Source organism: Mya arenaria, chromosome 11, assembly GCF_026914265.1.
Source record: "Mya arenaria isolate MELC-2E11 chromosome 11, ASM2691426v1".
Taxonomy (NCBI): domain Eukaryota; kingdom Metazoa; phylum Mollusca; class Bivalvia; order Myida; family Myidae; genus Mya; species Mya arenaria.
In genome coordinates, this window is record NC_069132.1 from 24,251,013 (window position 1) to 24,316,423 (window position 65,411).

General features: G+C 34.9%; 1 protein-coding gene across 1 annotated transcript; it reads left to right on the forward strand.

The window, feature by feature from the left end:
• The first annotated feature begins 19,778 nt into the window (after positions 1 to 19,778).
• LOC128207636 (xanthine dehydrogenase-like) lies at positions 19,779 to 56,740 on the forward strand. The gene is made up of 32 exons (XM_052910678.1): positions 19,779 to 19,836; positions 29,558 to 29,703; positions 30,418 to 30,587; positions 31,176 to 31,336; positions 31,695 to 31,833; positions 32,106 to 32,331; positions 32,519 to 32,604; positions 32,789 to 32,941; positions 33,143 to 33,245; positions 34,550 to 34,689; positions 35,746 to 35,856; positions 36,157 to 36,223; positions 36,641 to 36,741; positions 37,610 to 37,777; positions 38,458 to 38,580; positions 38,942 to 39,049; positions 39,333 to 39,540; positions 43,933 to 44,012; positions 44,205 to 44,314; positions 45,046 to 45,150; positions 45,456 to 45,649; positions 45,866 to 45,946; positions 47,152 to 47,261; positions 49,446 to 49,559; positions 50,083 to 50,244; positions 51,003 to 51,131; positions 51,539 to 51,669; positions 52,011 to 52,154; positions 53,929 to 54,052; positions 55,460 to 55,556; positions 55,828 to 55,935; positions 56,199 to 56,740. Exons 1-32 carry the CDS (start codon positions 19,799 to 19,801, stop codon positions 56,264 to 56,266), a joined length of 4,005 nt encoding a protein of 1,334 aa, XP_052766638.1. The 5' UTR covers positions 19,779 to 19,798; the 3' UTR covers positions 56,267 to 56,740.
• Positions 56,741 to 65,411: the final 8,671 nt, after the last annotated feature.

Consider the following 65,411-nt stretch of genomic DNA (forward strand, 5'->3'; position numbering starts at 1 on the left):
ATAATGTGCAGAAAATGGTAATATGTTGATTATGAGACCCTGTCGTACATAAACTACAACAAATAGTCAAAACGTCCTCAGCCAATATCGGGTTCCAACATATAAGTTTATCAGCTACTTTTATAAAACAAGCTATTGTATTGTATTAAAAATAATTATTTACATCACCTATTATTATTTAACGACAGGCACTTTTCGGTTACAGTTTGGGGACACTCAAAATATGTTTTTGATTTGATTTTTAATGCCTGTGAAGAAAATCGTAAAATAACTTAATCACGCTTGTCGCACCTACAACATTTCAACGCTTTCAACGCGTTCAGTGATTTCATAATCAATACTTGTGTAAATCCGCGAAGATATGGGTTTGCACATAGATATCCATAAAATGAGGTTTTTAAGTATGTGGCTAAACAATTTACAGACGAACAAGGCATGCATGCCTTCCAGCAACTCTGTCAGCTTATTCATTCCGTAATTCCACACAAGGGAAATCAGCAATATATATATTAATAATCGCTTGTTAACGAGACAGAATCTTTCCCCTGTGGGTCCACATTCTACATCCCTTTGCAATATAATGAGTGATATAGTGTTTTTCTGTTACATTTAAGACATGTCCTGTCCACACTTACGCAACTTAAGTCCGTTGCTAGATGCTTAATCAATACACTAGCTGACTGTCGTAACACAATTACACGCCCACCTCATTAAGGTTGCTGTCTGTGCCTCTATTGTCTTTATAATGAGGTGTGATAAGGGCAATTAACCTCAATATTTCTAATTATTTTGTATTTCTACAAAATAAATCAATGTCCTCATGTGGGGAGAAACGTTTGTGACAAAAGACCTAAATTTATTATACACTTGCAAATGAAAGTGTTGTTACTTAATTACTATCGGTTTTGTAGTTTAATATTATTACCACAAATAAAACATTTGTCGCAAAACATGATCGAGTCTAATTATTTTCCCCTAAACAAATTATTTTAGTCAAAACAGAAAAGCAGGGAAACTTTAAGATCTGTTTTTTTTTTCTTTTTGCAGAAAAGTAATGTATTTTACATTACAATAGAGCACTTTCCTCACAAAGATCGTAAGTAAGGTTGGTAGAACATTCACACTACTTTGTTTGGTATACTATCTGACAAAGCAAATGGTACTGTCTTAGATTTATTGTCAGCAGTCATGTCAAGGTTGACGTTGTTTAGAAGAGAATTTCAATCGGTCGAGCGGAGATGAGTTTTGATCTTTGAAAAATCACGTTTCTCAGATAGCCAGATGTGTTAATTGTAACACGACTGTAATGGTTTGATAAAATTGAATATGGTCGCAATAAGGCAATGGAACGTGGTGGTAATTGAACTGTCATGAGGTCATATTTTTTAACACATGTATGAATGTGGTCGATAAAAATGTAAATACTTTTCTTAGACGAACGTACAATTTATACATCACAATATATGGCATTTGTGTAAACAATTTCATTACAAAGGTGTATTCATACGTTCAATTCATTCATTTTTTCCACAAACAATACTTGACGATTAATGACACAGTATACGTTTACAAAGATATGCAAGGCCAGAATAAAAACAAGACATACAGCCTACGCCCAATTATGAATTATAAAGATCTGGAAAACTACCTAATAAACCCAATCAATGAGTATGAACAAGTATTGCACGTGTTCCAAGTATTTCTATACTGACATATATAGCAACATCAAAACTGAATTCACGTAAGTAAGGAGAGTAAATGTTAAGCCTGCCAAAACTGAAGTACTAACTACTGGAAATGTGATGACTCCAATGTAGAATAATTGAATAAAACCCTCAGGGACAAGTCAAGCAGACGAAAATACAAAATTAAACCCTATTTAGGGGCACAAGGCAAGGGCTCAAACAAAAATCCACTAGATACACAAACGTATAAACACCACCACAACATAAACAAACACACCAAAGAGATCACAACCTCATAACAGCCAGTGACATAACATTTTACTAGAACCCGAGTCTACTTGGGCTTCTGGGCTAGAGCTGGCTGTCATTCGTGAAGTGCGTCATCCGTTTAAAATCATATAGCCAGGAGCAGCGAACACGATTGTTTTCGCCTGAAAGGCAACGTTTTTTGCATCTGAAACGAAACTTATTTTAATCAATCAGAAACTTACTATACCAGTAGGCGAGTGATTATCGGAAAAAATAGTTATCGGACATTCATGATTTCCACTTCATTTTGGAAGTTACATTTACCATGATTATCAGTCGGGTGCTTGAAACGTCTTAGCAGGTACCAACACTTTTAATCAAGTAAGGATTATAGGAAGCTCCAAATTCCAAACGTTTTCAGTTGTAAACAAAACCACAATGTACTTTCCCATGAATCACAATGGCAGTGTGCCATGCATTACGGGCAACAATCGGGTAACATAATCGTTTTAGTATGCTACAATTTTTGTACAGACGACATTATACATTGTAAGAAAATATTCATTTTTATTTGAACGTTTACATTCTAAACGTGAACATAGATACTAATTAACACGTTAAACTTAGACTCCACGACGATAAATAACGTTCCATGTACAGGCGACGTGTCGTTACAGGTGGTTATTATTTAAAGGATCGTAAACAATCGTCTGTATCAATTGCTATCGACTATAACAGTTATTATGATTTATAAGATTACTTTCGTAGATGCGGTCTAAACCGTACTAAACCTTATTAATAAATATTGGTGATAAAGATGTTTTAATTGCATATTGATTATTTCTGGATTATTTTATTTACGGTATCCATTCACATTTAGTACAAAAAAGTCTGTGCTGCTACGGCATGTGTTAATAGAATTGTTTACTCGCCAGAGACACCATTTCTAAAAGCTCTCATTGACTTTTGGATAATAAACCTTAATTATAAAGTTTAAAAACCTCTACGGAACAATTTACTTGGCAACATAAACATTGTGAGATTGTTCTCAACAAGACACTATGCCTGGTTTTACGACATCTAGTTTTTTGCCTTTTGTTCAATGTTTGTTTTAAATATTACTTGTCATTAAATGTTGCCCTGAATACACAAGAAGACGTTTTAAAGGTGACCGTTATGAATATTTATATCAAAAACAACATAAACAAGCCAAAAGTGTATGCTAAAAGTTAATGGCACAGGGCAAACGGCAAAGGCATAAAACACACAATCAAACAATTACACACAAGAAACATGAAACAACTGCATAAAACTCCACAAACAATACAGAACACAATTTACTGGGGTTTTAAACCAGTTTGTGTGCACAACCTCACTCTTATCCTAACAATCCCAAAAAACAAGAGCTATCACAGTATGTGACGAATGCCCCCGAATGTGACATTGACCTATGTACAAGGTATATGAGTGTCACAACATGAAACTAAATGTACTAAGTAAAACCATAGAGGGGGTTCTTATCGCACCGCCTTAATGTGCCAAAAATCTTTACCATGGGATTGAAAATCCTGTATGCTTGAAAACAATACAGAGTTGGTCTTGCAAATGTGACATTGCCTTTACGTTAAATTGCCTCTGAACATAAAAAAATCTTATGTCCTTACATTCAGCATTCCATTGTGAATAAACACAATAAGTGTATCTTTCACCTTAGAGGTAGGGACATGGGTCTTGCACGTGATACGTCGTCTTGGTATGTCGAACACATGTGGCAAGTTATTTTAAAATATGTCCATACAAGAGAAAGTTACAGCCCGGACACGACAACCTATACTCTATGTCCTTATACTCAGCATTCAATTGTGAATAAACACCTAAATGTTTCCTTGACCTAGAGGTAGGGACATGGGTCTTGCACGCGACACGTTATCTTGGTATGTCAAACTCATGTGGCAAGTTATTTTGAAATCTGTCCATACAAGAGAAAGTAACAGGCCGGACACGAGATTTTGAGCCGGACAGACGGACGGTGCGATTTTAATATGCCCACCTTCGGGGCATAATAAAAACGCAAAAGTTAAATCTTATCAAGTATGCATTAACTTGAGGAAACTTTATAACAAAACAAATAATGATAAACTTATAGGTAAACTCCAAGTACTTCAATAATTAGGGATCCCAACTCTGTCAGCAGATACAAAATGTTTCAAAGATACGATGCAGTTATTGTGAACTTTGAGACTATGAACATCACACACAATCTGCCTTAGCAAATAAAGGTTTAAAACTGTGTGATCATAGAGTTTCATAATAAAAAACATGATTGTACTTGAAACAAACAAAGAAAAGAGTATAACAAATAAAAACACGGCATTTATTTGGAAAACTTTTCTTCCAAATGATTACCTAATGTATGTAAAATTTCAACAGAAAGAAATTTCACACGCTGAATCATTCCTTGCAATCCAAAAACGGTTTTCAAGATAACACGAATCTGCAAAAGTTTCATAAAATCAAAGCACTGAAATCTATAAATTTAAGGACGCCATATTCAACCTTATATTTTGTATGAGGAATTCATCATCAAAATCAAGAAGGCAAGTACTCTTCACTGTATTGCTGTTATATCCACGGTTAAAATAAGAAATCCAAGCAATTCATTGGGTATATCTTCCCAACTAGCTGCTGAAAACATATTAAGTTTACGAATTTTATTTTTAAACATCACCATAAAATCGGGATGAGCAATTCTATTTGCAATCAGTGAATTAAGACTACTATTGTACTTTGATAAACTATTATAATGACCATTAACAAATTTTGAGAAACTTAACGACTTTCTCTTAGTGTATGATTCGAATTGGTTTAACTCTTTGTAAGGAGAAACAAGTGCTGAGAACCAGACTGAGGGTGTATAAAAGTGGTCCTCGGAATAACCGCAGCCCACATCTATTAGCAGAGCTATAATTCACGGTGTGTGTTTTCCATGACATTCTTTGGTGTCAACATTCTATAGCACATCAGCGCTGTCACTAAGATATATTACAATTACAAGTTGTATATTTACTCCGTCGAATCAGCCTGTATTTTAAGCTCATTTTCTGTTAAGCTCCTTACTACTGAAAGGGAAGCATAACATAATTCATAAATCAAATGAACCTAAATAGCTCGACATAACCAAGAATTAAATACTTAAGCGATCTATAATAAACATAAAGACGAGGCATCCACTTGTCAGCGAAAAAAAAAACCGTATAATGTCGGCAAGTGTAATCAGTGTCACTGGAGGATTTTATTGCATACATTACTCAAAATTAGGTCAACCCAATCTTGACTATACTTCAATTAAAATGACAGGACTATACGGGGACTTGGAATCCCAAAACGCTTTCAGGCAGTGGGGTTAATGAAGTACGAATTACCATTGACATCAACAAAATAAGAGTACAATGACTAGGGGTATTGATGTCAAGGTAAGATCTCCCCTCACTTGTTTTAGTGATCAAAACAGTTCTACTTTCTTGCTTCGTCATCAATATCAGAAAACATTGTTCGAATACATTTTTTTTTGCAAAATGAATTATACCAACAGAAAACTGAGCTATGTACACACAATGAAATATTCGACGCTGGTTGTAGAGGTTTTTACTCTTTAATCTTCGATTAATCTTCGATTCAGGGGTGGCAGTGTCTGTAACAGGAAGCAAGAAGAGATGGGTTTTTTTAAATAGATGCTTTCACTGTTTCTTGAAAGTTGACGAATTTACGAGCTGACATAAATGACTCCCACTTTCCCTTGTAATGGTTATTCTGTGGAATATTTTGTTTCAATCATCTCTCTCTAGGGATATTAACATCCTGCTTGATGGTCTAGCACTTCATTTGATTATCATCTTTCTTGAATATACTGGGGATATTGAGCGTCAATGACAGACAATGACTTATTTATGTAAGTATATGAACTTTATCGTTACCATGACATGACAGGGTAAGGTATTTGTCGGTCAGGTGTAAAGTGTCTGATTATATGAATTCAGTACAATAAATGTAAATGGAGTGTCATATTTAATGTCTTACTGAATTATTAGTCCCTACATGTCAGAATAATTAAAATGTTTTTGGGAGAAATTGTTAAATTCTAGGATTAACACAATCCAGTAATAACGTTCCAAGGGGACGCTCTTTTAGGATAAATTTTCTTTATACATAATTGAAACCATGATTTCCAGTCTTACGGAACGCATCGATAATCCGCTGACAATGTCCTACATAAAATATTATTCACTTTAGCATTGCTTGTCTTAGTAAGTATTACTTCATCCAATTGGACCTTACGCCACAACCATTGAGACAACGTCTTAATTAAGGGTGTCAAATCTCATCCTCCTCGCCAAGTAAGAGAAACACTCTGTCTGTCTGCTCCCCGCTGATCTGTAATAAAACATACGCATGTTAAGTGAAAGTGGCGATACAATGATGTTATAAGGATGCCTACATATAACATAATGTTCGATTCATGTAGACAAGCAAAACCAGTGTTTGTCGAGATTTGTGTTGGTTCAATTTACTGCATTTTTAAGCCTCAAACAGAGTAAAAGAATGTCATGTTTTGATTAGACACGTTCTCTAAGAAGCAATTAAAGAGTCTTAAAAAGAAACACATCTGAATTTGTGACGTTTATGTGTTTACAATAACAATTACTTACACTTCCAACACGTGATGGCTGTTCGTTCACACTGATGTCGTCGTTAACTGGCATATCTCCAACCGCCCGGCGTCGTGCGATGTAGCGAAGTGAGAGCACTGTGACAATAATCATGGCCGCTCCAATTGACCCCACACCGATTGGAATTAGTACACTGACCATAAACCGATTGTCCTGCAATGAAAGGAATATCAAAAATCTGTACATGTACACGTACGTACTTTTATATATATAAAACTACTGAAATTTTAACATGCATAATATCTACAAATAAAAAGTGAACGGACCGAAGGCATACATTTTCTTACTGACATAAATACTATTGTATCATTACTCTGTCGATTCACTTAACATGCACTATTAAGGAACGAGTTCGAGGTGATATGAGTTAACATATTTGTAATAGAACTAGACCCGTCAATATTCCCATCCTAGTTTACAATGATAGACCTTATAAGAGAGAGAGAGAGAGAGAGAGAGAGAGAGAGAGAGAGAGAGAGAGAAAACTAAAACTGGCACTCCTAAAGCTGCAATCGCACAGATTTGCGTTTTTACGTTCGGAAATTAATGTTTTATGCTAAAAGCGTTAATAACATTTTACGAAAAAAAGCATATAACATCATTTTTGAACATGAATACGAAAACCTGCGATCTGAGTTTATTGACAGCAGTCTAATATGACTGGTTTCCATGCTTTTTGGCAAAAAAGTGGCAAATTATACGACAATAAAGGTGTTAAAACGCTCAATGTGTGAGTGATCAGCTTTAAAAGAGAATGTAAAAAAGAAACTCTGAAATGCCAATTGCTTTGGTTCCTTCTGTATTCTGTAGAATGTATACTAGCGATGTTGACTTTTGTTAGCATTATACTTTATTATATTTGTATTCACCATTATATATATTATTTTCCTTCGTTAATTATCAGTTCCAACGCTATACTACTATCCGAAATAAAAAACAAACAAATGAGAAAGTAATTATAATCACTGATACCAATGCGGCTATTCAATCTTTTAATTTTGAAGATTTGACCTTGTGAAATGAACGACATTTATACTATTTTACAATAGTTTTTTTGTGCGTGTCTCAGTTAATGCGCTCAGCTTAATATCATTTATTATTTGGATGTTTTTAGTGAATTCTACCTTGCATTTAACACGTTCATACGTAATGAATTATACAACAATGTTACATGTAAAACTCTAAGACGTGCGTGCTGTGGTATCTAAGAATAAGGTATTTAGAATTTAGGAATTTAGGAGTTGTATAATTCGGTAGCAAATTGTGCCTGATTCTTTGTCATACTTCTGAACGAAAGTTTACGAATGCAGAAATTGTAGAATATAGCGGTCCTTCCGTATTGAATCGTAGTAAAATTTAAGTGCAAAAAAGTAGGTCATACCTTCATAATCACGGTTCCAAATGGTTCGTCATCCATTGGGACTGAAAAAATGGTTCAATATATATAGGTATATACAATTTAAAAACATTATATAGTAAAGTATAACAATTTTAACTATGTAATTTAAGGTGGTTCATTCATCAATCAAATTTTGTTCAAACTACCACACTATGCATGAATTTATCTTGATTTATTTTCACAAAGTATTTTTAATATTTAGAAATACTTGTTTGTTGTACTAAATGTTGAAAACAACACATAGAAGAAAAACTGCATGCTCTATATTAGATTAAAAAATGTCCCGAAAATTAGAATACAAACTTTATAAACAACATGTTTTCAGGAAATCTCTGTTAAAAAGTTTTCCTATTTTATTTAAAGGGAATGTTTTAAACACAAGTTTTTAGACTATATATATATATTATTTATTGATGCCCTTAATAAATGACTTTAAAACATGACATTTTTTGAAAATGATGTGAACTCTTATCTAAATAACAATCCCGCTCCCTTCCTGCAATAATATATTTTTGTCATTACCCAGTTGCAAATGATGCTGAAAAGGCATCCTTTGATGTCCGTTTTCGTGTGTCAAAACCATTTTCTTCATTTGATCATTGTGTACGAAGTATGGAACATTTAGGTCGATTTCTGTAGTAGACGTATGCTCTGAAGATTTGGTCGAAATGTTTGCCATATCAACTCTCTCATCATCATATGGAGTTGTATGTTCTACTAAAGTCGTATTATATAATTCGTATTCTTCTGTTACATTTTCATAATTCTTGGAACTATTGCCAGCTAGTATGTATCCAGTGATATTGCCTATAGAAGTTAATCCAGACTCGTAACTTGTTGAGGAATGTCTTTGCTCCAAATTTGAATTTGTTTCGTTCCCAAAACTCTGGTCAAAGTCCGAGAAGGAATTGTTTAACACAGTGACATTAACACTATTCAAATTTGAGCGAACTGAGTATATGTCCGAGACATTTCTATGGACAGTCTGTTCCGATTGTAATGTTGCGCTGTCGTTATTAGATGAAAGTGCTCTCAAATAATCAAAACTTACCACTAGCAGCGTCCATTGAAACATTCTACAGCTCAAGTAATCCATTGTATAACAATTGAACCTTAGGAAAGAACAGTTTATAACATTCAGTGTTCCTATGTCATAGATCTTTCGACGTAGACATTTAATATAAGAGTAAAGAGCCTCTTCAGCAAGCCCTGATTAGCGTGCATCAAAGAGAGTATTGGAAATTGTCAGCGAATAGCAGGCTGTTTGTTTGAATATATCTTGCATCGAGGTGTAACAATTCAGGACGTTGTTCTCTTTTGAAAGGTTGTTGAAAACGAATAGCAGTTTATTTGCACTGAGCGGATGGAATTTTCGAGTTTTTCTGAAGAGATTCAATCGCTGGTCGGCGAAAAGTGAACACCGAAATAAGAAGTGTTCAGCATCTTCTTTTACATTGCAATTAATACATACTGGAGAGTCTCGAAGGTGGTTGTTAAATAAGTAGGAATTTAGGTCACTGCAAAAGTTTCTAAGTCGCGCATGATATACCGAGAAGCGACGTTCTCCACAAGCATAATAAGATGGGATGGGGTTTGTTTAAATTGATGTTTTAATTGACGCTTAAAAATAGAGATACTTTGATAAGATTTACCTTTTGCGTTTTATCTTTATTTAGGATTGTTGGGATAAGAGTGAGGTTGGTGCCCTTAAACTGGTTTAAATCTCCAGTAAATTTACATTTTTCTGACCGTTCCAATGCGGTGCCTAACAATCCTTGATAAACATACCTAGAATTTTTTATATATAGTATGTATGCACGGTGTTGCTTGTGGAGCTTTGTGCTGTTCTTTCATGTTTCTTGTTTGTGGTTTTATGTTCTATACCTTTGGCGTTTACCCAGTGCCATTAAACCGGGTTTACGTTTAAACTTTTTTGCTGCTGAGCTTTTTTCTGTAGCTTTTTGCATAAATATAGTTGATGAGTGTCTTGTTTCTATGTCTAGTGAATTCCACAATGACAAGGATGACGGTATCGTTGAACAATTATATATTTCTAGGTGTCTATTCATTGTATTAAAATGTCAATGTTTCTCTATAAGGATTAGAATCATGGTTGTGGAAAGTGTACTGATAAATACGAAGGCAATAATGAAACAGCTTAAGCCACGCCTCAATTATATTGTTTCGTTTTTTCTTCCATTTTAAAAATAGCTCTCTGTTTTCTTCCCAATTTATCGACAAATGCTGGTAAGACAAAACTAATTAATCACTGTACCAACCAGCTAGCAAATGTATATCAGTCTTTTTCTCCGACTGCTTTAATATAAGGTTTTTGTTATAAAATTCACTCACTGACTTTACAACGGCAACTATTTCGCCTTTTTAGGTGTACTTGAAACTCTTAACATCTTTACCACAAAAACCCCCAGAAGTGTGCATTTACTATAGCTGTGCTTTTCAAATAGTTATCTCATTGTATATCAGATTTTTACCTAAAAATACCGATCGTTGACAACATTGGACACCATTTGATGGAGTGATGATTAAAAAATGGATTAGTTTACTAGGTTTATTTGACTGCCTATGGGTAAACCACCAACATATAGGATGTTCGGTTATAATTAGTGACGTCGTAAGCGCACTCGCTTCTCACTAAGGCGACCCTGGTTCGATTCCCGGCCAGGGCGCATGTGAGATTGGTTAGTAACCAACAAGCCGGTTACTCCGGTTTCCCTTCACAACATGAGACCACACACACGAGAGTGATCTTATGTTACGAACAATTGCAAGGAACTAAGGAACTTGGCATTTTCAAACATGTCTTCTAAATTGTTTATCCCCATAGGTCAGGGGTTAGGGCTCAGTCCTCGTAATCGGCATCCATGATTGGCTGAAGTGAAAGAAAGGAGTAAACAAAGTCCCCAAAACGATGTTTCAAGAACAGTATGGAATGATATGATTCAATAAAGTTATTAGTACTGCGGTTTGATCCGGGAGATTGTATTCGACTTGAGTGGATTTTTGCAGATTCGGATTTCACGAGATGCAAGCCGAGTGAAATCAAAATCTGCAAAAAACACGAGAGTCGAATACGACATTCAGGATCAAAACTCAGTACGTCATTTTAACATCGCGCATCGATACTTGTTATGACGTGACGTCACAAACGTGGAATACGACCGTATTGCACTGGAGTTGAATACAGACTACCGTATTTTGCGATATGTATTGCGTGTGGATTTATGATGGGTATATAAAAAACCCATATATTAATTTCAAAGATTTTTTTTCATTATAAATTACCCCGAACACACTCCATATTCAGAAAATCGAGAATCGGATGTTTTGCAGTCTACAAGAACTAACTTTGTCATGTTTGTGATGTCTATCTGTGCTTCGTTCTAAACAAGGAATCGATATGCGAAACCTTTCAAATTGCAGATCGTGTTTGTTGCCTATTACAAGGACTCCGAATCAAAACAATTGCCTTGTTTTTCCATATCTAGAAAAGACATTGAGTCCCTCCAAAAGTCTTACAGACGCTGTGCGGTCATATAAAAGATAAAAATCAACCTTTTGTAATCGAATACCTATATTTTGTTACAAATGTTGCGTGTATAATCGTGGTTATGAAAAAAGCTAGCGTGTTGCAGTTCTTGGTCCACATTTTAAGATTAAACATTTCATTTACTTCTTATATTTTTGTTCTTTCATAACATTGACTAATATCATTTGCAATAAGCGCATATCTTCCGATTGGTTTTTATCTGGGGAATATGCCAATGTCAATTATGATCATTGATAAATTGGTCTGTGCACAAAACACGATCTTTACAGTATAAATCTCAATAAATTAGACAGCAAACGGAATTTGTCCACATGCAATTTTGCATTCGAGATAAAATAATTGTATAATCGCCATTTAAATTTCGCCATGGGATATTTATAGACACTGTCGCAGTTCACATATGCCTTGGTTTTGCTGATTATTTTCAGAAAATTAGCTCATTTAGTTTTTATCTAGATATATATCTAAACTAAATATTTCACGACAAGCTACGTCCCGGATAAATATGGATTTTGCATAATAATTTAAACCCTATGGAATTAAAAAGCTTTGAATCCCTGAAGTATTGCACGTTTGTTTGCGTTAAATATTATAACCGTTTAACAGCACGATTATTCTTTTCATTTATATAGTATCAACGACACTGTGCTTAATCGTCATTTAATATTATGAAAGCTAATTCAAAGACCTATTAGACAACACAATCAAATATCAAGAAAAACTATATCAAAAGATTAACAACGCTGATATAGAAAGACAGAGTTGGTGTTGACAGTAGTATTTGACTAAGCTGTCATTCAAGTTCTGCTTCAGAAAATGAATATTCTTTTTTAGCATTGTTTTAGAAGAAAGCACCAGTGGTTCTTGACATGACATGTTTACAGAATTAATGCGTCGGTGATCAAAAGGGGACGTTTGGTGCTATGCAGGTTAAAATAATGCGAATTAAAATACTACGTTCATAAGATTGCAACGTGAATGAGAATTTCAAAGACATTAAATTAATATTGGTAAGGAACCGAGAGGAATAGAAAGTGATAGACAAAATGGAAATGTTTTGACTAAAAGACCCTGCCTTTATTTTCTACAACAAATAGTCAAAACGTTTGCGGCTACTAAAATATTTTTGAATTCGATTGGTCGCACCTATAGCATTTCAAAGCTTTCAGGGCTTTCATCGGTTCTCGGTGACGCACGACCAAACTGCTCCCAAAAAGGTTGCACCACCTCTAACGCCAAATTCTGATTTCGCTCCCGGTTCAGCAATCTACTCTGTCCGAAACTGCAAAGCCCAAGGCTCACGTATATGTTATTTACAATCGTAATCACAGAAATAATGTATAAACCTTTGTAATATATAATGTGATATGTTTATTTCTGTTTACACCGCTTTCCTCACTATTTGACGCATTTATGAGCAACTTTAATGGCATGTTTGTTTTCTCTGGAATAATTTTCTTGGCATTTCGATAATAAGCTTTCTTCAATAAATCTTGTCTAGAAATCTTATCTCAGTACTTTTCCCGGCTTTATGCTATTTAGGTGTTGTTTAATTATAGACCGGATCGTAAATCGTGTTTTTGTTGAGATTTTGCGTGTCTTTTCTGTCAATAAAATAACAAAGAACCAATAAATGAAAATCCTAACGCTGTGCTTTCTCTATTGGTCTTAACTTGGATAGAAATAACTGTAATACAAAAAGGTCATAAGTCGCAAGAGCGGGTATTTTAACAGCGAAAAGAGGTATGTTTTCTACTCATAATTCATATAAAAATATTTTTGTAATTTAAACGTCTTTTACACATATATTTCCAAATTTCTATTAATAACAGTATTGAGATGTCATTACCTTATTTAACATAAGCATTTTTGGTCTTTTTAAGTAAAATGATTTGAAAAGTAAAATACTTTATAATGACTCACAATTCATGCCGATATCACACAACGTGAGTGTGAATTTAACAATATGACCCATAAACCACTAGTTAGAAAACTATATATATATATATATCGTTCGGCATACCATTGACATTCAATTAAAAAGTGACATTCTTCTTCAAGAGTTTTGCCAAATTGACATTTTCTTCCATAAAAAGGGGTTGCAGATGGCTTATTGCATTTACCGGTTTCGATGCTGCTCAACATATGACTTGACATTCTTAACCTTGACAATGCATACCTATAATTAGTTTTGTATACAGTACACATATACGGTTGTAATTCAAATAACGATATATGAACACCAGTTCTGACTCGACTAGACTCTTCGAGCTCAGACTGCAAAATTTGTATTAAATTTTCAGTAGCTGTTCTTTTAAACATACAAGTGAACAAAATTTTGTCACTTACACCTTGACCCATACATATCGAGCATACATCATATAACAGGGTACCAATCATGACACCCTCCAGTACTATGGATATCATTGTGTGGATACACACAATATCTTCTATTCGGTAACATGAGTTTCATTTAATGGTTTGCTAGTAAATGACATGGCTCTTTGAATAACACAATTCATATGACATACAAACGACAAGTCTACTAAGTTGCCGGTCAACTTGGCGGTTATAGCATGCGTACTTTCCACTGGATTAAAACATTTAATATGTAATAGAACATTTGAACAAAAGTCTTTCTGTAAGCGCGGTAGGCACCGCTGAAGTTATGCTTACTAAAACTTTTAAGTATATAATATTGTTTAAAAATCACAAAATGTTATGTTTGTTCAACTGATAGCAGATCAAACTTTATTGACATGTGGGGCAAACTTCTAGAACAACAAATATGCTCAACTAGGCTAAAACATGTCCTTATCATATATGTCCAACGGCTGAACTTAAACCTCTCAAAGCACTTATTCCTTATTATGAGAGCAACTCAAATTGATTGTTCCCTGAATGTGCTCAGGTCTGTTTAACGTCGACCCTAAATTCCCATTGACTCCTCTTCGCTGTTCCACCGCGATGATACACACGAAAATATGGACCAGTAGAATAATGTGCTAAAGTGACCGCTACTGCAATATAATACAACACACGAAAGCAGCCGTTGTAATTTTCTAAGGCTACAACAAAGCTTTCAAAGGGTAAGGTAGGTGAATTTTGTAATGTCCAAAAGAGAATTATTCATAACAAATCAGAGTAAAAGATTGGTCGATACTCAAAGGTGGCATGCACCAAGCTTTCTGTCGACTTGAAGCTATGAAAAAAAGTACGGCAGTGTTAAACTTGGGTTTATATATATACCAAAATAAACAGGAGTTAAATGACAAATGAACAGCTTTATTACGACCTCATGGCATGTATCGCTGTATAAATGCAACAATCCTGAACAATTTTATAAAAGTGAAAGTAAGATTTATGTGAAAGTAGGAATCTATCAACAAGTATATTAAATGAATATAGTTCCGGTTTATTGTATTCAAACTATCAGCCTTTGTAATTATTGTATTTGATTTTGATGCTCTATACGTAAACCGGGCAATTGTGTTTCATATAAAAAAATGAATACGTTTGCTTGGAAATCTTTGTTATTTATTATTTCATGACTATTAGAATGGTATTTTTAAAACGTGTACAATAAATCAATGAAATCTTCATTTTGTATATTTCATAGCACTACAACAGAACGCGTTTGTGAAGTTTTATGGTATAAAACACAGTACTAGTGAAACATTGCTATTAAGTATAATCCGACAGCTTCGTACATTTATAGGATATTATATTTTAAAATAAGTAATCATTATAATAATGTCAAAGTTTAGTAAGACTAATGATTCAGTTATATTGCTTGAATAAGCTAAATTTTGTATAATACATGGCATACATTTTGGTAAATTCAATGATAAAGCTAAATTTAACAATTGACAATTCTTCAAGGTTTTACAGACAGAATACTTCATAGTTCATGCTAGTTAAACAGTGCAAAGAATTGATATGACGATTCCAACTCCTGTTTACACAAAATGGTGTTGGTCTCTTTTGGTTTTGTCTTGCAATTATAACGAAGAAATACGAAAACATCACGATGTTAAAAATGATAGCAGATAAATAAGTAGATAAAAATAGCATGTTAATATAAAGTCGTTATTATAGAATATACAATGGGTCTAAGAGATTTAAAAAACAACACAAAAAAACCCAATACATATCTCAATATACCAATATACATATGTATATTCATGTTAATGATAGTATGTTTTTCGTCGTATTGCTAAAACCCTAATTTACACATTGACTCAACGATAGCAGTCATGTGGTGTTTGATTGCATCTTATAGCAAAAATGACCACCCCGACAGCACAGTGGTTAAGGGATTCGCTTCGGGTGCGGAAGGTCATGGAGTCAAACCCTAGCCGTGTAAAAACCGTACGATGTTAAAACATGGTACCAGTATCTCCCTTGCCTGGCGCATTAAAACGGTAAAATTCTGGAAATAGTGTACTTAGTTCTCACTACTAGTGAAACACAGGAATTTTGTAGCCCGTGTATGTGTGCTTTACACTTAGAACTTTAAAGAACAATTTTACTTCAAAGGCAATATAAAAAAAACCTAGAACGTGTTTGAGAAGATAATTACAATTAACGGATATCGCACCGGTTATACCAATGACCACATGCTACCAATGACCACATACTACTAATGACCACATACTACCAATGACCACATGCTACCAATGACCACATACCACCAATGACCACATACTACCAATGACCACATACTACCCTACCAATGACCACATACTACCAATGACCACATACTACCACTGACCACATACTACCAATGACCACATACTACCCTACCAATGACCACATACTACCAATGACCACATACTACCAATGACCACATGCTACCAATGACCACATACTACCAATGACCACATACTACCAATGACCACATACTACCAATGACCACATACTACTAATGACCACATACTACCGATGACCACATACTACCGATGACCACATACTACCGATGACCACATACTACTAATGACCACATACTACCGATGACCACATACTACCAATGACCACATACTACCAATGAGTATTGTAATTCTGAGTTTTTCCGTTTTAAGCCTGATTTTACATCGAAACCCTTCTTCGAAATGACTATTATTTTCCGGATAGCTCCTATCTAATTGTTGTTGAGGACATAGAACATCTGTCAACGAGTTTCAAGGACATTAGAAAAATGATCTTCATCACAATTTCATGGGTTGCGATCGATTTTAAATCTAATTACAAACGACTTCCTGTTAATGGTCTCATTTAATAGTATCTGGAACTAAATAAAAAGAAATTTGCTCTGTAATTTGTTGCAGTTCGTAACATTTCTTCTCTATCCAATGTTCTGCCACATTGGACAATGGACTGCATGTACATATTATACATTATTATCTTCCTTTTAAATCAGTGAGACTTTATACCATTGTGTAATGAAAATCTTCTGAATAAGGAAATTTAATGTTTATTTATATTTTATCAAGACATCAGTTAATGTCTAAGTTAAGTTTCTTGTAAAAGCTGATAGCGAGAGACGCTTTATGTTCCGCGAAAATCGTTCGATGTTCCGCGAAAATTAAAAGTTAAAATTAAAGTTTGCGAGATGATGTGTAAACCTGATGTGATTGATACTTTTCTCTTTTTAAGTTATTTACGTTTCAACTTTAGAGTTATTGTAATTTAAAGGCAGACATAGGATTTAGGTTCAGAATATTTGTAATGAAACATTATTGTCACGTTTACCTTCGGCTGAAATGTTCTTCATCAGCTGGCACTAAATCGGCATCTATTTGAAAGCAGAAGTGACAGTAAATATTAAATAGTAGGTTTAAGTGTATCTTCCTGATAATTATGAACCAATAAGGCAATGCCATTGATAATTGAATAATAAGAACAGTCAGTCGTCTTCGGATTTCTTTGTCAGATGTGGGAGGTAAGGGGAGTGAATGGGTCACTGAATCATTTAGCCTTGTCTATTTCGTTTAAAATGGCAATGCCGTACTAAGCAACACTTTTCTTTTAATAATTGTGTAAGTTAAAATAACTTTGTTACAATTATTAACATACGAATAGATTAAGCCTTTCTCTAAAGTATCGACATCATATCGATTAGATGAAAAGGGTGAAGGGCTATGTGTACGATTGAGAGCCAATGCTCTCAAATGAGACACTATCTTCATTACCTGTTATTGTGGTTGCTTTAAACGTGTTATAACGTGCAACTACTGTGTTGCCGGTATCAGTATTTAGCTTTGTAACTGCTCTCTGGAAACGGTTTAAGTCCTTTCTACCTAGTACCCTGTTATAAGACTGTTGCTTTCGGAGCAATGGCTTACAAACAGTTATGGATACGTCTTTAAAAATGAGCTTTTTAAAACGGATGTATTATAATTACTACATATGCTTCTTGATTAGATGCATAATAATGATACAAATAGACTCTCTTATCTAACAATATTTAGGCCTATGAAGTACGTTTATATATGGTAAGAGTGTATTATCCAATTTCGAAAGTCGCAACAAAATTATGAAATGATCAAGTCTACCTTTAAAAGCAGATTATTCTAAATTATGTAGACAATTACCACTGTCTAGACTTGTCTGAGACATGCAGCTCTTGAATTAAGTTTACATTTATTGTCACACTGTTAGAGATATTCGATAAATTTAAAAAGAATTTCTATGGTGGAACTACGATAATACAAAATAACGCCTAAAGACGGGTCTAAAATGCGCCTATACGATAAAAATACACCAATTGACGGGGCAAAAATATGCCATTAGGCTGATGAAATTATGCAATTTGTCATGGGTGGGGGTACGGAGGAAACGAAATAAGAAAACAATACAACTTTCAATGTGAGCGATCTTAAGGAATAACTGTGACACAATTTACAAGTCCTAAATAATCTTGCAGCATTATCAAATCTACCTTTCTCAGTAGGAAGTTTGTCGTTGATACTCCTAAAGTTGCAAAGAGCTTCAGGATTTTTTTTAATATTAATTAATTGTAACTCCAATCGTGTATGAGCTGATCACGCCATCTTGAGGTGGCTATATCTTGAATGCAGATGGTGAATGTTTCATTGAGTGTCAGCGCAATCTTGTTTACATCTATAAACAATGGATGTAACAAATTATCCTACTACTGTAATTTAAATAAACTGTTTACAAACACTTTTGTTTTATCTGGACCTTTGTTATACAATCGCTCCTAATCATTACTGATATCATCGACAAGAAGATAAACGCATGATATCCCAGTTGTATCCCACCGTTCTAGTTTAATATAATGATCCTAGGAGTTGTAAATATCAGCGTCCTAGCTTCAACCATGTACCAGTTTAATACTAAATTGCACCGTTTGACTCATAGTCATCCGCCAAGGAACCGTTACGGCGTCCACAACACAAGTTATTGAGGCTGTACACGAGCGAGGTAATGTGAAGACGAAAGCACAGCAAACTTTCTCAAACATTTTACAATGAATATTAAACTTGCTTAATCCTAATTTAATCGCTTGTTTTGAGATCCTATACACATTGCTATATACCATTCAATTAATATGAAGGTACCGAGGCCTTCAAGCCCTAAGCTCTCGTTCTGATGGTTACAGCTCTACCGTTCGGCATTTTGAAGAGCACAACAGCAAAACTTCAGGAACAAATGATTGCAATATACAAACATTTATTTTTGTAACTGAATGATTTTCGTATGCCAAGTGCGTCTTTGAAAGATGTATCTGCTACCTTGACATCCGCCGGGGGCAGATTCTCTGAAAATGATTAGCATGTGCAGTAAAACCGATGAAACAATCTTACAATGTATTCATATTTCTGAAACATGGCAGTGTGCATGATGTTTAATTGCTAGTTTTGTGTCGTTTTTTCCCCATTTTCTTCTTGTGACATTTTTACAATGTAGTTGTTCACATCTTGTTTATCACTAAATGCTAGAGATGATAAAGCTTTGTAGCTGAAATGAATTGAAAAGTTCAAATTTTAGCTTGGGACACTGTACTAAACAAATAATATGTATTGATAATGAACATCAAATAGGTTATTTTAAGATAAAGGCGATTAATAAGACATCTTGAACGATAGAGACTAGGGTAGGTTGATAAAATCACCGCATACGAAGACAAACAGTGTCAGTGTTAACTATGGATTCTTATATCAAATGTCCCGTGTGTAATGCTAGGTAAGTTTCTTTTTTAATTCATTGGTTAAAATTGCAAAAATCATAACCTTTTAAAGATAACTATCCTCGAAATATTTAGTTCTTTTTCATTGTCTATATTTTCATTTTTATATCGAAATTGAACTTTGATAACATTAGTTCGATAAACTTGAACATACTTGAGTTAATGATTTAATATGGTTTACACATATTTTTTCTGAGGTTGTTATATGCAGGTGAGAATATATTATGATAAAATGATATTCGTCTTCTGAATAATTAGAGTTACTTACAGTACACTAACCCTGAGCACTATCTATTCTATTACGGCAATATCAGCCTGTTTCTATATTAAGTTTATGTAATAACAATTAAAGCTTAAACAAAGACGTTCTTTGTTTTTTGGTAAAACATCAAGATAAAATTCAATTTCAAAATGTTCCTTAATGATTTTATACACGCATAGATTATTACTTTTGCTTATCCCTTCATGCCATTATTCCTTAAAAACATCGAGCACTATATTCGTACTCATTATATGAAAGTTCTTCAATTTAAATGAGTTTGGATTTAACCAAACATATGAGAAACAATACATATCTAACAGAGATTTCACCTTATTGGCCCAGGTGTTGCGATGATAAAGGCTTCCTTCCATGTCACATTACAGTTCTTTTGCGATAATGTTGTCGTTAGTTTTACACCAACATTTATAATCCTAGCATATATATTTACGTATCCAGGGTATCTTTATATTTCACCCGTAAACAAACCAGTTGCATGAACTCGTTTTAACACCAAGTATATATATACACAGATCGATTTCTTTCGATCTAGAAAATTCCCATATCTCAAATCCATGATTCAACGTGGCCCCACCAAAAGCGTCAAACAATCGTCAAAGCACGCTTGACTTTTGCAATGCTTTGTATAACTTACAAGTGCATAAAGAACCTTAAGAATATTCCCTGCTATGGATTCTTGGTTAAGAACAAAGCATGCACCAATTGTAAGCTTTTTTGTTAGAAATTAACAGTTTTGCCCAAAACTACCATATCGTCGGCAAATAACATAAGTATAAGAGTAACATCATCACAGGTTAAGTCCGCGTACAGGATCATCTTTTAAAAATAGCCCAAGATCATCGACGTAAGGTGCAAATAAAATAGAAGACATCATTATTTCCCCCTGTTTAAGGCCGAGAGCACAATCAAAATAATCAGACAACGCCCTACGTTTTTTTACACATTATTTCACATTTCTTGAAACAGTTTTTGCTTAAACGCATTTTATATAAAAAAAAAACATCTGTAGGAGACCGAAACCTACGATTCCAAAATTGAGAATCGCTCAGTATGTTATTACTTTCTGCCCAGTCTGTTACTCTTTTATTTAATATTCCGATATATAAAACCCCCAGCTTACTTGTTATCCCACGGTAATTTCTTAGGTTGTTAGAGTCGTTCTGTGTGTATAATAATGCATTTAGACCACTCCAAAAGAAAGTGTCCAGAATTAGGATTAGCATTCAAGAAACCAACTAGATCAGACGACAGAATATCTACTGCCGCGATTAAATACTCATTTTAAAATTGGTCATTAACAAACGCTTTACCACACTAGAGTGATTTAATGACCGTTTTATATCTTTATAAGGTTTATCTAGTTCCACAACCTTACAATTAATATTTTCAAAAGCATGATAGTTGTTAAAAAAATCTGCCTTCTGGTTTTCAGCTGAATGCATATCATTTTTCCATCACGATGAAACAAATTGAAGAAATCATATAGTCATATCAAATTCCCCTCTGACTGACCTTGAAGGTAACTGTTAACACAACTTGTTCAATAAGCCAATATAATGTTTTATTTTGATGAAATTGTTTACATCCATCCAATCGTTATGGTCTTGTAAATTCTCGTGGGATCATGTTGCTGAAAACTATTTTTCCCTCAAATCTACTGAGACATTTTTTCTCCTTTCCTCTACTTTGTTCTTCGCGTTAATAGAATTAAACGAGCTCTGCACTGTTCAGTTCAATTAACGTACACAGCCGATATCAGACACCTCTCGAACCCGGCTTTATGTAAGAAGTAACAAGAAAGACCATTGATGCAAAGCATCAAAGGGCGCCATTTAATATTTTATGCATTTGTTATATGTTGAAAAACAAGGAATGTCAAGGCCAACAAGCATATTACAATGCATTGAACCGCATCCATGAAATTCTCAAAATATTTGTAGTATTCTGCTTAACAACATAGGCTAAAGCATTGAAATTGAAGAGTTTCAAGTTGAACATTTCATTAGGGGTGTGGTACATTAATGAACACGACAGAATTAGGGTGCTTGTGCACTGTATTTTTTGTCATTGCCACCTATCCATACACCAAGTTATATTTCAATACCATGAGTATTTTGAAAGTAATGCTCTGGTCAAGAAAAAGAGGCAAAGGGCAATAATTCTGTAATTAGCTGAAATACAGCTATAGGCATTGTGCACTGCACTTCCTCTTATTGTGCTTTACCATTGAATGATGTTTAATGAAATTCCAAAAAGAAGTTTTCTTGTTATGCTACGGACAGGAAAAGGAACAAAGGGAATAACTCTTGCAATTTGCTGAAATAGAGTTATTGTTCTTGTACACTGCAGTTCATTTAGGGGGAGGGGGCAAAGTCACCATGCTGAAATGACAACTTGAAAGGAAGAATAAGTTTCCTGATTATATGGGGAATTCATCATGAAGAAGTGATATGAAATAACGATTTTTGTAGTACTTTAATAAACATTATCATTTCGTATGAAAGTTACAAACATAAATAGAACATAATTATTGAACTGTTATATAAAAAGAGAACATTGTTTACTAGATGAAATGCATTTATAACATAACATGCCTTGTTTTTAGCTGTTTAATAATACTAAAATGTATGAAATTGGACAAATTGCATAAAAAACTGGTCAATGGAGTTATAATGTTCACTTCTTCATTTAAATGGTAAAGAAGAGTTGAAAATGGATGTTTTAGTTGATAGTGATATTAACACAAAAAAGCATGTGTCTTATAGGACAATGGCAAATTTTTCAAATATGATAAAAATAATGCATACAAACTGGATATGTATCAGACTATGCATGAAAGAAATAATACTGTTTCTATTTTTCACAAAGGTTTTGAAATACAACAATGCACATATAAGCATAAATAGGCCAAATATGCACAAAATAATAGTAAACAATGTGCGAAAGTGATACTGAACACTTAAAATAATTTCTTTGTGCATTAAATGAATATATACCAGAAAAGCAATACTAAATCAAGTCCAAAATGTATAATAACATTAAGAACACCCCTTTATGAATACCTTCATAACAAATCAGAGTACATGTAAACAATAACCATTTATATAATTAGTATCAAATGTGTCTACTTTAAAGTGTGTTTTCATTTGCATTAAATTAATATAAACCAGAAAAGCAATTATAACAAGAGCTGTCACAGTATGTGACGAATGCCCCCGAAAGTGACATTGACCTACGAACAAGGTCAGTACATGAAAAGTTGATCTTGCCTTTACGTGTCAAATACATATGCGAGTTATTTTAAATTGCCTCTGAACATAAAAAAATACCACCCATACTTGACAACCTACACTGTTATGTCCTTATATTCAGAATTCCCTTGTGAATCAACACTTACCTTAGAGGTAGGGACACGGGTCTAGCACGCGACACGCCGTCTTGGTATGTGAAACACATGTGGCAAGTTATTTTAAAATCTGTCCATACAAGGGAAAGTTACAGCCCGGACACGACAACCTATACTCTATGTCCTTATATGCAGCACTCCATTGTGAATAAACACTAAGTGTGACCTTGACCTTTGAGGTAGGGACACGGGTCTTGCACGCGACACGTCGTCTTGGTATGTGGAACACATGTGGCAAGTTATTTAAAAATCTGTCCATACAAGGGAAAGTTACAGGCCGGACACGACAACCTATACTCTATGTCCTTATATGCAGCACTCCATTGTGAATAAACACTAAGTGTGACCTTGACCTTTGAGGTAGGGACACGGGTCTTGCACGCGACACGTCGTCTTGGTATGTGGAACACATGTGGCAAGTTATTTTGAAATCTGTCCATACAAGGGAAAATTACAGCCCGGACACGACAACCTATACTCTATGTCCTTATATGCAGCACTCCATTGTGAATAAACAGTAAGTGTGATCTTGACCTTTGAGGTAGGGACACGGGTCTTGCACGCGACACGACGTCTCGGTATGTGGAACACATGTGGCAAGTTATTTTAAAATCTGTCCATACAAGAGAAAGTTACAGCCCGGACACGACAACCTATACTCTATGTCCTTATATGCAGCACTCCATTGTGAATAAACACTAAGTGTGACCTTGACCTTTGAGGTAGGGACACGGGTCGTGCAGGCTACACGTCGTCTTGGTATGTGGAACACATGTGGCAAGTTATTTTAAAATCTGTCCATACAAGAGAAAGTTACAGCCCGGACACGACAACCTATACTCTATGTCCTTATATGCAGCACTCCATTGTGAATAAACACTAAGTGTGACCTTGACCTTTGAGGTAGGGACACGGGTCTTGCACGCGACACGTCGTCTTGGTATGTGGAACACATGTGGCAAGTTATTTTAAAATCTGTCCATACAAGGGAAAGTAACAGCCCGGACACGACAACCTATACTCTATGTCCTTATATGCAGCACTCCATTGTGAATAAACACTAAGTGTGACCTTGACCTTTGAGGTAGGGACACGGGTCTTGCACGCGACACGTCGTCTTGGTATGTGGTACACATGTGGCAAGTTATTTTAAAATCTGTCCATACAAGGGAAAGTTACAGCCCGGACACGACAACCTATACTCTATGTCCTTATATGCAGCACTCCATTGTGAATAAACACTAAGTGTGACCTTGACCTTTGAGGTAGGGACACGAGTTTTGCACGCTACACGTCGTCTTGGTATGTGGAACACATGTGGAAAGTTATTTTAAAATCTGTCCATACAAGGGAAAGTTACAGAGCCGGACGGACGGACGGACGGACGGACAGACGGACGGACGGACGGTGCGATTTTAATATGCCTACCTTCGGGGGCATAAAAATCCCTAAATATATAAGAAACTGAAGACAACAAAGAATAACACCCATTTATGAATATCTCCAAAACAAATCAGAGGTCACCTAAACAATAATCATTCATACAATTAGTATCAAATGTGTCTAGTTTTTGTGTGTCTGTTCATTATCTTTAAATGAGCATCTTTAAAGTGAAACTCTTATTTGAAATCAATACATATAACAGGGCTTCCATTAAGAATTTGAAACTGGAAGTATAAACTTCCTGTCCATCAATTTTGGAAGTTTTACACTGAAATGTGGAAGTTAAAATCTCCCGAATACAATATCTTTTTCCACTATTTTTCAATTAGAATGTTAAAAATCAAGTAATTTGTAACTTTAACTTGCCAAATTCAAAGACTTACATTATAATAAATCATTTTTTCTTAAGACTGATTGAAATTGTGACCATAAAAGTAATATTGACACAAGGTTTGAATATTTTGAACTTCCAAGCTTTCTACTTTGGTGGTTTTCTTCAAAATTATGGAAGTTTTTGTACTTCCTAGAAATCAATTTTGAAAGTTTTAACCCATTTCTAAGGAGTTATATACTTCCAAACTTCCTTTAATGGAAGCCCTGCATACAATTGTATTTATAACACACATCAAATTGACCGATAAAACAATAACTACTTACTAAATAATGCATTTACTGAAATATTGTTTACTGATTTATAACAAGTTTGTGACCCTGTTTATAATAGCAGAAAGCATGACCAATATTAAATGATTGGTGATTGCTAAAAGATTTACTGTGGTCTACTATAATATCACAAGGCAGAAATACCATGTTTTATGTTCATTCTTATTAGCAAATTGAACTCAAAATCCTTCATTAGAAACATTGTTGTTGACATCTATCAACCCATTTTGAAAAATCAAAACAATAATATCAATTGTGATAAGTCTTGTTTGGGAGTAAGAGTGCATCTTTAAAAATAGTGTGTGTTTTTTTCACTTGATATGAAATATGTACCAATTCAATTTGACAAATGAGACAAAACATTTAAGTTAGGAAATAGAAGTAGTAATTGTACATAATATAAAACAACACAAAAATTGACAAAGCTCAATATAACAGGAAATCTATATGAAAACAAAAATCATTAAAGGCCATTATTATTTAAACTGAATTAAGGTATTTAAGTTATACACACTTAAATAAAAGTTTTCACCGACAACATAGTTATAATCAAGGTACGCTATGGGACTTTTATCCAAATTTTGAAGATATTTTACCGTGAATTAAAAAAGTTATTTAAGTTTCATTACACCCAACCCCAAACTCCAAGGGCTACAAAGAGCGACAAGTAAATATTTTATCTATATTTGATTTTTGTTTCACATTATCAGAGCTTATGAATAAACATTTCTGGTGAAATAAACTTCAGTTAACAGAAAACATAAGTTCAACCGAACAGCATTATTGATACACATGCAAAAAATCATTTTGATTGATCTTGTGAGTCTTCTGAACAGAGCAGTATTTCGATTTTTGAAAATATAAAGCAGTTTTATAAATTCATAAAAATAATTAATAATAAGACAACCTGCTGAAATCATTTTAAATATTTTCTATGATGTCTAATGAACAATTTAAAGGACAATTTATGATAGTTTACCGTTCAATTTTGAAGAAAATATACATAATGTCATGTAACCATACATTTTTATAGCTAATAAAATGCTTAAAAATCAAACCCTTTCTTGTAAAATTGATAAAGCTTTATTGGAATTTTTCATAAACTGTAATCATTCATTCGTTTTTTCGACAGAAAATCTTCTCTTACGCGTATAATTCGCTTATAATCTATGTTTTACTGTAATAACTCAAATTGTTAGGTGTATCGTAATCAACCGTCAGTGTGCACTTTTAGTGTTTACTTATTTTAAACGTATATTCATGATAAAATCATCACCCGAGTTTCCAACTACTACGATGTAGAAATTCCATTTTTGACCTATGAATAGCGGGAAAATATCTTCTGGTTCTAAAAATAGCAACATCCGGTATGTGTTACAACTCGGGGACAATCTTAATAAAATTTTACTAATGTCACCTTCAACACATTAACAAATAAAGTTAGGTGAACATTTAATTCCAATATCGATTAGATTAAAGAAAAAAGATTTCCTCATGTTTTATCAATGCAGTAAACATAACAAAACAACATAAAACATAATTATTCCCATTCACATTATTACCGGTCCATACATTTTACATTTCCGGCACATGATATTTCATATATTTCAGATAACCAATCGGAAAACGTAAACGAATCGGAAAAAAATATTAAACTTATTTGTCCTTCTTCCGAAATAATGTTTTGAAGATAAATTGAAGATTATCTATTCAACAATAAAAAGCATTTTTAACACCCATGCAATCGCCACCCATTTGCATTTTTTAATCATTATAAAATAACAGTAAAACCCAACTGTCAACCAACTTAAAAACCGCTCCTACCACTAACTAAAATAAATTCCCATTCCATAATAGGCGCGCACTTCAGTGCGGCGCCAACAAATCTTGAACATGTTGCTACTGACAAGTCACGAAAGAGCCGTCGGCTTTTTCCAGGATTTCCACGATGGCGAGTGCTTGTGATAAGGTATCAAATAGAATGAAATGTCAAGTGTATACGTTGCGTTGTAAAACCTGTTTTGCGGTGTACTTTATTGAAGAAATTTTGTGATTAATGCAACTTTATTGTTAGCACTTTCGCGGCAAAATGGAAATTGTACAAAGTGGCACGGAGAAAATGGGATAATCAGCAAAGTGGCGGTCTCGTTTGCCGCGGAAAAAAACACGAAATGGCAGAAATCATCAACCATATGCATTGTCACAACTTTATTTTTCAAGATGTTGAAGCTCCCTTAATATCTTGGGGATGTCAATGTCGGCATATGTTGTATTTAGTTGTTTAAAATACTCACCGTCCAAAATATGCTCGCACTTGTGCACTGATGTTCAATGCTCTTGTATGTTATCATCGTCGTATATTATTGCTTGGTTCCAATTAGTTGAAACTCCCAAAACTTGACAGGCCTTAGTTTTTTTATTTCAAGTAGCAAAAATACATTAAACCTGCTTTTGATGATTGAAAAATGGTTTATTGTGTTTATCATCAAGATCATTTCCATTTAAAGTCAAAGCACTCGTAAAGAGTGAATGTTAACAACCTTGGATGTATATAGACGGTTTACAATGCCAGAAATCTTGAAAATTGAACTACGCTGCAAGTAGATCGCATAATTTAGCAGTTAAACTTTACTCTTAATAATCTTCGTTATTTATGCACTAATACACGTCACTGGCAATCGATTTAAACTTAATAATACTAAAAACAACTTAACACACTACATATAATTGTTACTAATATCAAAAATCTTACGAAGTTCTTCTACTGATGTATCTGCATACTTCCGAGGTCGTTTTCAACTGAACATTGCTGAGGTGTATCGAATGGCTTCGACATAGTGTGAAGCGTTATAATATTTCTACGTGTAATCACGACAACTACACGGCAATACATCATGTTTTTGCAATTTTTGTTGTCAAGTATTCTTTTTATGCATACGGTGTAATTATACTATATATAAGTATTTGTCATGACACTCAGTTTTTATGTAAATGTTAAACATTAATACAGAACTCTTATTATATCGATGCCTTGTAGCTATACAATATTAATGACACAATGGGTCTTACTATACTTAACCAACTTGCCTTAAATCGGACTAATTTCTAGCTAATTAAACACGAAGTAGCTCCTATGAAATCGTTCATCTTTTGCAATCATGTACATTTCCGAGTTAATATAAACCATGGTGATACTCAAGTCATACAAACAAATAAAGATGTATGCTTGCCCTTGGAAAAACAAAAGGGATACGGCAGAATTACCGTAAAAAGGTAGTCCAGACTTCTTTCACTACTCGCGACCATTCCTTGCGACGTACGGCGCGTTTTCAGTCGCCGTATGTCGCCATGTATCAAAAGGAATGTCAACAGGGAGACAGGGGTCTTGGGAATTAAACATTTGTATGCTACTTGTATTCATCTTTGCCGTTACATGAAAACAAATGAAAAAATAAATCGCTTGCTAAATTATACTGCCTTATAAGATGATTAGTTTTTATATTCTCAAAATTCAAAGCATGAATCTGCAAAAACTTTAAAAGTCCACTGGTTGTACACTGTTGACAATGTGTTTATTGTACAGTGGTGGTGTTAGTTGTTTATACTCCGGGTCCCGGCGTGAGCACATTGAACGGTCCCAGGGTGACAGTTCAACCACCGCACACCTATCCTGGGCGGTGAACCAGTACTAGGTGCCTTCACTTCTGCAAGGAACTGACAACTTCTGTACATGCCAGGGGCAGTGGTACAGTGTGAATGGTCGTAGAAAGGATTTCATAACCAATCACAACAGAAGTGACCTGGTCCGCCGGGGAATCGAACCCGGGTTGTCCGATTAACAGTCCAACGCTCTACCGACTGAGCTAACCAGGCGGACGTTTATTGTACGGTATCCATGTGTACCATTTTATAATTATAACTGCAGTCACGTGACCACACAGCTGTCACATGACAATGGCGTATTCGCGAGCACCTGTGGAAACTGTGGCCATTACTTCAAGTTCCGAGCGGACTCTTCCTTTACTACAAGCGTCGCATTCAAGGTCAACGGCACGGCGGTCACCGTAGCAGGTAACTAAGCATTAATCAGACGCCAGTTCTTTCTCGCTTAACCAATATAATCATTATATTGTGTGACTTAACTATAGCTCCAGTCCAGATGTATTTAACAATACAAAACATCACGTACATACCATATACAAAACATCACGTACATACCATATACAAAACATCACGAACATACCATATACAAAACATCATAGATATACCACACATACATCATGAGTTTTCGATTTGGATAAAACATATATACACATTTTGCTGATTCAGAAGAACAAATATAGCGATTTGGACTAACTTTAGCACATGTATGTAGTTTAACTGTTACTATCTAAGGCTAAGGCAAACAGCCTTTCGGGGGTACCCAAATAAAAGGGCATGGTAGCATTATTATTCTAATAATATTCAATAAATACACAATCACATACATAACATCATTGCCTTTTTGGGTGATCTATCGTATTATCGGTTGGTTTGAAATAAAGACATACAATATCGTATTAAATGTATTTATTATTGTGCATTTATGTGTCCTTGAATAATGTAAATGATCAAGTGGAATTGTAAAAAAGTTATCATTAATATTTGTTGCACCGTATACACGAAAGAAATATAAATAAATTCAAAGTCTCCAATCTATGTTTTTTTATTAAATTCTCAATTTAAGCATATGCAGCATAGGATTAAGGAATACAATCAGATAAGAGTGCTCTTAATTTATTTCAGCGGACGCGGGATATGGACCGGAAGCAAGCCTGAATGACTACCTGCGTCAGTCGGGGATGTCCCGGGGCACGAAAGTGTTCTGCCGTCAGGGCGGATGTGGTGTCTGTGTGGTGGTTGCCAAGATTCCCCTTGGCACCGGACAAACGCCCCTTGTTGCAAACATTAACTCGGTATTATTCGTTTGGAAAACTGATATTTGTTACAGAAACCATAAATTATAAACATTTTTATAAAAAACGCACAGCACACCAGCATAAGGTGTTTTTGTATTTCAAATACGTTCGGATTCATAACACCATTCAAAACTATCTACCCCATCACTAGTTAGGATGTTTGATATATGTGACCATATGATATATGATAAGTCACGTAATTATGCATTGTATTGAGCATGTCATTTGTATTCATTACAGTAGCTTAACAAGTTTCGTCACTATTTAGAATGCAAGATAAAACTTGTTAACTGAAAAGACAAACTAAGGGCTTAAGGCACCATATATTTGGTCCATTCATGCATATTTCATGTATTCCAAGTTAACTATGTTAATTATCAGTTTTCAGCTTGTGTGATTGCACTTCAAATGTCTGTTTGTGTCATTCATTTCATTTCACCTGCTGCGGTAACAGCCGTGTCATTTGTGTGCATTGCATTGCGCATATCATGTGTAATACTTATACTTAAAATATGCAGTGTAGTAATAAAGTACTAACAACGCATGGTGTAGTGGTTTAATACATGTCTGCCCTTAATCTATCAGTGCTTGGCGCCGCTGTTTTGCTGTGACGGCTGGGAGGTGACAACCTCTGAGGGCATTGGGTCCGTCAAGACGAAGCTTCACCCAATACAAGCCGCTGTGTCGGACAACTTCGGCACCCAATGTGGCTACTGTAGCCCCGGACACGTCATGAACATGTATGGGTACGTATCGTCGGCAAGTTAGACAATGATGCATTTTCATTTTCCTTGCGAAAGCCAATGATGATGCCATATTTGTGATGTTTGCGGTTCCTGTTCTATATATATATAGTAATAAACAAAGGACTTGGAACTCAGACTTTGGGTGTTATCAAAGCATATAAAACAATACCATACTAAGGAAAGGACGCAAATAGTAAATTGGGAATCTATATTGAGAAGTTATTTAGTTTATCCCATCCAAACCGTCTAATAAAGGTAATACAACACAATGTCGAGAGCCTTTGACTGGTGTACTATTTATCGGCTCGTTTTCATATTCGCATAATCTATTCATTTTTTATATACATGATTTACACAGGTTGATGCAAAAGTACCCTAACATGGACAAGCAGTTTGCCGAAGACAATTTTGAAGGCAACCTGTGTCGGTGTACCGGTTACCGGCCAATACTAAAAGCTATGAAATCTCTGGTTCCTGACACAAGCCCCGATATCGAGGTGAGGAATACTAATGATTCGAATACAATTAAATAAAAAAAGTATACCTCTTTTTAGTTTTAACATACATATGAAGTTCTTTAAGCTACATTTCCCAGTGAATTTATATAACATCAATTGAACTAAGCATTCTTGGGTGCTGTCGTCTGTAATTTCCTCGTGTCACTAACTAGAGGTTCTGGTTGATTCTACTATAGACTATACTTGTATATATGGTGTAATTTTACAATATCGGTCAAGTACGCTTTGACAGACTAAAGTCTATCATATAGGATCTTTCCGCGAAAATGTGTAAGATGACTGGTCGCGCTTGCTCCTCGGGCACTGGCGCGTCCTGCTCCGGAAGTTGCGGAGATTCACGCGGGGCTCATAGAGCGGTCCGACTGGCGTTTGGAGCCACTCGCTGGGAGAAACCGACGACCATGGCGGACCTACAGCAGGTCCTGGCCCAAGTCAGGGGACAGAAGTACCGCATCCTCGGCGCAAACACCGGAACCGGTGAGCACCATTGAATGTATTTAAAGATGCTGCTTCTATGAGGTTTGCATAAGAATAAAGATAAAATGTTTCCGAACGCGAAAATTGGAAAAAAAAACTCAATAAGATCCCTTCATCCAGTGTAGATGACTAGTGCAGAAGAAATATGTTACGGCAGTTTTGTCAACCAAATACCTTATTTTGCCAGGCTACTTCAAGCAGGAATCGTGTGACAACTTTGAGGTGGTTATTGACTGTGCTGGCATTCCGGAAATGCATGTCAACACATACGACGTACGTTAACAGTTTGTTATTTATTTAACATAAATGAAACGTAAATTATAAACATTAAAAAAGTCTTACCTGCATTTAAACATGTTTTCATCATTCTAATATTTTATTTTCCTTTTATTACAAATATAAACTGCTTCGTTGTAAAATATATAATGTTTAAACAAACTGCTTCCTTCATTCTAAGGCGCCGACTAAAACATACACGCTGGGTGGCGGACGTACACTAACCGACCTTATGGACATCTTCCGGGCGGAGGCTGCTAAATCCACCGACAAGGGGAACTTTAACGAGCTGAAAAAGTACCTGTACAGGGTCGCCTCATCGCCCATTAGAAACGTACAGATTTATCATATTGTCATTGTATCAAATACACGACTAATTTCATTTCTAAATCACCTCTCTGTATTGTCTGCAAGCTTCCGTTGGAGATACTCTTAGTTTTTAGTAAATTTGTTGCAAGTCACATGCTTAATACTAGTTACTAAGCAATTTCTGTTTTGTATACGTACTATTGATGTCATAAACATCGTATTTCAGCGTGGAACGTGGGCAGGCAACTTGATGATGAAAAACAAGTACCCTAGCTTTCCTTCTGACGTCTTCAATATCATGACTGTTTTAGGCGCTAAACTCACCGTCGGTATGATCCATACTTTTTCGTATCAATCCAGTTACAGACTATTTCTGTTAAAGGGTCGTAATCAGTTTTTTTCTTTCATCACAGTCTTACCCGTAACATGTCAAGACGACACCAGTAAAGAAATGTGAAATGTATTATTGAATGAGAACTTTTTACTACAAACATCGAAACCGTTAACACATAATAAAAAGTCTATCTACTGATGCCGAGCTGCTTGACGTTCGTACAGATTTATCGAGACCATTTAGTTGCGACGTACGATTATTTTTTCAATTATTGCAAACATTTTATGTAAGATAAGTGATTTGTCAGAATTCAAAGGTAATTAATTTTGGCTCTTCTATTAACGCCTAAACTATTAGTAAGGCCATTGATTTGCAGCATGCAACAACAAAAAATATCCAGTGATTGACCGTTTATATATTGAGAATATTGTATATAAAAATGCAAACATAAAATTGCTACCACTTTCATATCCTACAGTTAATTCAAACCGTATTGATCATATCGTACCAAATCCTTACCTCCTCGCAGTTAAGATGTCGATTACATATCGAATGTTTTCTACTAATTTAGAGGCAGTTTTTGATAGGTCGTAAAGAGTCATCAAAATGTATGGTAGCCATGTCGTAGAAAAACGTACAGTTTCCTCAAACTTAAGTAAGACAATTCGTGGCATATCCTCGTTGCAAATTTTGAGATGTCTCACGGTAGTAAGTTCTTTTAATATCGTTCGTTTATGAGGCGGTCATATATTTCTAGTAAAACCCCTTTGATGCATGCGCCGTAGTACTCATTTTAACGTGAATATAGAACTTCAAATATAACATGTTATCATGAAACATACAATTCAGTTCCTTGTCTCAACACTTTTGTGTCTTGAACTGTGAATACATTCAAATATAAATTTTCATGTCCAAATTTAACGTAGCTTTCGTACAAACTCACTTCCGAACACTTACACAAAACTCAAATAAACTCGTAGCAGTTCAAACCATGTTGTCGTACAAAACCGCTACATTATTTCAAATCGTTGTAGCTAAATAACATTCGAACAGAATTGTATTAATGTCGAAGAATTCATGCGAAGTTATGAAGATGTCGAATCTATGACCAAATATATCGCTGAGTTATCTTAGAGTAAATGTTCAAACGCTCATTTAACGGGGATATATGTTGAGTCCTGTCTTGCTGTATATGACGCACTTGTGACAGTTGGTGGCAATATACAGCCCAATGTTGTTTATAATTGATATCTGTAATTAGACTAATATTGACTTGTCCCCTTGTCCCCTTGCATTCAGGCCAGACGCCCCAAGATGTTCTGACTGCAGACGCGTTCTTCAAAGCGGACATGACCGGGAAGGTCCTCTCCAAGGCAACATTCCAGAAGTTCGGAACCAACGATGTGGTCGTTTGCTTCAAAGTCATGCCAAGATCGCAGGTATAGAAAATAGTTAAACTAATGTATATACGATGCGTATTTAGTATATAGTAAAGGGAATATTTATAATTTTATAAATAGACCATGGCTCAAAAACATTTCGCTGTTTGTGTACCAGGAGCAAGATGTTTGTGGTGAAGAAATGGTGCATTAGTTAGTAATGTTAACAAATTCATATTATAACGAAATATATGATTTGCTTTGAAAATTCATTTTATCGGTTCAAATAAACACCACGTGACAGCTATCGTCCAGCCCAGTATTTCAATTAAGGGTGTAACGATACACCAAAAAATATAATACAATACATTTCATCTTTTAGCAATTGCAGAAACGCTGGTAAGACTAATGAAAATAACACATAAAAAGATTGTACAATGGCATGCTACTATTGTTGACATGTTCGTCCGTTATCATATTTAAGTTTTTTAACAGCATTATTATGCATTTGTTCCAAACGGCGGCACAATACTTCAGTTACTCAAGGCTACATGCAACTAATATTTACACTCACTCAAATAAAAACCGCTCCTACCGATTGCCAAAACTAACCTCCTCCGATAATAAACCCCGTACTTCAGCGCGGCTCCAATTAACGTGCTGTTATGTAGATTGTCGTCGTATACAGTTCAAAGAACGTTGAATTGATAGAAACAAACTAGGTTCCACATTTTGTAAAAATAGAATGAAACGTTAATCATCCAATACAGCATAGTATTTGAGTGCAGTGTACACCATTGGGTCAGCATTCGGCGTGAGCATGTCATTTAAATATAATTCTAAGAAAATAATACTGATGTTGTTTATTCACATATTTTAAACAATTAACATCCTGCATCCGAGTGCGTTGAACCCCACCGTGTCTTGGTTTATGACAGCTTGCGATTTCCATAAAGGCATCTGGTTCACATTTCATGCACAAACATATTTTCAAACTTCTCGTTTCTCATTTAACACATACCGCGTTGTACTCTTCATAACTTTACTTTGAATACTGCCATTAAGCGATGATAGAGAATTTGATATAAATGACATTACCCTTCTCTCCTTTCACAGAACAGCCTGGCTCTCGTTAACGCGGCCATCCGGATGCCTATAGACGCCATTCAGGGTTTCTTGGTAACTGGACAGCCGATCATTTCAATTGGTGGCATAAGTGAAACTTTCGTAAGTAATTTCGGAAACACATTGATTGAGGCTATTGTATTTGTTCACCAAGCAATTTTCCTGACTTACTCAATCATTTTTGACGATTCATTTGGCTAAATGAATATTGTTTATTATAAACATTAACTTATTTTAACTTATGTCCTTAGCAAATTCATTTTTTCTTGGTACTGATATACCGTTTCTACATAAACTATATATTATCATGTATGTTTTAATTATTGATAAGGTTCACAATAACTATAGCAATTCCTCTAGATTTCATTGTAATGACTTTAACTAAACCTTGCTGCATTGTAGCATCGGGCGACAAAGACGGAGGCGTACCTTTACGGGAAGCAGCTATCAGCACCTTCCACAATTGCAGGTGATTTGCCCTATCTTCATGATAAAATATCTTAAACACCATCACTTCATGACATCATTGACATGTATGTCTAAAGTATTCTGCAGCCGGTGTAAAATCGGCGCATGGAGTAACATTATATTGTAGATCTTTAAGTCACTATGTCATATATTTTGTTGTCTCTTTAAGCAATGTTATAGAAGGAGGGTATTGTTTATGAATATTCTGATCTTCCCTTTAGTTATACCCTTTTAAAGTATGCCATAAAATGTACATTTCGATTACATTTCGATTATGTTGTGTATGTATTAGATGGTAATAACCATGTATGCTGAAGGTACAATGTACAGTGGTATATGCACATTATGGTTATAATATTAAATAGAAATACATGTAGTATGTTCCATTACTGATATCGCCATTATTACTACCTTACAGGAGCTTTGACAACGTTAGCGGGCGAGCTATTCCCGACCCCAGGGCTGGTATTACCTAGCCCCGAATACAGGAAGACCGTGGCCTGCGCACTTCTCTACAAGGTTTGCAGCAATTTACACATTCGGAACTCCTCGGCCATTTTCATCGAAGACAATTTTAACCTCGGATGTATTTGGACGGTTTACATACTCAGAAATCAGTATGTTTAAGTCCGCTGCAAGAAGATCGCGTAGTAATTTAATTTAGCAGTTAAACTTAATGACTTAATGGGACTGTTAATTATGTTTGCAGTAATAAACTTCACTGACAATCAATGTAAACTAAGATCAATAAATACAACTCTTAAACACAACATTTAATTAATGATATAAGTCAGATATTTACGAACTACTTCTACTGATGTACCGGCATACATCCGAGGTTGTTTTCGATCAAAATGGCCGAGGAGTTCCGAGTGCGACTTAGTTGTAGAATGTTAAAACCTTTATTTTTTAAAGTCTACACAATTGTTAACTTTTAACAATGTATATTGCATTGAATGAATGTGATCTGCTGTATATGTATCAATATTTGAAACGATTGTTTTAGCTATAACTTTATAAGACATATTTCAACTTAACAATGCTGTCTTTAGTCACGTTGTCAACTTTTATCAAAATTCTGAACAATTGGCTCATTAGTTTATCTCAACATAACATCGATGTATTTTTATGAAACCTTAATCAGATTAAAAAGAAAATAATAGTTTGAACCCTTTACCTGCCGATCAAACTCTGAAGTATTTATACTGAAATATACGTACGTGGCCATTAGAATTTTTCAAGAAATAACAAATGTTTATACTATGATTAAAAACGAGTACTGTAAAGTGACAATAACACTATAAATCATATTTAACGAGTGAATTGGTCCATTTGTTATAAAATACTTTTATTATCTGCTATTTTTTCAATTTTTTCTTTGTCTTAGTTCGTTCTGAAAGTTTTGGGAACCAGTGCGGGCTACAATTTCCGGTCTGGCGTGGACGTGCTTCACGACATCCGGCCGCTGTCCACCGGAACACAAACCTACGACAACAAACAAAAGCCGGATTGGCCGGTTCACAAAGCCGTCAAGAAAATTGAGGGTGACGTTCAAGTAAGATTTTAGGGTTAGGGCTAGGGTTAGGATGATGAAAACAAGTCATAGGTTGAAGTAAGAATTCCGATAACAATTGTGAACATGAGCGTCGTATCTAGCTATAAGAAAATACCGATAGAAAAATCTCACACCAGTTTGCGGAATGCATTTCTATGAAATTTCATTATGTTGAGGTTCGGTGATAAAAAAGCAACATTTTTTCTTATACCGACCGTTTTCATTACGTGATGTAGCTTTGTACATTCGCTGATGTGGCAGCCCCTGACATATCGAGCTCGCCGAAAAGCTATAATTATGCGTCATGTTGGTAGATTCCTTTAATAAATTTGGGTACACTAGTCTTGCTGTAACAGAAGAAGGGCCGCTCCTGGGGAGCGCTAGGCGTTAAGAGTTCAATGCATGTTTGCAAATATACGCCTATCATCTGACCACATGACCAGCTCCCATATATATGCAATAATGACGAACGCAAATATATCTGATGGATAAGTTGTTTGTTTATTGTTTCTTTCCTTTCTATGTGTTTGTTTATTTATTTGTTTGACTGATATTTCATTCATTCATTCATTCGTTCGTTCGTTCGTTCGTTCGTTCGTTCGTTCGTTCGTTCGTTCGTTCGTTCGTTCGTTCGTTCGTTCGTTCGTTCGTTCATTCATTCATTCATTCAATATACCAAGGTGACAGGCGAGGCGCAGTTCACTGACGACCTACCTCCAGTTCCGGGTCAGCTGTACGCCGCCATCATCACGGCCACTGTCGGCAACGCCACCATCCAGTCCATAGATCCACAACCCGTAATGGTCAGTGTATTTACTTGCTAAAGGTTGGTAGATTTCAAAACTTAATTGTATTCCATTGACACACAATAATCGCTTTTTTGGAGTTCAAAGGTAAGGTTTATACTTTTTTAGCATTAGCCATAAGATTTAATAAACAACAACTGTATATCTTCGCGTGTCCATAATTAAATGTTTCATTATGTGGTGCGATGTTGGTCTGGTAAGCTACATGAACTCTAAATAGCAAGGCCTGATTGAGTGTTAAAATCATGTAAAATTGCGTAAAACTATGGTAAACAGAGATTTTTTTAGTAAATAAAATAATATTTTTAACCCTTTTGCAATACAAATTTGTGGTTAAGCCAGTTGGTTCCTTCATCAGGCACTTCCTGGTGTGGTCCGAGTATTGACGGCACTCGACATTCCGGGTGCGAATGATGTCAGAGTTCCCCAGCAGCTCTCGCCAACTATGGTTCCGGAACTGGAGGAGGTACTCACTCCCATATTACCGCCGCGCTATGTTATAAGTCTCGAGTTTTGAATGTTATATAATACAGTGAAATCTATTTTCTTTATTTGATGCAATTAAGGCTGTTTCTTTAACTACGCATTTAATGATAACTCGGATCTGCCGAACGCCATTTTTATTAGAATAATAGCATTGCAATGTGTAAAGTTTTTAAGCTAGTATATCGTGCGACTGACTCCCAAATTCAATTTACGTTTTCGATTCTCAAAATATAGCACAAGTTTTTAACTTTTGTCTTTTGTAGTTGTTCTGCAGCGGAAAAGTGATGTACTACGGACAACCAATAGGGATGGTAGTCGCGGAGAGCCAGACACTAGCAGACAAGGCGGCGCGCCTCGTCAATGTCACCTACAACTCTATTTCCGCTCCTGTCATCACCGTGGATGATGCAATCGCCGCTAAAACCTTCTACCCGCAGCCCATGCCGGCGATTGTTGTTGGAGACCCCGACAGTACGTATAAGGAATATTTTCAAAGAAACACATATTACCTTAATTTGGCGTATTTGTTCTTAAACAATCTTAAAATTTATAACCTTATTCGTGTTTTATTTCCGACTGCCATAAGCACTGGTGATCAGGTTCAAGTTTAGAAAGTATAAAGACAGTCTTTTATTTTTGATAACGGAACAAATATACTCTTATGTACAACAACCATAATTCAACAGTACACGTCGTTGAGTACGAATTCTTTACTTGTTTAAAATAAGAACAAAATCCTCACAGTTTAGTTAAATTTCCTATAACATTATTTTAAACACAGCTATAAATCATAGACATTCAATTAAACGTAATTGACTGCAATACAAAACCTAAACTATTCGATTAGAAAACACTATTCTTTATAATAACTCATGTTTGCTGAAAACATGGCACCACAAAATCACGCATATCACAATTACTCACTATATATTGATGGCAAGGAAGATATGTTGTAAATGTACTTACAGTGAAATTATTCACAATGGTCTATAAGTGTTCGAGTAACTAGATAATAAATAAGGTTATATGGAACAAAAAGCGCTGCCATTCAGCTTCTGTGATTTTCAAAACATGTAGCTATCGAAACAAGTTTAATTTATTCTCATTTAGTACAATGAACAATTTGATTATATCTAGATTATTTCTTACCAGCTAAATACTTGACATATTTACTATAATAGTTGAATGGGAATGGGAAATTTGTTATGTATATTTATGAACCGATCTTTTGTTATGTGAGTTTGACCAATCACAATTAGGCTTTAGTTGCGAATCAACATTGGTTGTTTATTTGAATCATTTTCTACTTTACTTATATTTTGTGATTGACATGTCATATGTTACATGACCCATAATTGGATATAAAAACAACAATAAAATAAACTGCAAATGAATATTTATGACTTTATGCAAAGTAAAATGTTGCATGGAACCTAAGAACATGTTTAATAAGCGAGTTGAAGTGTGTTTATAAATTTCGCTATTTTTAATGCGTTACTGCTGCATATGTTGATTAGGATGAACATTCAAACACTTTGAGTTCTAACCTATGTTTACATGCATTTACAATAAGCATATAATGAACACTCAAACACTATGAATTCCAACCCTTGTTCACATGTTACAACAATAAGCATATAATAAACACTCAAACACTTTGAATTCCAACCCTTGTTCACATGTTACAACAATAAGCATACGATGAACCTTCAAACTCCTTGAATTCCAACCCTTGTTCACATGTTACAACAATAAGCATACAATGAACACTCAAACACTTTGAATTCCAACCCTTGTTCACATGTTACAACAATAAGCATATAATGAACCTTCAAACTCCTTGAATTCCAACCCTTGTTCACATGTTACAACAATAAGCATACAATGAACACTCAAACACTTTGAATTCCAACCCTTGTTCACATGTTACAACAATAAGCATACAATGAACACTCAAACACTTTGAATTCCAACCCTTGTTCACATGTTACAACAATAAGCATACAATGAACACTCAAACACTTTGAATTCCAACCCTTGTTCACATGTTACAACAATAAGCATACAATGAACACTCAAACTCTTTGAATTCCAACCCTTGTTCACATGTTACAACAATAAGCATATAATAAACACTCAAACTCTTTGAATTCCAACCCTTGTTCACATGTTACAACAATAAGCATATAATGAACCTTCAAACTCCTTGAATTCCAACCCTTGTTCACATGTTACAACAATAAGCATACAATGAACACTCAAACACTTTGAATTCCAACCCTTGTTCACATGTTACAACAATAAGCATACAATGAACACTCAAACACTTTGAATTCCAACCCTTGTTCACATGTTACAACAATAAGCATACAATGAACACTCAAACTCTTTGAATTCCAACCCTTGTTCACATGTTACAACAATAAGCATACAATGAACACTCAAACTCTTTGAATTCCAACCCTTGTTCACATGTTACAACAATAAGCATTCAATGATCACTCAAACTCTTTGAATTCCAACCCTTGTTCACATGCTACAACAATAAGCATATAATGAACCTTCAAACTCCTTGAATTCCAACCCTTGTTCACATGTTACAACAATAAGCATATAATGAACCTTCAAACTCCTTGAATTCCAACCCTTGTTCACATGTTACAACAATAAGCATATAATGAACACTCAAACACTTTGAATTCCAATCCTTGTTCACATGTTACAACAATAAGCATACAATGAACACTCAAACACTTTGAATTCCAACCCTTGTTCACATGTTACAACAATAAGCATACAATGAACACTCAAACTCTTTGAATTCCAACCCTTGTTCACATGTTACAACAATAAGCATATAATGAACCTTCAAACTCCTTGAATTCCAACCCTTGTTCACATGTTACAACAATAAGCATTCAATGAACACTTAAACACTTTGAATTCCAACCCTTGTTCACATGTTACAACAATAAGCATACAATGAACACTCAAACACTTTGAATTCCAATCCTTGTTCACATGTTACAACAATAAGCATACAATGAACACTCGAACACTTTGAATTCCAACCCTTGTTCACATGTTACAACAATAAGCATACAATGAACACTCGAACACTTTGAATTCCAACCCTTGTTCACATGTTACAACAATAATCATACAATTAACACTCGAACACTTTGAATTCCAACCCTTGTTCACATGTTACAACAATAAGCATATAATGAACACTCAAACACCTTGAATTCCAATCCTTGTTCACATGTTACAATAATAAGCATACAATGAACATTTAAACACTTTAAATTCCAACCCTTGTTCACATGTTACAACAATAAGCATACAATGAACACTCGAACACTTTGAATTCGAACCCTTGTTCACATGTAACGACAATAAGCATATAATGAACACTCAAACACCTTGAATTCCAACCCTTGTTCACATGTTACAACAATAAGCATACAATGAACACTTAAACACCTTGAATTCCAACCCTTGTTCACATGTAACAACAATAAGCATACAATGAACACTCGAACACTTTGAATTCCAACCCTTGTTCACATGAAACAACAATAATCATACAATGAACATCTAAATGCTATTAGGTCCAACCCTTGTTTACATGTATCACCAATAAGCATATGCTCACAACTTAATTGTTATAATCCTGTATGCTGCGCTGCTCCAACGTTTAAATGAAATTAGCGTCTTCAGAGACGAAGGCCATGTCTATCCGTGGTATATTCACGCCTTTTCCGCTTCTTACACACCACAACATGGTTCCTAAACAGTTGATTATGATACATGACACAAATTCCACAAAAGTAGTTCGAGCACTCGTCACAGAAATGTTGAGTCCCAACGTTTAGATCGTCTTTGTTACAGACGCAACACATATCACTCTGACTTTTTGATGGCATTTTTTGTAGCGATGTAATAAATTTTGACGCCATTATGTTTTGTTCTGCTCATATGATCTATATGCTATGTAAGTGATTGATGATTCTCACGAATTTTAAGTATAGATGAATATTCTCAGGGAAGTTAAGTTTTAAAAGGAAGATGTGAGGGATTAATCTCAGGTTTCGCCTTTGTATTGTTTTATTTTTTCTTCATTTCCTTGCGGTCACGGACAAATTAATTTCAGTTGTATTATTTATCCGTCGTCATTTTTAAAAATAAAGACAATTTTCAGTCTATTTAAACCTTTTTTGTATTTACAAAATAAAATTCGAAGACTAGGTACTAGAAAATAACCATACATACTGAATTTGCCCTTGTTACACGTACCTTCATATATCACCATATACGTTGTTAACGTCATCGTTGTTAATATTCAAAGGTTAACTATCTGAAAGTTAACAATGATCCAGTTAACAACGTTGTTAACTTTAACAATGTTCTGAAAAATCCGCCAAATATTGTAAAATAGAAACCGAACACATTTGAAACAAAATAACTTTTATGAGTATTGCTCATTTCACATCTAAAGGAACTCATTAACATCCCTTGGAAAAGCAATAGTTAAGTTACAAAAGAAACAAAACACCTAATAATCGATGACATGATACAATTTAAGAGACGTTGAACCTTTGCACGAGCCCACAATGTCTCGCGTAATATCGTGCAATCGAGAGTGATCCAATACTGAAAGTTGTAGTATCTTGTTTCACAATTGTTGTAATATAAATATGCTTAAACTCACCTAAACTTTTATTAAACTTTCTAACAAATGACGTTTAAAACGCTGCATGTTGAATGTTTTATTAGCAGAAATGTATGTTGGGTGAACCGCCAAGTACACATTCGGGACAAAGGATCTCCCTTTTTTATCTGACTTTTTTGTATTTCCAGCGGCGATTTCAAGCGCCGCTCACTCCATCAGCGGTGTGTTCCGAACGCCTGAGCAGATTCACTTTCATATGGAGACGCAGGTATGTCATCACAGTTCATATATCTAATACGGGAAATGGTCTTTGACAAAAAGCCCGAATACTCAATAATATTGCTACAATTTCCTTTGTAAACATTTGAAATACTGGAATGTCTATATTGCAAACGTCAAATGATTATAACTAGATGCGGTATCAGCTATTCATATCATAATAGAACTCACTTTATAACAGGCGTCGAACGTTGTTCCCACGGAGGACGGGCTGCAAGTCGTCTCCACAACCCAATGGACGGACAACACCCAGCAAGCAATCAGCCTCGTCACCGGAATACCAAAAAATAAGTTAGTCTATCATAGGCAAAGCTGCTGTATTTATGCAATCTTTATTCAGTTTTCAGTTTTTTCCAAAAAAAATGGCACTGTGGTTATTTCCCAACCCTCAGTACATCATAAGATTCGTCAACGGTATTTATGCGCGTATGAACTAGCACGTGTTTGTGTACAGATACAAAAGTGATGTATAAACTAATCCCACCAATCATGTCTAATTGTAAGCATCAGCAATCCTTATGCGGTAAAAAACAGATACATATGTACCGTTTAATCAACGCAGATTCTCAGTCTAACATTCATGGTGTTTTCTTGGATCTACACGACATTAAGATTTTAACATTTAGACATATTATCTGATATCTGCAGGTTAGGCATCCATATAATTTGTAAATTACCCCCTCCCCTTTTTATAAAGTTATTGCTTATATGTTTTACATTTATATTAACAATAAACACAGGCTTTAAGCAATTTCGAAAACTCATAGAACGGACTGCATTCAGCGAGATATTAAGACATTATCCTGGATGATCACAAGAAACTTTTAAATGGGAACTACAAGGACAACGCAAGCGGCCAGTGCATAAATTATGACCCTGTTTAAAGACCCACTGATCAGAGCCCAACATACACTCAATAAGGGACAATCATCATCAGTAAAACATACCCACAGAGAACTAGTATGCATATTTTGAGATGGTGATTTAATATTTCATGTACATAATATAATATATATTTTAAGGATCGATGTGTCCGTGAAGAGGATGGGAGGAGCTTATGGCGGAAAAATATCCCGCAACAACTACATCGCCGCCGCTTGTGGACTTGCTGCAAAATTAACGAACAGGTATTCCTGCAAAATGAAGTCGCTAATATTGATTGAGATCAAAATGAAACCAGTTTTACATTTATCTTTACTCCAGTGAAAATACTTGTGGGGAAAACATATGCAACTTCAACGGAATGTTCATCAACCATAAACGAATTGTGATCTTTTAAAATTACACAATTAACACTCAACAAGAATTACTAAAGAAATACTTAATGTTTTTTAACCAAACCAATTCACCAAACAGGAAACGGTATCTTGTCAACAAAGTATCGCATTGCCAAAACATGACTTTAAACGAAACACATATTTCCTTCATATAGGCCGGTTCGAGGGAGGATGGACATCCAGTCGAACTTGGAGGCGTGCGGGCGTCGTTATCAACACAGGGGCGACTTCCGAGTGGGCTTTGATGACACCGGGCTCCTGAAGGGCATTGACCTAAATATATATGAGAGTACTGGGTTCCTACCCAATGAACAACTGGGCTTCTTCTTCGCGTGTTTCTTGGATAACAGTACGTTTTCTCTTCGATATAAGTTTATTCATGTTAATAGTTTATTGTCAATTTTACCCAAGGAATAACGCAGCTTAAAAACAACAACTTACTAGTATGTCTGTATATTTTCTTCAACGATTGTCACAGTGTTATAAGTGAATTTGTAGTATTTCATTCGTGAAAAAAGAGGTGTGTGATAGAGTAACATGTGTATATTTATATATTGTGATACAGCCTATTTCTGTCCAAACTGGAGGATAAATATGAACAGCCTTCGGACCAACATCGCCATGGCAACATCCGTCAGAGCACCAGGTTTTTATTCATTTGCATTGTCTTACATATGCCCTAACTGAACTTAAATAAATAGATGAAGTCAAAGCGGTTATTCAAAATCAGACCTGCCTCCGTATGGGGGGAGAGAGGTACATAAATTGAAACGAACGCAACAGACAATAGTCTCGGTTTCTAAATAAATTGTGGCCATGTTGTCAATCTGTTGAAAATAAATATGATTCATTTTCATGTTTGTTTATATAACGTTCTCTTAATTGCCTGTCTAAACATCGAGACGGTTACCTTTTCTATTGATATTTAATGAGGCCGGAAACCATTCACAAAGGCTATGCTTTAGCAAATATAATTGACTGCCAAGATCAAAAAATCATGTGGTTTGGTATTGGCACAGTAACAAGAAAGGCCCGGCCAAATAAGGCCCGGTCCAGCATTTTTGTTCGCAAAAAACATTGCGTCCTTTTTGACGCATACTATCAAAATATTCCTCTTGTTGAAAATTGTATTATAAAAGTAATTATACATATCACATGTAAATATACCTAACCCTTACTGCAGTTTCAGTATAGTTTTGTTCATTGTTATATTCGTTAAACATATATTATTATTATACCTCACGTGACTTGCCCATGTTAATTTCTCATATACCCATCATGGGCAATTTCTTACTGTCACACTGACAGTACCGTTTTGACCGGTTGACATTATTACTGTCACATAGCACGCGTGTCTAAAAATAGGCATTGTTTTGGTTTCCCAAGTCTGAGGTGGTAAGCGCTTATTAAAATATGTTGTAAATCTGAGTACATCCGGTATTTGCATTATTTCTAAGCTACATTTGCAACAAAATGACAGCTAATGTTAACAAACAATAATTAACAGAATAAATTGATTAAACTTGTGTAATGGTAAAAAATCTTTATATATGTATATAAATGTAACTGTTTTCGGTATAATAAAATAAATATTGCATGGCTTCCAGTGTGACAGTACATATTGTCACACTGGAAGCCATGCAATATTTATATATTATCGGTTTCATTTGTAAAACAAGTTCAATAACTATATTTGAGTTAGATAGTTTAAACGTTTACCATACAACTTTTTACTTTTATAATAAAACAGTTACGAGTTCGGATTTTGTCTACTTGTAGAAAATTTAAATTTAAATTCAAGATGTTCCGTATTAATATTAACCAACCTTTATATCATCCCTGTTCTGACAGCCTCCACCCCGGCGGTGATGATTATCGAGAACGTGCTGGAAGAGGTGGCCAGGGTGGTAAACAAGGATCCCTGGACCGTCAAACAACTCAACTTCTACCATACAGGACAGGTTAGTCAATATGATAACTCAAACGGAAATAATTAAATAATACGAATAGAACGAAAGCAAAAAATAAACATGTAAGCAAATTTTGATGTAGATTTATGACACATATCGGACAGGTATATGACATGACTTAATTATTAGAAAACTAAAGCATGTAATTTTGGTACAGTTTAGGATTCCATTATTTAATATCTATTTAAGAACATCTTTGATTTACACGAGTCATAGGTTTCTCTCTCTATGTGTATATGAATATGTGTTGCTTGAACAATTTTTAACAATGCGATCATAACGAAGCTGTCACTGTTATAGCACATCTGAACAGGGAGTACAATGACACACAGCTAGATTATTAAGGTCGGCAATGTACATTGTCTGTTTAGTTTTTGTAGATGTAGATATCTGTTATGTAGGTAATATAATAGCCACTCCATTATTCTGTAGGTATCACTGTATATATATATATACTATAGGTATGACCGTTTGGTATGACATTGACAAACTGCAATATTCGATAAGTAACATCGTTTGGTTTTGAACCATTGCAATATTCTATAGGTAACATCGTTTGATTTGTCATTGAACCACTGCAATATCCTTTAGGTAGCTTCGTTTTGTTTGACATTGAACCACTGCAATATCCTTTAGGAAGCATCGTTTTGTTTGACATTGAACCACTGCAATATTCTTTAGGTACCTTCGTTTTGTTTGACATTGAACCACTGCAATATCCTTTAGGAAGCATCGTTTTGTTTGACATTGAACCACTACAATATCCTTTAGGAAGCATCGTTTTGTTTGACATTGAACCACTGCAATATTCTTTAGGTAGCTTCGTTTTGTTTGACATTGAACCACTGCAATATCCTTTAGGAATCTTCGTTTTGTTTGACATTGAACCACTGCAATATCCTTTAGGAATCTTCATTTTGTTTGACATTGAACCACTGCAATATCCTTTAGGAAGCATCGTTTTGTTTGACATTGAACCACTGCAATATCCTTTAGGTAGCATCGTTTTGTTTGACATTGAATCATTACAATATCATTAAGGTAGCATCGTTTGATTTGTCATTGAACCACTGCAATATTCTTTAGGTAGCATCGTTTTGTTTGACATTTAACCACTGCAATATCCTTTAGGCAACATAGTTTGATTTGTCTTGAACCACTGAAATATCCTTTAGGTAACATCGTTTAATTTGTCATTGAACCACTGCAATAGTCTTTAGGTAGCATCGTTTTGTTTGACATTGAACCACTGCAATATCCTTTAGGTAGCATCGTTTGGTTTGACATTGAACCATTGCAACATTCTATAGGTTACATCGTTTGATTTGTCATTGAACCACTGCAATATTCTGTAGGTAACATCGTTTGGTTTGAACCACTGCAATATCCTTTAGGTAGCATCGTTTTGTTTGATATTGAACTACTGCAATATTCTGTAGGTAACATCGTTTGGTTTGAACCACTGCAATATCCTTTAGGTAGCATCGTTTTGATTGATATTAAACTACTGCAATATCCTTTAGGTAGCATCGTTTTGTTTGATATTGAACTACTGCAATATTCTATAGGTTGCATCGTTTGATTTGTCATTCAACCACTGCAATATTCTGTGGTTAACATCGTTTGGTTTGAACCACTGCAATATCCTTTAGGTAGCATCGTTATGTTTGATATTGAACTACTGCAATATTCTGTAGGTAACATTGTTTGGTTTGAACCACTGCAATATCCTTTAAGTAGCATCGTTTTGTTTGATATTGAACTACTGCAATATCCTTTAGGTAGCATCGTTTTGTTTGATATTGAACTACTGCTATATTCTGTAGGTAACATCGTTTGGTTTGAACCACTGCAATATTCTTTAGGTAGCATCGTTTTGTTTGATATTGACCTACTGCAATATTCTGTAGGTAACATCGTTTGGTTTGAACCACTGCAATATCCTTTAGGTAGCATCGTTTTGTTTGATATTGAACTACTGCAATATCCCTTAGGTAGCATCGTTTTGTTTGATATTGAACTACTGCAATATCCTTTAGGTAGCGTCGTTTTGTTTGTCATTGAACTACTACAATACACAGTATTAGAAAACGCCGTTTGGAATGACCTTGAAACACGGCCATATTTTATAGGCAACATTTATCGGTATTACATTGAACCATTTCAATATTCTAGGTAACACCGCTTGGTATGAAACTAGACCATTGCAATATTGAACTGGTGTACCAGCAGCTTATGACGTCAGCACAGGTCCAAACACGCCAGGAACTTTTCAAGTTCTATAACCAGGTACGTTATTATTCTGATTTGATACAAAGCAAATGAAACCAGTGACAGCTAAGAAGCCTAATATGATAGCCCTGTTAACAGGCATAGGGTCCACAGCATAATGCACTTAATGAAAAAAATGACGTCATAATACGATCAAAATCACATATACATTACGATAATTTCATAAACACACACTTGCACCTACCACATGCCTTAAAATAGCTTCGTTATTCTGTCTACCCTGTTGGAACAGTCAGTAAAACAGCGGAACATCTTACAGTTAAAACTATTGTTAATGAGTGTTTAACGATTGTAAGCAACAGTTATGCCGATTTTCTAATTATTTTTCAAATGGAATATTTAAAAACAAGTGACATGTGTATTTACACACTTACGTTTAGTTCACCGATAATGTACAGGTGAAAGTTTGGTTCGAGAACTTAAACGACATCCCATACAACATATATTTTTAAGCCGTTCTTATTATAATCAGACCATCGTCTTAAAAGTTAAATAGCTCGTGTTTGTTCTTTGTTGACAGGACAACCGTTGGAAGAAGAAAGCGTTAGCTGTTGTTCCCGTGAAATTCGGCATGATGTGGTCATTAGACATGTTCACGGCCGTGGTCTCCATTTACGGACACGATGGGACTGTCGCTGTCACCCATGGCGGAACGGAATGTGGTCAGGGTATCAACACAAAGGTAAATTTAAGTAAATGAAACTTTTGTTTTTAAGTTTAAATACCTAAAAATGCATGAAGTTAGCTCTATAAGTCTCACACGCGGTTATCTTTACAAGACTTTGATGTTTGTCTACGAGCTTCCCTATGTATTTTCACAGATCTTTTGCTGACAAAGAATTGTTTAAGCTTTGGTGAAATTGAGATAGTTTAATATGTCTGTCACATGTTCAATTGATTATAAACAAAAAAACTGCAGTTTGAATTGTGCACGATGTTGTACCATTGATACAAGCATATTCTTCATATTTCACAGTACATAAAAACCGATGTCTGGCACGAATCCCATTAAATTCAGTTAAAATTTGTTCACGAACCACGCACATACATTAGCACAATAACAAAACTAAACAATCAAAATATGATCAAAACGTTTTAAAAACGAAAACTTGTTATTGAATTATAGTGTATACTATAGTCAAAACAACAGAGGTAAAAAATGTGTTGCTTTATATCGATCATAACTTTTCATTTCAGTGAATATTTTCAACTTAGACCATATATTACTAAACGTTTAATCGTTTTCTGTAAAGAGCATTACAGTTATTTGCGTTTTGGAATGCAATAAGCTTTGTGGATAAAAACTTAAACTAACCATAGGGGTTCGATGTTTGTAATGATTCGGCAATTTTCCACCCACGATATTTCTTTAATAAACACGTTCAGCGTTGCAATAACGTGACTACTGAAAACTTAAAATACTTTTGATATGACACGCAGGTTGCCCAAGTGGTTGCTTACGAGCTTGGAATATCTGTGGACATGGTGTCCGTCAAATCCACGGTCAGCACAATTGCGGCCAACAATTTCACCACTGGCGGGAGCGTCACAAGCGAGGGGTGTTGCAGGGTAGGTGATACACAAGATAACTGGCACTTGATAGGTTTATTATAGACAAACTACGCAAATCATAATATAAAAACAACTTGTGACTCTTATCTACGGCACGCCCGGGTGTTAGACGCGTTTTATCTTGGTTTGACCCTATAAGTAAGCAATTACTTCTACACAACAAATAACAATACTTAAATGAATTTTAAGTAGGCATTTTCCAATAGTGTTTAAACAACAAAATATCATAGTGAATTGCATATTTATTTATTACATCAATCAAAATCCGCAAAATGTAAATAACAAAGGTACAAAAAATATCAGCAAATTATACAACGCGTTAAGTAACTACGAGTATGTTTTGGTTCAGCATATTAATATAAAAACCCATATCATTTACCCATTAAAATTCCGAACCCTTCCAGGCGGCGATAGAATGCTGCAAGGCCCTCAATTCGCGGATAACACCGATAAAGACGGCCAACCCGGACCTTGACTGGGCGAAGCTCATGAGCAAGTGTGTGGATGTTGGTGTCGCTCTCACAGAATCCTACACGTAAGAACTCTTTATTTCTAAAATATATTTTAAAGGCAAAATACTAGATATTGCACATGTGTGTTTGTGTGTTGTTTACAAATCAATTTTCTATCTTATCAGTCTCTTATATCTATTATATACAACGCGCTGTGCCTTTAATGAAATTTTATTGACCAAATAGCATACGAGGGTTGTCCCTAAATAGCGTATATTTCTTAAATAAATTTATTTGGCTATACGACATACTTAAACAAATTTACAAAAAAAACGACCCGCACTTAGTACAACAAGTGAACCCGCTGCATTTCTTAGTATGCATATTTTAACGTAAAATCCCAAAAGATAATCGGAATTTGCAGGAACGCCGGGAAACGGGCGACAGGTGGAAGTGATCTGTTTGCTTACAACGCTTACGGCGCAACCTGCTCTGAGGTGGAGTTGGATGTGCTTTCTGGTGAATACCAGATCAACCGTGTGGATATCGTGTATGACTGTGGAGAAAGGTAAATGGCGTTGTTATGTCCGGGATATATATTACACCTCGAACGAGACAACATTGTATGTATTACAGGGATATGTACACAACGTAGCTACGTACGCGTAGATAGAACATAGAACATGTGTGTATGTTGTATGACTTGTAAACAACATGGTACTGTTGTTGGTGGTAAGCGTGGCGGTCGAGTTTTACTATGGAGACACTGCAGTATTGTTTGTGGCAAGCGTGACTGTCGAGTGTTGCTGTAGTCAAAGGGGAATGTCGCAGAAATATTAGTTGTAAAAGATATTCCGAAATCGTGGTCTTTTATTCTGAAAGTTAAGAATAGTCTGTATCAAAAAGGCTTAACATTTAAAGTAGACATTTTGGAATATGACCTAGTATTTTTTGTGGAAAGCCTGGCTTCCAAGAAAAGGAGAGAGGTACAGACGCTGTGTTGTTTGTGGAAAGGCTGGCTTCCAAGAAAAGGAGAGAGGTACAGACGCTGTGTTGTTTGTGGAAAGCCTGGCTTCCAAGAAAAGGAGAGAGGAACAGACGCTGTGTTGTTTGTGGAATGTATGGACGTGGCACAACGTAAAATGCTCCTACCTCGTGGTTTTATAATCACAAAATTACAATTACATTTTTCATATACATTTAATTTCAATTTTGAGCCGTTTCATTCGTTCTCATACATCTTATTTCTTTAATAATAGAAACAAAGTCCCAGATTTGTTAGAAACACTTTTTATCGCATGCTATATCTTGTTCCTAACCGTCATGTATTTTGTATTACACATTCTTTATTCAATATCAGTCCGCAGGTATGTTAACAATTAAATTGACAAACAATAACTTCTAAGTTGGAACTATTCAATCAAGTCATTCATTTATTTCTCGTATGGATTTTCTGATAATTGTTTTTTTGAATAAAAGAAGTTAATCTTTCAATTAAAGTCCAATTATGTTTAGTGACTTATTTCATTGCATGCATATCCAAATGACTTCTCTCAACCTTTTTAACACTTTTAACCCCCCAAAAATGCATTTAACATATTTGTATATAAGGCAACATAAAGTTTTAGGTATTCAGAAGGTCACGTGATATGCAAATTTCGAAATCACGTTGTGCGCACTAAATCTAGATAATACTAAAAGTAACTTTTTATTTTGTTGCGTTTTTTAATTGCGATAAATGCAGTTTTGTGGATTAAAAGTGTAAAGAGTTAAGGAAAGTCATTTTAATTTCATTATATATATATATATATATATATATTAAAATATTAAAATATATATATATATATACACACAAAAATGGGCGTACATCACTTAAAATAGTGGGACTTTAAAGACGGACTTAAAACCAATGGATATAAAAATATAATTATTCCGGGTATTACATTTCTGCAATGCATGTAGTACAACGACATTTATTTGTGGTATTAGGCTCATCATTAGCGCAGGTGAAAAGGAGAGTATTTTTTGTTATTTAAACAAAAACAAGAATAGGAATAGGGCAATCCATTAAAGGAATCTGACATTCGTCATTATATAATACACAATGTTATTTAACTGTGTTTGTTCATAAAACCCTGCAAAAAATGGATAAAGCGTTATTACTATAAAGCGTTAGACACTAAGCATATATCGTAGCTAAAATAGCCGAAACAAATTTGACTGAAGAATGCGATACATTAACACGGCACTTGACTATGGTACACAAACCGTAAATATTTAAATTTTACTAGAAATGAATTATTTATTCAATAATAAAATATATAACTCATTATACATTGCAGCCTCAACCCAATGGTGGATATCGGTCAAGTGGAAGGTGCATTCGTTATGGGACTAGGCCTGAACCTTACCGAGGCGGTCAAGTACGACCCAAGCACCGGGCAGATGCTCTGCTATGATACATGGGTAAGCAAACACATAGAAATAAAGACACAGTTAAACTCTGACACGTACATTTCATCAATTTCGGCTGGGAATGGTGGTAGGTTCAAACCAGATGAAAATGTACGGAATGTACATAATCAAGACCGTAAATTTCGTGCGCGTTTACGTTCTTTTTCAATTCGCGCAAAAAACTATTTTTAACGATTTAAGTCAACATTAATCGATACGCGAGCATTTATCAATCTTATCTCCAAAAATATATTTCATAATAGTATACCTTACATGAAGTTTAGTTAGCCTTATAAAAATAGTGAACGGTAACCTTTATTTAAAGATGCACTCTCACTCACAAATAAGATTTACCACAATTAATACAATTGTTTTAATTTACCAAAATGGATGAATAAATGTCGAAAATAATGGTTCTAACGAAGAACACCGACTTTAATTTGAAAAAAGGTGCAGAAAACACGGTATTTTTACCTAATGACACAATAGTAGATCACAGTTAATATATTTGCATTCACCAACTATTTAATATTTTTGCGATTTCAGCTATCAAATACTCGGTTATAATCTTGTTACCAGTAATTAATATTTTTCATGAAATATTATTTAGTAAGTAATGAAAGGTTTATCAGTCAAAATGGATGTTTGTTATACGTGTGTATATGTATTGATTATGAATAAGAGTGTCACTTTAATAATGCCCGCTGAAGACAAGTTGCCTTCAAATGCTTAGTAGATCAGTCTAATCAAGACTGTCTCCTAAAATAATTTTACAGAATGTCTTTCAATGTAGAAAAATTATATTTAAGTTCCTATCTGTAAAGTGCGGTATCATATATAAACAAGACTGTCTCCGGAAATTAACACCATTAAATCATTTAAATGTGCAATATAGCCCATTAAACGGACCGAAGCCGAAGTCTTTATGAGCGTACTGGGTGGTCATTATAATGATAGGAGGTCTGCTGAGTAGTATGTATACAAACAATTGTACAACACGTGGATAAGTTGTCCAGAATTTATATTTAGGTTATTTCTTAAGGATTGTACGTGCGGGCTTGGCGAAATGCACGCATTTGAAATGGGGGCGCTGCATGTCCTATTCTTTTCATGGAATAGGTTGATTTGTCGCATGCCAGAAACATACATTTTTAGTTAGTTATATTTATTGTATTCTGAAATGCAGACTATTCGTTAGCTCACGCAGGCTAAACACATTTTTTCAAATGCTATAGATCAGCGTATTAGCAATAAGATATGTTTAAATTCTTCGTTTGATCGTATTCGCACATTGTTTATAACGCATATGTTTCAACAGCATGAATGATATAGTCTTTCGAGTGCGTTTTATTTTATTTTATTGGTGGAGCCTCCAGTGCAAAACTATTTAGTTTAAGAGCTTGTCTTTATCTTCTTCAGAATTATCATCCTCCAACAAATAAAGACATCCCAGTCGATTTCCGGGTCTCACTGCTAAAAAATGCACCAAATCCTGTCGGAGTACTTGGGTCGAAAGGTAAGCGGATAAAGGATATATAAAAGGATTATAAAAATCACTTTTCGATTTTTAATAACATCACCTGACCAGAAATATTCAAGTCGGATTAGATATTAGTGTTAGATAACCTAAGATTTTTAGCTCCAATATATTTATTGCATGGAACATCATTCAAAGAAAGTACACCCACATATTGAAGGATTTAGATCGATGAATTTGTAGCAAGACATGAGAATTATAATATTTTCTATATAGTTCTGTAAGTGAAAAATCATTCATCCACTTGTAGGTAGCGGAGAGCCGCCGTTGAACACTGCGGTCTCAGTATTTTTCGCCCTAAGAAAATGCATTGAGGAGGCGAGAAAAGATGCCGGCCAAACGGGAGCTTTTACGTTTGGTAAAACCAACGTTTTCATAAAGAGTTAATTATGTTACATCGGTTAATATTCTAATGTCCTCTTAGTTAGTACAATTATCAAGCGACTTAAAATAAGACTGCAGACATATTACACAAACTAGTCAACGCTCATGTTAAATTATAAACTGGAAAAACGACCTCGGCCCATATTAATTACCAGATTGAATATACGAAAGCATAGACCAAATTAAACTTCATGGCATGTCACTATAGTTTCCAATATGAAGTTCGTTTTATTACAGAGCCACCAGCCACCGTAGAGTCGGTTCAGCAATTATGTGGTACCACAACTTCACAATTTCATATTTAAGCTGGCAGTGATGATTTTTGGACAGTGTATTAATATTGACAATTGATTTGTTTTATCAACCTAAACTGAACATATGTTATGCACTTTCAATTTAATAACATATATCTAATTTTATGAATAATTGTGTGTTCATCGGGCCTGCGACCCCTTGGTTGATGGTCAAGTGCCTAGCCAATAGACGACGGATTCACCATCTACTATATCTATTTTAAAACAAACTTTTAACCACCCTCTCTTAGAAATTGATCAAAACATAAATGTTGTGATGTAAATTTTAATTGTTTCAATTATTGTCGTTGAATCTATTCAACAGACGATTCAGTTGTGTTTGTAAAGTTGTGTATGTTAAACACACGCCATTCTGTGAAAGTCACATGCCGAGTTTTACATTGCGGTGTGTAGAAGACAGATTTCAGTTCGTAGTTCTGCAAAGTACATTGTATGGTGGTGACTTTTCATTCGCAGTTGAACATGTTTACGCCTTAACAATGTCTTAACTCCTCCTTACGTCTTTCGGAAATTTCCGCTATCACTCGGCTCTATTTAAACCAATCATGGATACTTTGGACCGTGAACATTGCGAACCTTATTATGGACATTACGAATCATCTATATTATGACACTATGGACTACAGGATGGATTATAAATTATTTCATGTCGAATAAAATAATATATGATATTACAACATGTTTTTGTCTATATAATAGTAATTAATATGCACATATGACATGAAATGAGATGTATGCAAAATGATACTTGACTCAAACACAACAAAATGTAAGTCATTAGCATTAAATTATACTTCAAAAATGTAAAGTCCCATTGTCTTATTTTTCTTTCAAAGCTGCACTCTCACAGATTGATCGTGTTGACAACTATTTTTATTTTTTGTTTTGGAATTAGCCAATTTTTGCGTAAATGTCTGGATACCAGTGGTATAAGACTGCTTACAAAAGATCAGATACTGTTTTTCAGTTTTACGTTCGCAAATTGATGTTTTATGGCTAAAAGTGATACTACAGTAACGTTTTCAGAAAAATGAAAACTGTCGGCAGTTTTCCAAACAATTTACATCTGTTTTATTGTGAGTAATCTTATTATTTGTATAGAAAGCATTGCTGCCAAAATCAGCCGAGTCTGGGACAAAAAAGGTTGTCAAAACTGTCAATCTGTGAGAGTGCAGCTTTAAATTACTAAAAACACTATTTTAAATTCTACCATTAGCACTTTCTTGCCTTTTTGCAATGTTTAAGATAACAAGTAATATTAGATAATTTAAAATTTACGAAGAAAAAAATCTAAATTTTCATTAAGTTGAAATTATTCACTAAGATGCCCCAGAGGTTTCTTACCTGGTAGCTGGAACTGTATGGATAAAATACACTAATATTACAACTTCATATAACTCGTACATTATACTGTAACGAATATCATTTTATAGGTAATTAATAAAGTATTTTAAAGATGAAGTCAATTTATTGCTAATAAACAATTACTACTTGCTACTACCTTTTATACCCCACCCACACTCAACAGTCAGGGCTTTTTCACATTTAGGTGAAGCGGACCAAGCCCTTTTGGAGGGGAAAAATCGCGCGTTTGTTTTTCTAATCTAAGACTCACGATATCTATTTTTTCATGTTCTTGAAATCCCCCACTTGATTGTTATGGTTCACAGTGGCAGATCCCGTAATTCATAACTGGGGGTTGGAGGGCTGTTCTTCCATCCACATGGATATTTTGTTTCAATGATGTATTGAAATTACACGTTTGCACCATACATGCTTATTAAGATAGTAAATCTATAACATCAGACAAAACTAGGTGGATATCATTATGATGTCCATCAAAAGTTTCGTGGGTTTGCTGGAGCAGGTTTTGAACAGGGACTTGCGTTAGAGGGGCGTTACTTAGGGGCACAACTTTTTGGACATGATCCCTCGAGTGGGCATGACATTAATATGTTTAAAATGTGGGAAGTAGGGTTTAGGGGTACTCCCCGTAGAATATTTTAAATATTTTTAGTCTGAATTGGTGCATTATGACGTAATTAAGTACTTTTTTCTGAGACATATTGACAAAAAAAATAACCTTTAAGTTTACTTGCGGGTCAACTTGGGGGACACAGGCCCTACAGCCCCCACCCCCCGAACGACCCGCCCATGATCCACTTGTAAATAAAATAAATAAACAATTTTTGCTTGCTTTAGTATGTAAGTAAAAAAAACAACTGACAGTGGCAGTATAAATCTGGGTCCGAGAGCCCAGCTCAGATACACCCAACTGCAATTGACTAATTAATATGGTGATTTATAACCCATTTAGGAACATTGATCGTCAAAATAAAATAAAAGATGAAGTTAATTTTTGTTTTTATTGTGAAATAAAGAGAGTACTCGGACTTACAACCGGGAATTTACAGGAGGTAGGCGAAGATGTTATGTCCCTTGCTTGATTCGACGGAAATAAACGAATGAAAATCTGATTCGTTAGCTCCGCCCATTCACCTTTGTTTCTTTCGGTGACATTTACCATATAAGGTATAGGCGAAATCGAATCGTCTATCCTTGTAATTCTGAACTTGTCAATTGACTTTTGTAAACCTGGACTTGTTGGACTGCAAATGTTCATTTTACGAATGCGAGTGTCGACTGTAGGATAGCAGTTTTACATATGCATGATTCGGCTTTCTAAATTACATCATCATATTGTTAAAGGCATGTTATACGATCTATGTTTTAGGGAGTTTATAAGGGTCGATCTGACAAATATACATTTTGACAACTATAATGACAAATGACAAATCAATACGGAAAAACTGACGAATAGAAACAACAAATAGCACGTCTACATTGACAAATGTAAGAGATATTTAGTACGATTAAGAAGCACATTGTTGGATTTACACGTCTGGACTTTTGGCAACGAATAGCCTCCATAGATGTTGACCACAAGCGCACAGGCTTCATATTTCTTATAATCCGTGTAAAACTTCTTCTCCTAGCTTTAAGCTATTTATGATAAAACTTACAAAGTACAAAACGAATCAGATAAAGTCGTAAAAACTACTAGCACACTTTTAGCTTAATGCCAAAAGAATATTTCTCTTATGTGTGAATCCTGCTTATAGACAAAACCATATGTTAACTTCTTTTCGCAACATTTTCATTAATACAGCAAAGGGAAACTGATTTAAAAGGAATATAATAGTTACTTGTGATTTACAACAGACAATTCTCATGGGTAATAAAATGAAAAATAATTGGAATTATAGAATCTCCAACAAATGGCGGGGACCAACTATTTCCTGAAATATTTCCTGATATAATTGAATGACACAATAACGGGAAGTGATGTTTAATGTCACAGCCTTCAAATGCTTATTGATAATGTAAGGAAGTAATAAATGTATGTTGAGTTGAACAGTCTTGAGTCTTGGGGTATTTCTGATTCTTCAAAACAACGCTATAACAGCGCACTCAAAGCAAACGTGTGCACATGATGATTTTTTTTAAAATATAGTCGTTGGCATTTTAGATATAAATTATGTTGTTTCGAAAATAATGCATTAAACCAATAAACGGCCAAAAGTACATTACACATAAACTTTATGGATTTTTTATATTTTGCTCTATGTTTTACTAAAATTCGACGATTAATGGCGTACTTTGCCATCTTGCAATGCCAGAATCGACTAATAATAATTTATTTTGGTATAATTGTTACGTATCCTCTTTCTCTCTCTATAGAGCTCTTTCAAATGATACCAAAAAAACAACAACTTTAGGCTCCTCTGGCAACCAAAACTTTATATATTTGCGTTTAAGACTGTTCTGTTGCGAAACGTTTAATTTCATACTAAAGTAATTATGCGTCAAACCGAAATTATTTCAGCAAAATGAATTTAATTTGATGTTAGGTCTTTCTCTTTCTGTTTTCCCACCAAGCTTTCTTTTTCTTGATGTATAAATTTCTCCCATTAAGTAAAAAGGGTAATCAGACATAATTTGAAAAAGAAAGGTTAATTTGTCCACTTACCCTGTCCACATTCAATTACCAAGACAATTGCGCCGCAGAAAACAACTTTACTGTTGTGAAAGACAAGTAAAACTAGTTCGAAAGAGAGCCAGTATATCGTTAAAAAAAACTAGCTCCGGGCTCATGATACTAAAGAAAGAATGGGTCAAAATCCATGTGACAACAGAAAATATCATAGTACCTAACTGTTGGAAAGATATGTTACTTTTGTCAGAATATGCATATACTTTGTTCAATCATGGTAATTAAATAATGCACAGTATATAATGTACGATGGATGACACAAGTTGTCACGCACACCGTGCGGCTAAATGAATGGTGACGAATGAAAACATAAAACTTACGTCTATTAAACGCCGCCTGTGCCATGCAATTTTACATTACCATCTTTTCCATGCAAACGTAATACATGAATATTTTATTTTCCAAAACAAAACACTCACCAAGGGAGTTAACTTTTGGACATATAAGTCATAGAGTTATGCATCTTCTTTTGTTCTCTTTCAAATTGTGTCCCTATTACAATATTTTGACTTTCTTTCACTTCTTTAAAATTTAAACTCGGAACACATAGGTCACATAGTCATGATTCTTGTAAAACACAAAAAATCACATTCTTTGATTGTTTCAAGTTTAAATCACTTCAAAAAATAAAAATCAAGTTCTGGTGGAAAGTAAATACATCTGCTTAAACACAGTATTTAAATAAACAATGAACCACATAGCTAGGTTCTTGAAATATGCACGAATCATGTAAATGTATATCTATTTATCAACATTTTAATTTTCATTCGCTATTTTCAATATATGCTGCGTAAGCGTACGTTATTTTCTATTCAAGGGAGGCAATTCGAAATAATTTGTGATAGAGTAATGGTTCTACACTACACAACAAATAAATTTGCATTGACATTAGTATATAAATGTTTATATTGCATTCAATACCTTTTTTTCAATGTTCCGATGAAAAATAAAATAATTTGCTGCTTTTTTTGCTAATGTTAAGTTTATAAAAGAGCAATAAATTGACGACATTGAAGTTGGAGTAACGTGGCTTGTCATAAAAAAGAAATTTGTGGTATTAGCATCTGCATAAAGTTTGGTGTAAATGGTTTGAAAAAAGTTTTTAAGAAACAAACCCACAGAAACGGACATACCGGCAGACGGACAGTGGGACAGGGACATACAAGTAGATTACTAAAGTGCACCGGTGGGTCCCTACTTATTGTATATAGTTGCTGATACTGGTGTCCTTTTGTATTTTATATGTTTTCTAAGACAAAAGTGAATTGCATCGGTGTTTCCTTGATGATGATCTGCAAAATGGCGAGAAAATGATAGAATGCAATGAAATTTTGGATCTGATAAATTTCAATGCAAAACTATCATCATGCCAATGTTTTATTTCATTTCCAACACAATTGGGCACATGCATGTTACCACCAAGGTTGAGTGAATGAAAAACAGACACCGCCAAATGAAATAGAAAAGAAGTTTCGCCGAGGGAATATAGGGAGTTCTACTATATTTGTTGCAAGTCGCTACATTCAATGAAATTTTAAGTGTGGACATGTGGCAATCGCAAACCATTGTACCCATCAAAGAGATAAGGTGGGAAAACAATTCTTCTGATGCTTTTTTAACTGCACTGTTCTTCCCTTCTCTTTTGTCAATGACGTTATCAATAGTTTAAATATAAAAACGAGACTTATTAAACATATGTGTGAAGTGATACTGATGATCAAATGGTACACGATAACCTTCAAATCGTGAGATTTTAACAATCCAATAGTAGTCTGTAGACCTGGAGGGCGCCGACTTTAATTGATAATGTCCAAAATGTACCTTTAACATAGGGACTAGTTCGTTAATTGCAGAAGAACGATTTTGATATTTTCAACATTGCAGGATCAAATGTGACGAAGGGTGTGCTTAAAAAAAATGTATACGTTAATTAATACCGAAGTGTTCAATTACAACGGCCCTGAATATTGTTTTCTAAAGATATCGATTTTAAAAACTAACTTTTTCCAGAAAAGATGAAGGTTACACGTTACTATAACAATATGTCCTTATCTCTACGCAAAAACCTCCTTTGGCGAGAAGCAACAAAAATTTCAATATTTCTAGTAGTAAATATGTCTTTCATAGAAAATGTTTACACGACAAAATTATTTCACTTTCATAAATGGTAGTGGAAAATGTCTGGATTGTATATCTCGAGGACTAGAAAAAACAACACCAAATCACCCTTTTGTAATTCACCATTTTTAATTTTGAAGCAAACGTCATCATTCTGACATTGTTTCACGGTGTTTTAAATCGTGTTCGTACGTGAACAAACAGTGAACGCTTGGTTTGGAATAATGTTGTCTACCCAAACTGAATTATCATTTGGGTCACCATTTAGCTACCCTTATACAAACTGTTCTGACCAATCATCAGCGTGAGAAGCTATGAAGAAAATGCGTCTTTTGCTGTTTTATGTATATATACGATATTACCGATAGCACACACCTTGTATCCAGATGAACTCATTCATGTCATTCGCTGTCTAATTAAAGGAGATTTATGCTTTTAATTTCGTGCACAAAGCAATTGTCAATGACACTTAATTCACATATTCCCCAGTTAAACATCAATAGGAGTGTGCATGTTTATTGCTAATAATCATGGTTATGGAATTATGTGTGGAAAATCCTTATGGAGAAAGAAAAAGAGTAGTTGGTACATATGGAAATGTGAGCCAAGCAGAGATATATCACCCGCCATGAAGTAGAATATTGTAACATTATGGACGGAAATATCTTAAGACTTGATATATGCTGTTCCATTATAAAGATAAATTTTACAAGATATCGCCAACCTTGTCATAGTTTATCAAATAGAGTTGAGTTTGTTGTTCAGTCTGATCCGTTTTCATCTGTTTGCTCAGCAATATCGCGGTAAATTCCATGATTTTAGTCACGCTCGCGTCTCGTCTAGTTATAACTTAAACACAACATTGGAATTCAAGTGCTAGAACCTAGACATGGCTTGGATGATGAAATGTTTACTATCTCGGAGAGCAAATCTTTCTTCCAGCAAAACTATATTAAAACCAATTTTTTGTTTTATTGCTTTTGCCAAAACAGACTCCTTTGTCAAAACAATCCCAGTGTCTGGGAAGCATGCTTTTTATTGTAAAGAAATTCTTCTTCAAAGAAATTTAATATAAAATGAAAGCCTTTCATACATTATACTGGGAATTCGCCTTGGGACCCTTAACTGATGTGTTGGTAAAACCTTGGAATCCTATAATGATGGATGAGGATGAAGGAAGGCAGAGCTTTCTCGTTTTGATTCCATAGCTTTTACATACTAAATATTTCAATTTCCCTCGGGTAGATCTTGCAATATGGTATTCATGCGAATTTTACAAAGCTAAGGATAAAGCTGCTAAATTTCATATAACTATAAATATCTACACACACTCATTACACAATTGCACACGAACACGAAGCTGCCCGCACATGAGCACACATCCACGCATGCACTGACGCACACACACACACACACACACACACACACACACACACACACACAATAGCACGCATTCGATGTTAAAATGTCCAGTTTATGTAATGAGGCACAGATTGGCACGCACGCTAGCACGCACGCACGCATGCATGCACCCTACGCACTCCTGTGCCTTTATGCAGAGTCTCGGATAAGTTTCAGACGAGTGGGCTTCTCCATGTATAGTCTGTGCCTTGAACCAAGATCTTGGATAAGTTTCGGGCATCTCCATTTATAGTCTGTGCCTTGAAGCAAGATCTTGGATAAGTTTCGGGCATCTCCATGTTGTCTGAGCCTTAAAGCAAGATCTTGGATAAGTTTCGGGCATCTCCATGTTGTCTGAGCCTTAAAGCAAGATCTTGGATAAGTTTCGGGCTTCTCCATGTATAGTCAGTGCCTTGAAGCAAGATCTTGGATAAGTTTCGGGCATCTCCATGTAGTCTGAGCCTTAAAGCATGGGCTTGGATTAGTTTCCAGACGATTGGGATTCTCCCCGTAGTTTCTACTATTTCATTGTAATGACATAAACATGAGTTTTAACTAGTCTAATGAGGCTCTTAATAGCATACGACAGAAGCCCAGGGAGTAACACGGAACTTAAAACACTAAATTCCAAAATCCGTGTGTATCATGTGATCATACCCTTTTCTCAAAAGTAGTTATCTAAATAAAATGTATTTATATTTCTGAATGTGAACTGTTATACCTAACCTAGGAAAACATGTTTATAAGACAAAATGTTAAAAGCTTTTTTTGTCGTTAACATTTATAACAAAGCATAATGTATCAGAATGTACCATAATGACATCATCAAAATGATACATGACATCATCAAAATGATACATGACATCATCAAAATGATACATGACATCATCAAAATGATACATGGCATCAGCAAAGAACTGCGAAAACGATCATGACAAAACACTAAAACTGCACAAAAAGAAAATCAATGATCTGTGTACAAGTGATATATAAATATGTCTCTGTTGATCTTATTTCAAAATCTTTGATGAAAGCATATACCATTATTACATGTTTTATATTTTGTATTACCTGTTCTTTCACAATGCTTATGTTTATTTGAGAATACAGGCAACACACCTTGTACAAGTTTTAATCAAATATCTATGTTGTTTTGTTCTGGTTTGAAAAGTGGTTTGAAAAGAGGTTGTTCATAAAGTATTGAACGAATCAAATCCTACTTTAAAGCTGCACTCACACAAATATACCATTTTGACAACTTTTTTTATTTTTTGTCATGGAAAGAGCAATTGTTTGTGTAAATATCTGCAAACCAATAATATATGATTGCTGACAAAAAATCAGATCGTCGATTTTCATATTTCCGTTCGAAAATTAATGTTTTATGGCGTTACTAACGGTTTAAGAAAAATGCATAAAACATCACTTTTTGAACTTAAATATAAAAATCTGCGATCTAATTTTTTTGTCAGCAGTCTTATATGACTGGTTTCCTTGGATTTTCGCAAAAATGGGCTCGTTCCAAGACAACAAATAAAAAAGTTCAATCTGTGAGAGTGCAGC

Coding starts and splice junctions, on each gene's coding strand:
- LOC128207636 (XM_052910678.1), top strand. CDS start 19,799: ATGGATTCTTATATCAAATGTCCCGTGTGTAATGCTAG. Junction 32,605..32,788: donor TGCATGTCAACACATACGAC/GTACGTTAACAG, acceptor CTTCATTCTAAG/GCGCCGACTAAAACATACAC. Junction 49,560..50,082: donor TTTTCAAGTTCTATAACCAG/GTACGTTATTAT, acceptor CTTTGTTGACAG/GACAACCGTTGGAAGAAGAA.